This window comes from Myodes glareolus, chromosome 22, assembly GCF_982192425.1.
Source record: "Myodes glareolus chromosome 22, mMyoGla1.1, whole genome shotgun sequence".
In the NCBI taxonomy this organism is placed as follows: Eukaryota; Metazoa; Chordata; class Mammalia; order Rodentia; family Cricetidae; genus Myodes; species Myodes glareolus.
The window spans coordinates 24,291,245-24,359,906 of record NC_142047.1 but is presented as its reverse complement, the minus strand read 5'-3'; the positions used below and the strand labels follow the sequence as shown (position 1 = coordinate 24,359,906).

The 68,662-nt window shown below is 48.2% G+C and overlaps 4 protein-coding genes across 4 annotated transcripts; 2 read left to right on the top strand and 2 right to left on the bottom strand.

Annotated features, from left to right (window-relative positions):
- Nucleotides 1–12,376: 12,376 nt before the first annotated feature.
- On the top strand, nucleotides 12,377–24,314 carry Dok4 (docking protein 4). The gene is made up of 9 exons (XM_048432185.3): nucleotides 12,377–12,560; nucleotides 17,389–17,613; nucleotides 20,845–20,952; nucleotides 21,103–21,217; nucleotides 21,481–21,600; nucleotides 21,687–21,876; nucleotides 22,459–22,597; nucleotides 22,752–22,872; nucleotides 22,961–24,314. Exons 2-9 carry the CDS (start codon nucleotides 17,548–17,550, stop codon nucleotides 23,077–23,079), a joined length of 978 nt encoding a protein of 325 aa, XP_048288142.3. The 5' UTR covers nucleotides 12,377–12,560; nucleotides 17,389–17,547; the 3' UTR covers nucleotides 23,080–24,314.
- Nucleotides 24,262–31,814, bottom strand: Polr2c (RNA polymerase II subunit C). Its single transcript, XM_087900521.1, has 9 exons — nucleotides 31,659–31,814; nucleotides 31,511–31,560; nucleotides 28,838–28,906; nucleotides 28,657–28,709; nucleotides 26,887–27,015; nucleotides 26,501–26,552; nucleotides 26,129–26,297; nucleotides 25,931–26,005; nucleotides 24,262–25,211 (listed from the first exon to the last, which is right to left on the bottom strand). The coding sequence occupies exons 1-9, from the start codon at nucleotides 31,742–31,744 to the stop codon at nucleotides 25,067–25,069; spliced, it is 828 nt and encodes a 275-aa protein (XP_087756647.1). The 5' UTR covers nucleotides 31,745–31,814; the 3' UTR covers nucleotides 24,262–25,066.
- Nucleotides 31,815–34,538: 2,724 nt separating this feature from the next.
- On the bottom strand, nucleotides 34,539–52,064 carry Coq9 (coenzyme Q9). The gene is made up of 9 exons (XM_048432222.1): nucleotides 51,936–52,064; nucleotides 47,708–47,873; nucleotides 44,579–44,714; nucleotides 39,159–39,301; nucleotides 38,858–38,942; nucleotides 37,395–37,499; nucleotides 36,118–36,273; nucleotides 35,658–35,711; nucleotides 34,539–35,297 (listed from the first exon to the last, which is right to left on the bottom strand). Exons 1-9 carry the CDS (start codon nucleotides 52,009–52,011, stop codon nucleotides 35,262–35,264), a joined length of 957 nt encoding a protein of 318 aa, XP_048288179.1. The 5' UTR covers nucleotides 52,012–52,064; the 3' UTR covers nucleotides 34,539–35,261.
- Nucleotides 52,052–65,728, top strand: Ciapin1 (cytokine induced apoptosis inhibitor 1). The gene is made up of 9 exons (XM_048432252.3): nucleotides 52,052–52,181; nucleotides 56,153–56,335; nucleotides 56,669–56,821; nucleotides 56,982–57,058; nucleotides 57,717–57,882; nucleotides 60,088–60,158; nucleotides 61,834–61,949; nucleotides 64,527–64,605; nucleotides 65,094–65,728. Exons 2-9 carry the CDS (start codon nucleotides 56,179–56,181, stop codon nucleotides 65,202–65,204), a joined length of 930 nt encoding a protein of 309 aa, XP_048288209.3. The 5' UTR covers nucleotides 52,052–52,181; nucleotides 56,153–56,178; the 3' UTR covers nucleotides 65,205–65,728.
- Nucleotides 65,729–68,662: the final 2,934 nt, after the last annotated feature.

Below are 68,662 nucleotides of genomic sequence, written 5' to 3'. Positions count from 1 at the left end.
GCCAAACTCCATGCTTCCCTCTGGCTTCCTCCAATGTTATGAGGCAGGCAGTGCTTGCGTGTGACCCAGGGCCTTGCATGTGCTGCTTCTTCATGCCAGAGCCATCTCCCTTTTCACCTGGCTCACTGGCCGCAAGTCTGGCCTCCCTCGATCTCGGTCAGCACTGCAGCTCACTGTTATTGTCCTTAGAGCCCTACCTGCAAGTAGTGGGTGCTTGGATCAATGCTTGTCTCTTGCCCTGGACGGTGAAAGAACATGCGTTGTGCTGGTGGACCGTTAGTGCCCAGCACAACGCCTGCCCTACAACAGGTGCACGGGTGTTCATTGAATCGGTGAGTCCAGGAGGACAAGACGTCTCTCTTCACTGCTGATGGGCATGCTCACCCCGAAACAGCTTGTTTTACCTGACATTCTGCTCACACGCATGCTCAAGACAGTGACCTTGGATACTAGCTGTGAGGGATGTGGGCTAGAGGAGGGCTGGGCTGTTGTCTTGAGCCTCCTTCCTGAGGACTGCTCTCCTGGCTCATCAGAAATAGGAAGTGGCCCCTTGCCGGCATCCCTAGAGGAAGGAAACAGAAGCAGCTAGGGGCCCACCTCTTTCCTCTCCACCCCTCCTGGTCCGTCTCCTTTGATGTAAAGTTTCCTGGGGAGGCTGGCTTTTATCACTGTCAGATGGGGTTGGGAAACACAAGGGGCTTCATCTTAACTGACCAAGGGACAGGAATGTCAGTGTGCCTGTGCAGAGGAACCTGGGATCTCAAAGACACTGGCCATTCACCACACTCACCAGCTTTGCTTAAAAGAATTCAGCAGGCCAGTAGCTGTGCTGGGCGGCTGGGAGTTGGAGATTCCCAAGGCGCCCACCCGGTTTCATCTCTTGGGTGCGGCCAAGCCTGCTCTTTGCCTGAGAGTGGAGCTGGGCTGTTGGGAGGGCATAAAAACCTTGTAGGCATAACCCCATGTGTGGGAGTGACATGGGCAAGGACCCCGATAGGTTACGTTAAAACCCCAAGAAACAATCTCCTTGGTCATCAGTTCACGTTGTGAGCAACTATATTGTCTTAGATATATTTGTATGTGAGTGTGTGGTGTGTGTGGTATGTGTGTATAATGTGTGATGTGATGTGTGGAGGTGTGGTGTGAGTGTGTGTGTGTTTTTCATGTGTGGAGGTGTAAATGTGCCTGAGCACATGTGTAGGCCTGAGGTCAAACTCAGGTACCTTTCCACGAGAACACTATCCATCTTGTTTGTTGAGACAGGGGGCTTCATTTGCCTGGAGCTGGGTAAGCCGTCTAGGCTGGCCAGCAAGCCCCAGGGAGCTGCGTGTCTTTGCCTCCCAAGCACCAGGATTACAAGCGTGTGACAGCACACAGCTTGGCCTTTTTTACATGGGTCCCAGGGATACCATGCAGGTCCTCGTACTTTACTGACTGAGCCGTCTCCCTTTGGGCAGATTACTCAACTCTTGGGCCTCAGTTTCTCTGTGTGAAATGGGACTGGTGCTGCCTATTCTGGTTAGAGCTGGAGTTCCAGGAAGCCAGGTCCATGTTTCTGTGGAGCGCCAGGTCGGAGCCCAGGGAAGATATTTACTGATCTCTTGCTTTGTCCTTTGCAGTACTGGGGTTTGAATCCAGGACCTTGTGTTTGGCAAGTCTTTACTGTGCTATAGCCCCAGTTCTTAAAAATAAGAGGGGGAGGGTTGGGGGTAAGATATGGTCTGGCCAGGCGTAGTGGTACACACCTTGAATCCCAGCCTTCAGGAGACAGAGGCAGCAGATCTCTGTGATTTGGAAGCCAGTCTGGTCTATATAGTGAGTTTTTTAAAAAGGCATACTCTGGGCTAAGTTCTACAAGCTCATCCTTAGTTCTTTATGTAGCTTAGACTAGCCTCAAATTCATAATTCTCCTCCTCAGCCTTCCTGTTAACAGAGATTACAGGCTGTCACCACCACACCTGGTTTTCTCTCTTCCTTTTCTCCCCATCTCCTGACTGTATTCAGGGAGAAAGTCTTGGGCTGGTGGGGCCTAAAGTTCACCCTCCTCTAGCTCTTGCTGCGGGCTTTTTAGTTTTAGTTTATGTATACGAGTGTTTTGCCTGTAGGTACGTATGTATATGCATCACAGGCATGCCTGGGGCTGACGGAGGTAGATGAGGGATCAAATCCTCTGAATTCGGGGTTGCATCTGATTGTGAGTGCCATTTGGAGACTCTGGAACTCCAGTTCCCATGAGTTCAGTGCTTTCTTCCCGCCTTCTCAGGCATGGCACACACATGATGCACTTACACACATGCAGGCAAAACACCCAGCCACATAAAATTAAAATATACAAAATCCTTTAACAAAAAAAAAAAAAGAAAAAAAGAAAGAAAGAAACAAGTAGAATGAACTGGATGTGGGGCTGGCTCAGTGGGTAAAGGGGCTTGTCACCAAGCCTGAAGATCCTGGAACCCACAAGGACGAAAAAGAGAACTGAATTCTACAGGTTGTCTTCTTACTTCTACATATATGCTGTGATGCATTGGTACACACACACCAAAACAAAATAAGAAACGAAGAAATAATAATAGCCCGGTGTGGTGGCTCATGTCTATCATCCCAGTAGTGGGAGGATTATTGTGAGTTTAAGAACTGCTTGGGCTACATAGTGAGTTCCAGACCAGCCAGGACTGCACAGAGAGACCCTGTCTCAAAAACAAACAACAAAGACAAATATTTTTGAAGTGGAAGAGGAGGAAGAGAGAGGAGAGGAGGGGGAAAGAACAGGGAGAAACACATTGGTCTTAGGTAGCAGAAGAGGCTGAGGACATGGCTTATGGTAGAAGCTTGCCTAAGCACTCAAAGAGGAGCAGAGGGAGGAGGGAGGAGGAAGCAGCAGATGTAAGGAAGACCCTGAGTAAATAACGGGAACTGCTTGAATCTGGCAAAACTCTACATGGCCCGAGTGTCCGGAACTTGGGGGTATTTACTGCTGTGAGGTGGGCAAAGATTCTCTGGTAGCTACTAAGAGGGTACAAATGTGGAGTGGAGTGAAGTCAGGGACCTGAAGGGTCAGCTTCGGAGAAAGGCTACGTCTTCCCGAGGGGGAAAAAATCTCAGAAAAACCCAGAGAGAATTGAAATGATAAAAATGAAGCTGCCCTCCGCACACCCGGGCACCGCACGCTCCTGTACCAGCTGCCCTCCGCACACCCAGACACCGCTCGCTCCTGTAATTGCTGTTTGTTGACATTAGTGCTACCACAGCAGGGCAAGAACCCCCTCTGAGCTCAGATGGGGTTCATTATAAGACATAGCTGGGTTGGGTCTGAACATCTCCTTCTCAGAGACACTTGCAAGAGCCCAGGGCTGATGTCCCCACCACCACACACACACCCTCCCCACACCCTCTCTGCACAATGCTGTGGCTGAGGCCCTGTGTGGCCTGCCTACTGCACACAAGGCTGATCAGAATCTGGTATGGAATCCCCACCCTACCCCCAAATAACCCATGACAGGAAGCAGGAGGAATAATTGCATTTGTTCAGCGAAAATAATCCGTTTCAGTTGTAATCCCAGCACTCAGCAAAGGCAAGTAACTGATCCAAGTTCAAAGTCACCCTGGTCTAAATAGCAAGTTCCCGACCTACTCTAGCTACATAATGAGCCTCTGTTTCAAACAAAACAAAGCTAAAAACACTGAGGGATGGGGCGATGGGTCAAAGGTTAAGTGCTCTTCCTTCCCCTCCAGAAGACCAGAGTTCAGTCCCGTTACTCCAGCTCCAGGGGACCCATCACCTATGCTGACATAGACAGACACATACAGGTACATGATGAAAAAGTAAAATAAATCGGGGCTGGTGAGGCGGCCCAGTAGTTAAGAGCACTGGCTACTCTTCCAGAGGCCCCAGGTTTAGTTCCCAGCACCCACACGGCAGCTCGCAACTGTCTGTAACTCTAGATCCAGGGGTTCTGACACCCTCACACAGACATGCATGCAGGCAAAATGTCAGTACACACGCGATACAATTTTTTTTAAAAAAAAGTAGTAATAAATTCTTTTTTAAAAAAGAGTAAAATAATTCTTAAAAAAGAAAAAAAAGTAACAGAGGCTGGAGGGATGGCTCAGGTTAAGAGCCTTGCTGCCCCTGCAGTGGACACAGGTCGGTTCTCGGCACCCATGCCAGAGAGTACCCAGCACCTGTGGGCCCCTGTGCACACACGGCATATTCACTCACACATAAATAAAATGAGTATTTTGTGCGGAGCCCCTCACAGGTCCCAGGTCTCATCCCTTTGTATATATTTTCTCTGCATTCCAAGGGGGAATACTCTGCCCCATCATATCGTCATTGTTGTCATCCCTCTGCCTCACAGACGACAAACAGAGGTGCGGAGGGGAAAGAGAAGTCTCCCAACGGTGGAACCACAGCCTGCCTTCCCGGCCTCATGTGCTTGAGCCCAACTCTTGCCTTCTGGGTTCTTCTGGATTCCCAAGCACAGTTTCTCATCCGACCGTAAGAGCTCTTTCCCCATGAACTCAGAGGGGAATACAGGCCCGAAGTTGAGTGCATCGTTTCCACTCTCTCGGTCCCCCAGGTACTGTTTTTTAACCGCAGGCTCTAGGGTCTCTTTGAGCTGAAGGGGAGCTGGAGAGGAGAGCTGTCCTACAGGCCCTGAAGGGAAACGAGGTGGGAGTGAAAGTATTATACAATAAAGTTGGTCAATCTGGTAGGGCAGGTAGACCTCCATAAGGGGCATTTGGGGCTGAGTGGCTCCAGGGAGCTTCAGGCCCGGGTCCGTTAGCTCAGCACACTGCTAGCTGCCCCAACCCCCAGCCCAGCAGACACTGGACTGAAACTAGCATTGCCCATCCTCCTATGAGCAGACACCAGCCTCCCCTACTCAGCACTGGGGCTGTTAGCAATCTCATCCCTGGATTCAGAGCCAGTCCTGATCTCATCTGTGATTGTAAACCAGAGGACCTGGGGTTCTGAGACAGGAAAAGACTTGCTTTGAAGGCAGAGGACGATCAGGCTGAGGCTGGGACACACCCTCCTTTGAAGTCTTTCCTTAGTCATCCTCACCACCCTCCATCATCAAACCCCCTCTCCCCCCCCCCCCCCCCATTTAGCGTGCGCAACTTCAGAGTTCAGATTCTGAAAGTGGACCTTGCGGGAGATGATTTTCTTTCCTTCTTTTTTTTTTTTTTTTTTTTTTTTTTTGAGCCAGAGTCTCACTATGTGGCCCTGGCTGTCCTGGAACTCACAGAGATAAACCTGCCTCTGCCTCCCTAGTGCTAAGATTAAAGGTGTGCGCTATCATGTCTGGATAAGGTTTAAACGTTTTAACATTTACTCATTCATTGGGGGAGGGGAGATATGTCACAGCACATATGTAGAGGTTGGAGAATAATTTACAGGGTCGTTTCCTCCTTCTACTGTGTGGGTCCTGGGGAGAAAACTCAGGCTGTCAATCTTGACATATGCCTTTATTTAGGAAGCCATCTCACTTCCCTCTGGGAAGATTTCTCAGAATAGCTGTTTGTGAATGCTGAATTTTAGATAGGATAGGAACAAAACAGTTCCATATGGAGATATGCTCTGTCCATGTATATACCATATAGGTCATACTGTGACACCTATGTTTGTGTATATGTATGCCTTGTGTGGGCATGTATATGAAGCTATTCTGTTGATCTTTCTTTTTTTTGAATGGCTTTCTTCATGTTCACCCTGCATAATTATTTAGAAATAGTTACCTATGCTGTTGAATTCCCGGGGAGCCCAGATCGACCTTGCCCTTGCTACACAGCTGGGGCTGGCCTTTAACTCCTGACTAAAGCCAGGCACCACCCCTCCAGCTCAGCAGTATTACAAACTCACATATGGATGCTTGGGGCTTGGCAAGGCAAGGGGAGTGCTGGAGGAGGGCTCCGAGGGAGGGAGATGTTCACTGTGTTGTTGAATGGTGATTCAATGGTGATAGGTTCATGAGTGTGTCCCTATCAGAATTCAACACGGTTGAAATATGTGAAGTTTTTTACCTGTCAGATATACATCAATGACTACTACTGCCGCACATATGTGTGAGTGTATGTGCACGCACCCACATACACACACACACACTCAATCTAGCACCATCAGACCTATGATTTAATAGACACCAATTGCCTGGTTTAAGGGAAGACCAGGAGTTCACTTAGATTTGTGTGTGTGTGTGTGTGTGTGTGTGTGTGTGTGTGTGTGAGAGAGAGAGAGAGAGAGAGAGAGAGAGAGAGAGAGAGAGAGAGAGAGAGAGAGAGCTATTTCTGGGAAGGTGGAACAACCCGGTGTTTCCATTACACCTTCCTCTAAGTGCAACTAACAACCCCAGAAGTGACCTGTGAACACACCCGGGAAGATGCTGAAAGGCCGAGAGAAGGCTCACAGCCTAGGAAACAGCTCATCCGGGAATCCTGGGTTTTTCATTCTGTCCTCTGTACGTCACATGAAGATAGCAATGGCCCAGCAGTGCTGGAAGCCCAGATAAGGGCAGTAACCGACAGACAGCAGACACAGAAAGCCTTTGTCTCTAATCTAAGAACCAGGAAAGAGGCATCCTCACTAGACAAAGAGTTTCAGTTAATATCACCTCGCTCTGGTTAAAAAGCACAGGAAAACATCTGTAGCTGAATCTCCACTCTTATTAGGGTGGGGACCCTATAGTTTTTCATACTTGCTAGGCTATCATAAAGCACCCAAAATTTTTACCAGCTAATAATGATGTCTTCCTACTGTAGAAACAGGCATCAATGAGGAGCTGTCTGGCCTGGAAGTGCAGTTATGAGCTCTCCTAATTCCTCCCTTTTGGAGTGGTTATCTGAGGAAGTATAGTAATAGTGGAGACTTTCATGTGACCCATGGATAAGAAGTCATCCCCCACAGTTCTGTCAGTGAAACTATGCCACCCCTGCCCTACAGTGATGAGCGACAAGAATCTGCAGTTTCCACATAGCTGAGTGAAGAAGCTGTGGTCCTGTTCCCACCTATTGCTCTACCCGGTACACGGTCGCCCTGCTGGAGCCCAGCAGGGAAGGCCAGCTCACACAGAAGGCTTAAATGAGACCTGGAATCTCATAGAATGAAACATTCACACTCCCTGAAAGAACCTAGGTAGAGAATCAAAGACCCCAAACTGCAATCAATAGCGCAACCAATAAATTCCAATACCGAGATGACAGAATTGTCAGCATTCTCTAGTAAGGAAGGAAACCGAAGTGGTCGTCAGAAAATGCTCCAGGGAGCAACTGGCAACTGCAAAAGTAGAGAGTCTCAATCAAGAACAGGAGGTCTGGAGACATGGCTCGGTGGTTAAGAGCACTGTCTGCTGTTTCAGAGGACCTGGGTTCAATTCCCAGCACCCACACCATGGCTCACAACTAAGGCTCTATCTACTTCTAGGGGATCTGATGCTCACTCTGGCCTCTGCAGGCACCAGGCACGCATGTGGTACACAGACATACATGCAGGCAAAACACCCACACACATTTAAAAAAAACTTTTTAAAGAAACAGAAGAAGTAAAGAGATCCAACATTGAAATTGTAGAACTGGAAAGACAAGATATCAGCAGTTGATAACTCAGTGACTGGCTCAACAGCAGAGACAAGGAAATGAAGAGAAGGATTTGACTGGGAGAGAGAACAGTAGAACTTGCCATAAAATAATAAAAATAATAAAGAGAAAAAATAAAGTAACTGTGAACACAGCTTCAGAGATCTAGGGTGCAAAGGTCTGATGTTTGTGTCAGCAGAGTCCACTGGAAAAGGAAAGGAATAAGAACTGGGAAAATGCAAAAAGGACAATTGCTGGTAAACCTTGGAATTTGCTAAAGAACACAAACATCCACACTTAGGAGGGCTAGTGAGCCTCAGATGGGACAGCACAAAACCTGGCACTTGACAGGCAGTGATGTCGCACACCTTTAATCCCAGCACTTGGGAGGCAGAGGCAGGCAGATCTTTGTGAACTAGAGGCCAGCCTGGTCTACAGAGCAAACTCCAGGACAAACTCCAAAGCTACAGAGTAAACCCTGTCTCAAAAAGACCAAACAAACAAACAAAAAATGAAACCATATGCTATCTCCAAGAGACTCATTTCCAATATAATTATTTGAAAATACTTATTTCTTTTTATTTTATGTGTATAGGTGTTTAACCTATATGTGTGTATGTGCACTGTCTTACTTAGGTTTTCTATTGCTGTGAAAACACAACATGACCACAGCAACTATTTTGTTTTTGGGGGTGGGGTTTGAGACAGAGTTTCTGTCTCTATGTAGCTTGGAGATCGTCCTGAAACTCGCTCTGTAGACCAGGCTTCCCTTGAGCTCACAGAGATCCACCTGTCTCTGCCTCCCAAGTGCTGGGATTAAAGGTGTACGCCTCCACTGCCTTGCCACAGCAACTCTTATAAAGGAAGACATTTCCTTGGGACGGCTTACAGTTTCTGAGGTTTAGTCCATATCACATGGCGGCATGTAGGTAGACATGGTGCTGGAGAAGGAGCTGAGAGCGGAGAAAGAGCTGCATCTTCATCCGGGCATAGCTTGAGCATAAATGAGCCCTCAAAGCCCACCTCCCACAGTTACACACTTCCTCCAACAAGGCAGCATCTACTCCAATAAGGCTAGACCTCCTAAGAGTGCCACTTCAAACCACCAGATGCACCATGTGCATAAAGTGTCCTTCAGAGGCCAGAAGAGAGTGCTGGATCCCCTGGAACTGGAGTCATAGCTGTGAGACTCCGTGTAGATGGTAGGAATCCCTGGGTTTGTTCCCTAGCACAGAAATGAATGAATGGAGAGAGGAAAGAAGGAATGGAGGGAGGGAGGAAGGAGGAACTGAGAGATAGCTCAGTGGTTCAGAGAAGCTCTTGTTGCTTCTCCAGGGGACCTAAATTTGGCTCCCAGTACCCACAACCCCCTGGAACTCCAACTCTAAGGGATCCAATGCCCTCTTTTGGTCTTCGTAGGCACCTGAACTTGTGCCATTCACTCACACAGACATACGAACACATGAAAAAAATAACAAATCCTTTGTTTTAAGACTAAAAAGGTAAGGAAGAAAGAGAATACATTGAGTAGAGAAAAAGAGAAACTACAGATACAGAGAAAATATTTGCAGATCACACATTCAAAAGAGGCCTAGTCCTTACAATATGTAAAAAAAAACCTTCCAAATCAACAATAAATAAATAATAAATAAACAGTAAATAAACTAGGACTTGGAAAAGATAGCAAGAAAGTAGACAAATAGCAAGTTATCACCTGAAAATGTATTCGGTGCCACAGGCCTGGGGGACATCACTTCACATTTATCAGAAAGCCCCCAAACTGAAAAGCAGCGATGGCATCAAATGTTCGAGAACATGGGGAAACCATTCCTTCGTTGCTGTTGGGAGAGTTAAAGAACGTACCCATTCTAGAGAAAAGTCTGACACTTAGAAAGTAGTGGTAAGGTGCAGGAAATACACAGTTTGGCAATTATGACTATAGCATTTGCCCCAGAGGGATAACATGGGTTTGCACAGAAACCAATACACAACGTGCGAAGCAGAAAACCTGGACGACCACTCAGATGTCCTTGAAGGGGTGCATGAATGAACAGATGGGGGTATGCCCATACAGCAAAATGTAGGAATCCTATACAACCAGCATAAAACCAAACTACTGATTCCTGCTAGGACCTGTATAAACTGCCAAACATTACTAAGAAGGATGGGCATTTTGGACATGTAGCTGATAAGTCCAGTTGTTCCAGAGGCTGAGGCAGGGTGACAAATTTAAGGCTGGTCTAAACTACATCGTACGTTCCAGGCCTGTCTGGATAACTTTCAAGAGCCTGTCTTGAAATAGAAAGTAAAAATAGGGCCGGGTTGTAGCTCAGTGATAGGGTGCTTGCCTGCCAGAGAGAGGTCCTAGTTCCGTCTCTAGTGCCATCTTTAAAAAAAGTCACTGTGTGTACAATTGACGTCGAGAAGCCCTCTAACAAGTGTAGAGACGGGGAACTTGGAGGTGTCTGCCAGGGCTTACAGAGGAGAGACAGGAATTGGGTAGGGCTAGCTAAAGAAGGGATGGGGGCAGGGGACGCCTTTGCAGGGTTAGAAACATTCCCTATGGTGATTTCGAGGGGCCAATATCCTGTACTGTGGCCTTGAAGGGACTCAGATTGCCTCTGTATCTACCTGAGTGTGGATTTACAAACAGTCAAATAAGAAGTGTAAATGCAAAAGTTTGATTAAAAAAAAAAATCTGGGTATGATGGCACTTGAGTTAAAAAGCAGATCTCTGTGAGGTCAAGGCCAGCCTGGTCTACACAGCCAGCGCCAGGATAGCTGGGCTACACAGAGAAACCCTGTCTCAAAAGAGGGAGAAAACTCTGCAGTGGTTGCCTTTAATCCAGGAGGCAGAGGCAGGCAGATCACTTAGCTTGAGGCCAGCCTGCTCTGCAGAATGAGTACCAGGATGACTAGGAACCCTTTCTCAAAACAAAAAGCAAAAAAACAAAAAACCCCAAACAATTAGATTAGGTAGCACAGTAGGTGGAGAGGGTAGATTGGGCAAAAGTTTTGAGAGTGAGAGAATAGAATAAAGTTCAGGAATCCCTGAAGAAGATTTAAGAAGAGAAGATGCTTCTTAAATTTCATTATATTGTGATGATGATTACTTTTGAAATTCAAGGCATTAAACCTAGGGCAAGTCCTCCACCACTGAGCTATATTATACCCTCACCCCCAACTCTCTTTGCTTTTTTTCTGTTGAGGCAGAGTCTCACTAAGTCATTCAGACTTCCAGACCATCCTGGAACTCATCAGCCTCCTGCCTCAGCCTGCGATTATAGGCATGTGCCACCAGCCCAGGCTGAAAGGGCTCTTTATTGATGAAACTCATGTTTTCTTTGTGGCCGGGCAACTCCTCCAAGTGTCTGGGGATGAAAGCAGTTCACTGTGTGACTCGAGGCCTGAGGACTTTATGAGCTGCTGTTTGCAGTAAAGCAGGTGGGGTCAAGTTTGGAAGATGCATGGGAAGTCATGAGGTCATGGGAAGGTTAGGAGTTCAGCTTAGTGGTGAGGAAAGAGAAAGCCACCTCCTTGTCCTGTAGCCCCATGGCCTCCCTTGCACGCAATGTGCAACCCTGGGAGGTTTTCAGGGGGCAGAAAATGATCCTAGAAGTTCACTGTACATCTCTGGTGTCCTGGAGGCCGGCACATGGACTCCATGCATGGTGCTGGGTTCCTGGTTTCTTCATGCACTAGGCTAATCCCTCAGAGACAAGCGTCAAACTTGGGCATTTTCATTTCTCAGGGTTTCAATCAATTAGGTGTAGCCTTTTGTTTGGCCTTGTACTTATGGCCTAAAGTAGGGGTCCTCGGGTGTCAACATTTGTCAGAAGCACCTGGAGAGATGTTGAACAGATTTCTGCCTGCAACTCTCACAAATTCTGATTTCACATGTCTGGGATGGAACTTGTTTCATGAGAACACCCACACTTCTGGTTGAGAGACCATGCTTTCAAAATCCGCAGATCCCAAAGTGTGTAGATGTAGCCTGGCATGGTGGCAGAGGTGAGCCCGGTATCCAGAAATGAAGGCGGAAAGGCTGTAATAAGTTCAAAAACAGCCTAGACTACATAGCCAGAGCCTGGACTGGAGAGATGGCTCAGTGTGAGTCTCCACTACCCACATCAAAGCAAGTTTGAAACCCAGCACTATGGGGCTGAGATAGATCCCAAGGCCTCACCGGCAACCAATGTGCCTAAATTGCAGGGCTCTCACGAGCTATCTGGAAGACACCCAATATCAGACTCTGGCCTCGACTCTTGAATACACACACACACACACACACACACACACACACGACCTTGTTTCAAAAAATCTAATAAGTAAAACATTAAGTATGATAATGTAGTCTGCCCAGGCTTGAGGAGGGAGCAGGTGAGTGCAGCTGAGTGTGCGGTTTGTGAAGTGGAGCGAGTCCTGAACAGGCCTGGGCAGGGTAGTGGGGTAACAGGGTATTGACTCTTCAAGTTGGTGAGGTTCAAAAACTGGGAGTTGATGTGGGGTTCACCTCCAGAAGATGCGAGACAACGTGAGTTTGGGCTTTGAAACACAGGGAAGAGTTGGTATAACTGAGTTGGTACTAGCAGTGAGTTGAGGGTTGGAAACTTATGTCCCATAGTTCGGAGGAATACAGCGCCGGCGGAGCTCCCGGACTGGGCGGATCTCTCGGGTGGGCGCGGCTTCGGGAAGGGGCGTGACACAACGCCAGTGATGGGCGGGGGTGTGGCGGTGGGGCGTGGTGTGGCGCCAGGGCGTCTCGGGGCGTGGCGTCAAGGGGCGTGGCGTCGCGGGATCAGCAGAACCGGCTACCTCCCGAGTCTCCGCTGGATCCGGGTCTGACCGCTGCTCCTCACTCTAGTCTCCAGCCCGAGTCGTGCGCCACCATCCCGCCACCACCGTCGGGCTGCGCCTAAACGCGGGCATGAGCCCGCCCTGCGACCCGCGGAGCCAGAGTCCCCAGCCCGGTCCTCGGCGCCCAGGTAAATGGGGGAATGTGAGGCGGGGAGGGGGTTCCTAGGCCGCACCAAGCTGTGAGATCCCGGCGATTCTAACCCTGGGACGCCCTCGGTCACCTCAGGAACCTGCGGACTCTCCCAGCCACGGGAGTGTCTTGATTTAAGGGAGGAGGGCTCAGATGCGCCCTTCGAATCCAGTGGGACCCTGAAACTCCCTGAGCCGTCCTCCACCCAGCTCCCATCTCTGGGAAGGCCAGGTCTGGACCTTACCTCACCTGCCCTACCACGTATTCTATCAGAGAAACCCTGATAGATCCCTGATCCCTGATCCCTGATCAGGGATCCCTGATCCCTGGCTTCCTTAGCTTCTTTCCGGAAGCAGCCTTCCTCGCCTTCCTGCTCCCCAAATTCCAAGAGTCTTCTCCCTACTGCCTACCGGACTTGCAGTGGCTTTCCTATTCATTGCAGCCCTCTGGACCAGCAGTCTCTTACCCTAAAATCTTCCTCCTCTGTCTCTGGGATTCTGCCCACCTTGGATCCAGCTAACTGATTTCTGTCACTGCAAAGGGACAGGAGCAGAGCCTTGGACAGACAGGAGCTCCGTACAACCTGCCTGTATGGAGCTATGGGAGCAAAACAGTTACTAAGCACTTGGGTGGAGGGCTGGGATGGAGGGCTTTGATAAGCCTGGGCAGCTTGGGGCCGGTGTCAGCTCCAGCACATTCCAGCAGCTGCCAGGGCTGTGCTTTCTGCTCATTCTTTGCTGGCCTTTTCCAGGGAAATGTGGCTGCCGTGTAGGCATCCCAGATGGATCCTGGAAGCTTTGTCTTTCTCACAGTTGCTTTTTCTGTGTGCCTGGATGCTAGGTATTCCTGGGCAGGGCAACAGGCTGGATGTGACCTCATCCAACAACCCCAGCTAAGGTGGGGCCCCTAACCAAGCTCAGAGAGGGTGTCAGCAGCAGCACACGTCCCCTGGGGCAGCTTTGAACCAAACTGTGGGGCATAGAACCCACTGGTTCTCCTGGTCTCTTGGGCTTTGCTGATCCTGCCGGTTGGCACAGAGATGCAGAGACGTGAGAGCCTGCTGCCGCTCGCACACTCTCGAAGCAGAGCTAGATAGTGGTGGTGAGGGGGGAAAAGATGGGGGACAATCATAGATTTAAAGTAGTGTCCCTCCCTAGATTGGGCACCTACTCTGTCCTCTACCAGTGTCCTGGTCACTGGGATGGAGCTATAGCTAGACTGAAAAGGCTTGGACATCGGGGAGCTGTCATTGTAGGTGTCTCTACATGACCAAGTGACAGATGAAGGAACAGGAAAGCCTCATAGGGATGCGTGATAGACCGTAACACTGGGTGCTGTGAGACAGCTCATTAGCAAGACCAGAGTGTCAGGAAAGCCTTTAGGAGGAGGCAGACTTTCAGCCAAGATCTGAATGAGGCAGTGAAGTAGACTTGAGACCATGGGAGGGAAGTGTGTGAGAGGTAGGGAATGGCAAATACAGTGAGCTGCCCCAGGAGGCATTTACATATTGAGAAGTGGCAGGGCACCAGGGGAAACAGATAGCAGTGGTGTGGGGCACTGGACCACGTTCCTGGGGGCCATGCATGTTCAGATGTCCTGTCTCCCTTATGTTCCTCTGCCCAGTTTAGTGTTTGTTCTGTCTTTGTGGTTCTCCTTGGACAGGACCTTCTGGGACTTGGGAATCTGCAGGAGTGCACCCTGCTGGCCCCAGCTAGCAACCACAGATGGATGGGGCAGCGGGGTAAGTAGTAGGGAGAGTTCTCCCTGCAGGAGACACCTGCAATCAGGTGTCTCTGCTGCGAGGTGGAAACGGACTGGTGACAGTGAGATTGTGTCCAGATAGGGCGATCCGCAGCCCCGATAAGATCTGATCTGTCTGTCAGAGGCGGGGCAGCCTGGCCAGGCAGGCAGCACTCAGGCTCGCCACTGGTGGAGCCTCCCTGTTTGTTCTAGAGCCAAAACCTCCAGGCGGGATTCTGGGAGGGAGCGCTCAGTGTTGCCCATGAGGCAGGTGGGTAGGAAGGGCCCCCGGGAGATGCTGCCCTTCCTGGGGAGGGCAGCACTGTGCTGTCCAGCCTGGCTCTTTGTGGTGGCCTGGCCCAGGGCAGCTACTGTCTCTCCAAGAATAGCCAGCCACATTGATTCCAGGATAGAGGAGGGGTGTGTGTGTGTGGTGTGTGTGTCGGGGTTGCCCCTAGAATCATGTAGTAGAATGGCTACTGGAAACTCAGCTTAGCCATCTAGGTATGTGTACAGTCTCAAGGGCTTCATCACAAAGCTGAGGGTGGTATAGCTCAAGTCCTCTCACAGTTGGAAGTATCTGTCTCTGCAAGCCTGTGAGAGGCTGGTGGTAGCCATGGTGGGGCAGGGGCTTTCTCACTGTCCCTAGTTCCTGTCTATTGAGCCTTTGAGGGACGTTCTGGGGGCAGGTTGGTAATGACTTTCTGTTTAGGACCGTATACTCCCTCTTGGCAGGGGGAGGGGTGGGCATGGATCCCTCTCTTGGTGTTCCCTTCTCCGTCCTCACCTTCCCAATCCTCTTTGCACTCCATTTTGGGCCCTGGGTCAGTATTTGCTCCTATAACCTCACTGGGGACTGAATGAGACCAGAGGCCAGAGCAGACTGGCTGGTTTTAGGCTCCCCCATAATGTTGCTTTTTAGTAGTTCTGGGGCTGGATGTTCTGTGGACAGACTCAGCAGGAAGCTCTGGGACCTTGGTGGCCATGGGTTGTATAGGGGAGATGGCTGATGGAGCCAACAAGAAGTGGCCTGCACTGGGCATATGGAGGCTGGTTTGTAGTGGGTTTATGGCTTGGACTGGGCAGGAGGGTCTGGAGCATGTAGGTACCTTCTGGGTTCAATTCCTTAGTTAAAGGAGAAAGATTGGCTTTGGACCTTTGGCAGTCCTCCTGCTTCTGCCTCCCTAGCATTGGGATTACAGGCATACATCACCACATCCTGCCCAGGTCCTTTAAAAACAAAAAACAAAACAACAACAACAACAACAACAACAAAACAACCAATGTGAAACTGAGGAATTACAGTTATATTCCTGGTTGTCTGGGCCGCCTGAGCCTGTGGCTTCTTGTAGGCTGCTTGGGAAACTGGCCTTGAGTGCTGTGGACTGACTGCCAGGGGTCAGCTTAGCTTGATAGTCATCTTAGAGGAAGCTCCATAGAGCCAGTACTTGTTCTTGGGACAAGACAACCCCAGAGGCAGGCGGTGGAGACAGAACTGGGAAAATGACCCCTCTGCCAGAGCCCAGGTGTGACAGGGCTGGCGAGGACGAGACCCAGGAGAGGCAGAGCACTTGCCGTGGGAGCATCCTGGACATGGGATCTGGAAGAGGGATGTAAAGGGCCAAGGGAGCTATCCCTGTGCATAGGAGAGAGGTAATCGTTCTGCCCCACCTCTTGTGTGCATGTGCCCACTGGGGTGTCCCATCTGTTCCTCGTTAGGGACGCAATAGACACGCCTCCAAGAGATTAATTAATGCCAAGATGCTGGCGGACTGAGATTCGTGCTTGCCCTAGGGCTCCATCCTGGAGACACAGATGTCCAGCTAACTCCAGAAATGCTACTGCATTGCCACCCAGTATTCCTGGAGATGCGGGGAGCCATGTTGCTAGCATAGCCCGGACTCCTGAGGCTTCATGACATAGAAAGCTTATGTGGTGGCAGGCAGCCAGCCAAAGGGGGCTACAGGACAACGTTCACGCAGGAGCATCCTCGTTCCTCTTTGGCTGTGTCCTGGGCTTGCTGTGTGAACTTAGGCTGGTGGCTTATTCTCTCTGGGCAACTTTCTTTTCCAGTGTATAATACAAAGGTGTTAGATTGGGTCACTGCTGAGATTGCCTGAGTCTGTGTTAACTGATCCCAAATCTCCCCCTGCTATTCCCATTTTTCCTGCATTGCCTAGGCTCCAGCCCATGCCCTGGGTCATCCTTCCTATAATTAATGCCTGACCATGCTCAGGACATAACACTGCTTGGCTTGGCTAGACCAAATAGCCTGGTGGGGCCATGTCCCCACCCTCAGGCAAGCCTACTCCTCCTAGCTCAGGGCCAGGGTAAGTGGCTACTTCCTCAGAGGCCACAGCCTACAGTCCCACACATTCCTCAGACTTATCGGGGGCCCCACCCCCTGGACTCTGCCCTCCTACCCAGGGAACGCCAGCACCCAGCAGAGCTGCCCGAGAGTCCAGGGACCAGGAGCAGGATCTGAATGGCTTGAGCTGGTGACTCCCAGCCTCTCGCCAGGGCTGGGGAGAACCAGGTATAGTGTGGCGGGCAGAGGGCTTGGGGTCTGTGAAACCAAAAGAGTACTGTCTTTAACCTGGAAGTGCAGGCTTTTGTAGATAAAGGACCCTGGGCCGTTTTCTGGAAGTTCTCCGCTGGGATTCCAGCACCCAGGAGACGGGTGCTGGCAAGTTCCTTTAAGTCTGCCCCAAAGTTTTATCAGGATGGCCAGATGCTGCCAAGCTGAGGGGCCAGGCTCCTCCAGAGTCAGCTACCTCCCCTCTTTTTTTGCCATCGCCTCCACAGCAAGCAGAACGGGAGCCAGCCAGCCCAGGAAGGGGTTAACTGCCAGCCCCAGCCTTGAGGGAGGGGACTGGGCTGGACCATTTTCCTGCTCTGCCTCCACCTCGCTTTTCCTGAATGGTTCTGCCGTCCTGGGGTGGGGAGGAAGGGAAGGAGGAAGGGCTGGCGGGCAGGCGGGCAGAGGGAGGGAGGAGTGTGGGAAGAGGAAGGAAAAAAAGAACGAGACAGCCAGGGGAAGAGAAAGATGTCACTGGCTCTAATCTCCCTGTCATTTGGGTTTCCAGCAGGAGCTGGGCGAAGCAGCTGCTAGAACAATGCTGAGGCGGGGGAGGTGAGGAGTGTCTTGAACAGGTGATCAGGGAAGACCAAGACACCTGGGCTTATCACCTGGGCACCCCTCCCGGCCTCAGCCCAGCCGGCACCCCAAAGGCGGAGGGGCAACCATGGCGACCAATTTCAACGACATCGTCAAGCAAGGCTATGTGAAGATGAAGAGCAGGAAGCTCGGGGTGAGCCACCCTGGCGGGGGCCCTTGTCAATAAACAGTACTGAGGACGGGTCTGGAGGCATGGTGTGTGGGGGCCCCGCCAGCACTGGGTACTGTGTGATTGTGGTTCGAGGCTTCTCAACACTGGCTGGCTGGCTGGCATGTACCCGGCCAGCCTCTGCCTACTGCATCTCTTGCCCCAGCTGGGCTGGCTGGCATCCCAGCCACTGGACCAGTAGTGGTAGCTGACAGTCTGGCAGAGGCATCCCTGCTATTGTTGAAGTTGTGGCCACAGCAGTGGCGGTGGCAGCAGCGGAGGTTGGCAGCCACCATCGGGTAGCAGGAGTGACTGGAAAGCGAGGCTGTCAGAGCTTTGGCTCCTGGGCCTCCTCCCCTTGCTCCCCACCCCCTTTCCTCCCTTCCTCCCCACCTCTTCTATCCTCTTTTCTTTAAAGTGACCTCTCTACCTTCCACCCGCTGCCACCATGCACCCGCTTCTCAACTTGTTCTGAGCCTGGACTCATCATATTTTAGGTGGTTGTTTTGGGTGCTAAAGAAGTGTTAGGGAAGGGGAGTGGCTTGTTAGGAGGTAGGGGTAGCGGCATGGGGGCGGGGCAGAGGCTGACACTTCCCGATCTGTGGGTGAAATGGCCCTTGCTCTGGGATAGGCTGCTTTCTTTGGAGTTGTTGGCATTGTTGGTGGTGGCCCTGAGGTGAGGCTTGGAGGGGCACATACCCCTACTCAGCCCATACAGGTTTCTAGCTGAGTGGGGAAAATGCCCCAGAGGCATGAGTAGGGCCCCAGGGTCCCTTTGAAACCTCTGCTCCCCTGCCCACCCCCTACTTCCAATGAGAGTCTCTTCCCAGCAGGAAAGCAAGCCCTGGTGACAGGTGACTCAAGTCTGTTTTTCCCAAGACTCCTGTCCCTCCCTGCTACCTTGACGGGTTAGGCTCAAGGCTTCCTGGGCTAACCCGAGGGTGAGACGTCCAGGGATCACCTGGCTTCCCCAGGGCCACCTTTGAGGGGGGTGATTCTTGTTCCTCCTGCCCTTCTTGGGTGTCTCATGTTCAGAAAATGCCCAGTAGCCCACTGCCATCGACTGGGCCATCAGGGCTTTGAGGCAGGGTGGCTGGGCCTATTTGAAGTCTCACTGGCCCAAGCCTGGTAGAGACCCTGCTCCTTTCCTCTGAGACAAAGAGCAAGGCTGAGGCCAGGCCCAGAGAACGAGGACTTCACTCCTGCCACCATTCCTTATTCCCACGCTTAGATGCAGCAAGTCCCCAGGGGCCAACAGAGCTGAGGCTCTGTCCTGTCTGTCCTGAGCGGGGCTTGCCAGGAAAGCACTGGTTACAGGGCAGGCAGGTAGGGTCAGCGCCGCCAGCCCTGTTCATGGGGGATTCCCAGGCTGCAAGCAGAGAGTGGATAGACCAGGGGAAAGAACTGGCAGGCGGGGTGTGGCCTGGCCCAGACTGGTGTCTACTCTACCCAAGGGCTTCTGCTCTCCACACACCTGAGCTTACCCTGCTACTGCAGGAGGGGCAGCACCTTGCAGTTGCCCCAGGCAGTGTTCCTGTCTGTCTCCTAAGAGCAGGGGTGGGCTGGGGGTCCTGAAAGGAATGGGAAAGGGATAAAACCCACCCTCCCCACCTACCTGCCAGGGCCTCCCTCCTTCTCTCCCGCCCTCAGCAGAGTAGAGCCTGGCAAAGCGCTTAGGAAAAGCTGATCAAAGCCCTGGGAGAAGTGAGGAGAGCTCTTGAGTGCATGGCTCCCTGGGGTTGTGTGAGTGTGTATCCTGTAACCAGGCAACCAGGGTGCTGGGGGTGGGGGGAGCAGGCCTCTACTCTCATGTTGCTGCCTGCTGGGGGCGGGGGTGCTTGGGCAGCTCACACCCATTCATTTATCTGTCCATTCATCCTGCTGCCCATCTTCCTGTCCACTCTGTCCCTCACATGGCCACTCACCTGCTCAGCATAGCTGTCAGTAATTGCTAGCAGGTCTAAGCAAGGAGTTTGAGAATATGGTATACATGGTTTCTGCTTAAAAAGGCTCAAGTGGACAGAGCAGGGCTGAGCTAGGGACAGGGGTGCAGTGGTAGACACACTTCCAGCGTTCCAGACAGGAATTTGAAGTGGTCCAACTCTAGGGAGTTCCAGCAAGAGGGACTGTCTAGATCCATTTTGTTCTGTGACCTGCCTGTCAAAGGCCTGGTGTACCTCTGGCATAGACAGAGGAGGTAGCTGGCCCAGTGGCCTTCTCCCCTCCTCTGCTCAGCCCAGGTCCCCTTTAAGACTGTCTTGTTTGCATTGACAGTAGTATAGGGATGCCTGGGGATTAAGTCTGCCAGGCTTGAAGCCTGCTGGCAGGAGCTGGTAAATCTATCACAGACTGGCTAAAGAGAGCCTGTGATAGGAGGGAGGGGCCCTGCAAGGAGGTCAGATGAGCAATTTATGGAGGTGCTGGGGCAGCCTTTCATGGTGTCTGACAGGCCAGCTTGTCTCTGGAGAAGGCACCTCCTTCGGAGTTTATGAAGTGCTAGAGAATTTCAGAGGCCAAGAGCATAGAGTGGTTGGGACAGGCAAGATCCTGTCAAGGAAAGCTCCAGTGTTGTGTGTGCATAGCTAGTTTTAAGCTCTGCCCCTTACTCTCTATAGGACTCTGGTCCCCATGGGAGCTCCCTGGGGCAGGCTGGTGGTGAGGGAAAGTCCTGGAGGCAAGAGTGATGCCCCTCACACCAGAGAGAGCCCAAGAACAGGGCCATGGTGATGCAGAGCTGGCTGTAAGGGCCACTTCCTGTCCCTGGGAGACCCTGTGTGGTGGCCAGAGCCATCTGTCCTGTGGTGATGGGTGTGTCTCTGGCAATGCCATCTTAATAGGAGCTCCGCCACTTGTTAGGCCCTTCCTTCTTGCCTTCCTCATGATCCACCTGTCTGTCTCTGAAATGGAGGCGACAACAGAACTGGCCTCAGGAGTAACCTCGACACTGACTGGCCAGGAAGCACCCCACAAATGCTCCTCCATTACGTCAGTTATGTTCAGCACACAGAGCTGATCATGAACACCCGCCTTGGTCATTTGGGAAGGACTGCCCCTCTGAGCTACTATCGGGCAGTTACGGTCTCCAGGTTTTCTCTCAGCTAGGTAGGATCCAGGGAGGGATGTGGTACTGCTCCCTCCGGAGGCTGGGAAGCTCCAGGGCAGCGTTGTTGTGGAATATGGTCCAGCAGCAACCTGACCTTTGTTCTTTCCCTACAGATCTACCGGAGGTGCTGGCTGGTATTCCGGAAATCTTCTAGCAAGGGGCCCCAGCGGCTGGAGAAGTACCCTGATGAGAAGTCAGTGTGCCTCCGAGGCTGCCCCAAGGTTAGGGGCCTGGGCCCTAGCTTCCCCTACCTGTGAGCAAAGATGACTTGCTGAGTCTTGAGGTCCGGGCGTACCTTCCTGGGGGGCACAGCTACGGGAGGCAGGGTGAAGTACCCCAGCTGGGCTAAGCCTCTTGGGATGTCCTCTCAGGTGACTGAGATCAGCAACGTCAAGTGTGTCACACGGCTCCCCAAGGAGACCAAGAGGCAGGCGGTGGCTATCATATTCACCGATGACTCGGCTCGTACTTTCACCTGTGACTCAGGTGAGGCCTCAGGGCTCCGACTGGTCTCCTGGGGCTGGTAACAGTTAGTGGTTCAGGCAGTGGGGTAACAGAGCAGGGCCAACCCTAGCAGGAAGGGTGGGAGGGGTGTGTCCCTGGTGGAGTCTGTCCCCAGACTAAGGCGGGCGGGCAGGCAGGCAAGGCCCTGCCCTCCCTGCAAAGTGCAATAGTTTAAACCAAGGCAGACTGGGTGGGCTGCTGGGGGCTCTGGGCTGGCAGAACTGTGAAGTGCGATTTCTCTCTAGAGCTGGAGGCAGAGGAATGGTACAAGACGCTGTCAGTGGAATGTCTGGGGTCACGGCTCAATGACATCAGCCTGGGAGAGCCAGACCTCCTGGCCCCAGGAGTACAGTGCGAGCAGACAGGTGAGGCTAGCGCTGGGTCTCCAGGAGGGGTGGGAGGTGGGGCCCTCAGTTAGTCCTGCTGTCATCATCACCCTCTGCTGCCGCAGATCGCTTCAATGTCTTCCTGCTGCCCTGCCCCAACCTGGACGTGTACGGCGAGTGCAAGCTGCAGATCACCCACGAGAACATCTACCTCTGGGACATACACAACCCCCGTGTGAAGCTCGTCTCGTGGCCCCTCTGCTCCTTGCGCCGTTATGGCCGAGATGCCACACGTTTTACCTTTGAGGCGGGCAGGTAGTACCCTCTTTCCTCCCACCTTATACCACACGGTCACTATGGAGACTGTTTTCTGCATGGCGTCAGCATTGCAACCCAGAGGGGATAGAATGCTTCAGTTTTACAGACGAGGAACTCAAGGCCTAAAGAAGTCATTAGCTACAACAGGCAGGTTGAATGAAGCTGTATACCAAACACATCTCCCTGGCTCAGTCACTGCTGCTAAGGCACACTCTAGCTTTGTGATGTGGCCTCGGTACCAGCTTCCTCCCATAGGGGATTAAAAAAGCACCTAGCCTGCTGGGACTTCACCACCCTGTGTAACCTTGGCCGAGCTACTCTTCCGCTGGATGCTTTGATTTCCCCTTCTGTAAAACTGGAGGAAGCTGTTCACTAACAGAAAAGCTGCACTGGCTAATTAGTCAAACCTCCACTGTGTATGTGGTAACTGCTCAGGTCATGTATACTGTGGCCCAGCTCCCAGACCATGGCCACCCTGTCCCTGGAGGTCTTGGTATAACCAGTGCTGGCATACAGAACTTGCACACCCACACAGTACAGTTCCTGACACCCTGCCCACCTTGCTTTCTGTGTCCTTAGGATGTGTGATGCTGGGGAAGGACTCTACACCTTTCAGACACAGGAAGGGGAGCAGATTTACCAGCGGGTTCACAGTGCCACCCTGGCAATCGCTGAGCAGCACAAGCGTGTCCTGCTGGAAATGGAGAAGAATGTGAGGGTGAGGCAGTGGCTGTTGTTCCAGGGCACTGGGAGGTGGGACAGACATGCCAGCTAAATCTCCACCAGTCTGTGCACAGGTGAGTCGGGCAGGGCCTTGGGCTGGCAGCCGTGTCCCTGGAACTAACACAGGGGACCCCTTCTCTGTGCCACAGCTGCTGAACAAGGGCACCGAACACTACTCATACCCCTGCACACCCACCACGATGCTGCCCCGCAGTGCATACTGGCACCATATCACAGGCTCTCAGAGCATTGCTGAAGCCTCCAGCTATGGTGAGTCGTGTCTCGTTCCTGTGGAGGCCTCCCGGGCAAGGGTCTTTGGTCCTGGATTCAAATTCTGAGCCTGGATTTCTGACCACAGGTGAAGGGTATGGGGCAGCCCAGGCCAGCTCAGAAACAGACCTCCTGAACAGATTCATCCTGCTTAAGCCACAGCCCAGCCAGGAGGACAGCAATGAGACCAAGACTCCTTCCCAGTGACAGCTGGACTGGTGGGCGCACTGACTGCTGGGCCACCTGTTGGAAGGCTAACTGCAGCAGCCCATGGACAGCCTTAAGGAGCTGTTGGCCAAGAGCCTGAAGAGAGCAAGCTGTCCCTCCTTGCCCTCAAGGGTGAGGCTGGACCTCAGCACATGGCTGGCCACACCACCTGAGCATGAGGGGCTGGAGCCACCGTGGGACTATATACTGTTAATGGTTTTAATATATATGGCTTATGACATATTCTGTATTAATGAGGCGTCCCTTTATCCCTCCCCAACACATACCCATTTTTAATTCCATGACCAGGTGTGGTCAAAGCTGTTTTTGAGTATGAGGGCAGCTGTTCCTGTCCTCATTGAAAAAAACTCTCCTGCTGCCGAGACCGTTTGAGCTGCCAGGGTCAGAGGAGGGGAGCGATCAGACTGGTGCTGTCTGTGGGCTCTTCCTCAGAGCCCAAGGGCCAAGACAGCAGGTAGCGTCTGTCCTCTGGGCCAACAGTGACACAGGAAGGACCCAAACTTCACTGTACCACGTGGTAGCCTTGTACTTAGGAGTTTGAAGCAGAGGTGGCATCTGGTTTTAAAATGCACTTTCTGCACTGGCTCCTTCCTGCTCAGTAGGCTGAAGATGTCTTTGGGCAAGGCGCCCATTACCTCAGCAGTAGAGAATGGCTGGGGCCAGCCTGGAAGGCTGCAGAACTGCTGTGGGGAGCACCCTGCTGCCCCCACTTTACTGAGTGGGGGTATAATGCTGCAGCAAGGGGAGTCCCTTGCCCTAGGCCAGCCACCCCAGGCCAGATTCCAAAACAAAGACCTTCCCATCTCCCAACAAGGTGCTGAGGCTCCCTGCTGAAATGCAATTAAAGCAATTGATTTTCTAGTGCTGGTATTTATTGACTACCGTGCAGAAGGGCTATCTTTCTATTCATATCAAACCTTTTGTTGCGTGTTTGTTTTTTAATATTTTAGGGTTCTGATTTGTGGGAACAAACCTTGTAAATAACTACTGTTCACATTTGTGGCAGGATGATAAGGAGGCCCCCTCCCAGAGGGGCCCTAGAACCAGGCAGGTGACCCAGGTAATGACCACCCAGAGGTCAGCCTCTCTGTAGAAGAAATGGGCTCAAATCCTCGGGAGGGAGGCAGAGCTGGCTCAGTTAGTGGCACGATGACGCATGAAGGAGATTATGTTGTGCTCTTTATTGCCAAAAATAAAAACTTGTAAAAAGACAACTACTGTTGATCAATAAATATCCTTTCCTTTCTGTACTGGTGTGGGCTTTTCCCCAGGCTGCCCAAAAACTATGATGGGCAGGTTTGTTCCTATCTGGAGACATGCTAAGGGCAGGGCCTGAACTTCACTGAAGGGACAGGAAATGTGGGAAGGGTCTGTGTCCCCCCACCCCAAAGTCAGGTCAGAGTATAAAACAGCAAGTTCACCTGTGGACAGAGAGGATGGCCAGGGTCTAATACTAGTCCCAAAGGGTGACATCTCAGCTTAGGAACACCAGTAAGCTGGCCCTGACCCTGGGAAGACTTGAAAGGTCACAAGCTGCTTCAATGAAGGTCCTAATACTCAATCCCAACACCAGAAGCCAGGTAGGCTGTGAAAGCTCCGTTCCCTGGACAGAGATTTAAAAAGCTGGACTGACCAGATGTCTAAATCAGTGGCTCTTTTTTTTTTTTTTTTTTTTAGTCAGTGGCTCTTAACTAGGAAGCAATAGGGCCCCCTATTGTTAGTGAGCTAGGAAACAGGATGGAAGGGGTGTCTGGGCTTCTGAGGAATACCACAGTGACGAACAAGATAGGCCAGGGATGCTAAATGCCTAGTGAAAAACTGTCTTGCCTAATACCAGCGGAACCCTGGCAATCTCTCCGGGAAGCTTGAGCAACTGCAATCCAGAGCCTTGAAACCAGAAAGCTTCTCAAGACCTGAAGTTCAGTGGTCACCTTGAACCTAGTCTTCTACAGCGTGCGAGCTGCGGCTAGTTTATGGTGAGCACATCACTCTGGATCTCATGGCTTAGCTGAGTCTGTAAGTCACTCAGCTTCTTCTTTAACCCAGAGAGGGCTGAGAGGACAATGGTTTCAGGGCGCAGTGAGCCGCAGGACTCCACATTGTAGTAAAACCTGAGGGACAAGAGGAGGGTGAGCGCCCTCGTGAGGCAGGCTTCCCTTCTATCCTGTGAGACTTGATTTCATTCCTATGAGGCACTTGATCTTGGGACAGGGCTGATTTCCCTTTACTTAAAACCTCTTCTGCAGAGAGGACCAGATCCACTTTGTAGTTCCTCAGGGAAGCTACAACTGCTTCAAAAGGGCATTGTTGAGCTGGGCAGTGGTGGCAAACACAAGCCTTTAATCCCAGCACTTGGGAGGCAGAGGCAGGTGGATCTCTGTGAGTTCAAGGTCAGCCTGGTTTAAAGAGCGAGTTCAAGGACAGCAAGGGCTACACAGAGAAAGCTTGTCTTGAGGGGGAAAAAAAGACATTGCTGAAAAACTCTAAAATGACTGTGCACGCGCATTTCTACATTGGAGACAGCAGGAAAGGGAAAAAAAAAATCATACATGACACTGGCCACAGCTCTCCAGTTGCTTCAGGGTAGGGCTATGGTCGGTTCTGCTCTGGCTTGAGCCTGGACAGGCCAGAAATAGATAGCATGGGGCAATAATAAGGCCCCCTTTCTTCATGGTAGCTAGAGAGGGATGAGGGCCAACTCAGAATGTGTACGTGAGTTTGACAGTTAATTCTCCTGTTACATGGGGGGCAGGGCTTGAATATGTGACTGCCTAACAGCTTCTCCCATCTATATTCTTACAATTACAGTTCCAAGCATGACGGGCCTTACCTCTCTGGCTTGCCGTTGGGGTCATAGGGAGCCTGAGACTCATCCTCATCCAGCTCGGAGTACTCACTCTTTGGCCTGAGGACAAGCATGGGCAAAGCACAAGTGGTTATCTCTGCGTTCAGCAGGGCTCTCAGAGCACCCACCTACGGGATCTCTCATTACAGCCATCGCTGGTACCCCCTCCCCAACAGGACATACCATTCCTCGGGCTTGGGATATACTGTATGCCTAAGTGCATTGTCTGGGTCATATTCAAAAGCCACCCCTGCAGTAGGGTTCCACTTGGCATGTTCCTTGCCAAAGCCCTTCTTGGCATAGGCTCGAAGTCTCAGCTCCTGGCCCTTCCTCAGCTTGACAATAAGGATGTCTGCAGGGAGAGGGGAGAGTGAGTCAGGAACCAAAAGAGGCCAACGCTCCAACTTCTGACTGCAGTACTGCATGAAGAAACCCGTATCTGGGTAAAGGGGTCTAAAGAGACCAGGCAGCCTATCAAGATAGATCTGGTCTCTGCTTCCTCTGGCCACCAGCATGCATGCTCCACCCCCTTACCATCCTGCTCCACCCCCTTACCATCCTGCTCCACATAGTCATTGGGGTCGTTATCCCGGTTCCGGGATGTCACCTGCAGGAACCCAAAAAGTAAACATTAGCCTCTCACCTCTCAGTCCCCTGGCAACTGTCTCCCAGTAAATCCAAGCTGTAATCTGTCAAGTCAGGGAAAGGAGGCCTGAGGAGATGGCAGAGTGTTCAAACAGTCTGATGGCCTTTAAGAGGGTCTTTGAACAACATAGGGAACATGGAACCAATACTGCTCTGTTCAAAACCCGGGACCAGCACTTGTAGGTGGCAGTTAAAGTAGATGGTCATAGGGCAGGTGACTTTATGACCACATCTCATAAAGATCCACTCCAATCCATTCGACTCAGAGCCAGAGAGAGAAGAGCAAAGGCACTGACCGGAATGACTCGGGGGCTGTTGGAGATGAGATCCCGAGAGGTAACGTGGCGCGTCTGGTCTTCATTGCACCTCACATCAAGAGTGAATTCCACGGAGCACTCAGGGCAGAACTCTTCGCATGTGCAGTCCTGAGGCAGGAAGGGCAGCAGGAACAAGGAGACTGGACTCCCTGCTTCTAACCAGCTCCTATCAGTTTCTTCTTGGTGAAAGGGGCTGACCACAGTCCCAGGCCTCTTCTGAGCTGTGACATCTGGGACACCATCCTCCCGGTTGCTCAGGTTATAGATAACTTGTCTACCAGCTAGCAACCACACTTCCTTTCCATGGCCATTGCTGCAGGCTACCACTAGGGGGCACATTGCTAACACAGGAGTGTCCAAGCAGGACTGCTTCAAAGGACTAGGGTTGTCTTGGGACTATCTACCTGTAGTGCACTATGCAGACCAGCCGGGAAATTACTGAAAATACAGTAAGTAAGGGAAGAACAGAAAAAATAAAATAAAATAAAAAAAACATCTCTCAAGGTCCAGACTACTTGGAATGGAAAGTCCTCCTGTGGCCCCGGCTAGCCTGGAATTCACTATGTAGCTGAAGATGAACCTTAAACTACTGATCCCCGTTATCACTTCTCAAGTGCTAGGATTACAGGCATGGGCCACAGCATCCAGCTAATCTTTATTTCAAAATCTCGTAAGGAAAATTTCACCCATAAGAAAACAGAGAGGACTCACTGCCACCTCTCATATACCCACCTTCCAGCTTCCTTAATCATCAACACTTGCCATTCTTTTGGGTGTTTTGTATGTTTTGTATGTATGTTTGTCTCTCTGTAGTTTTGGATCCTGTCCTGGAACTAGCTCTTGTAGACCAGGCTGACCTCGAACTCACAGAGATCTGCCTGCCTCTGCCTCCCGAATGCTGGGATTAAAAGCGTGTGCCACCACTGCCTGGCCCGTGTGTTCAAGTATTAAGAGAAGGGTCAGGATGCTTTTAATTTATTTTCTAAAAGGTTAGGTTAAAAATAGGGAAAATGTAGCAAAACATTAGCATTTGGTAACTACAGAGAAAAAAATTAAATTAATTTTAAAAATATTAAATTAATATTTCTCAGACAGGCAGGGTGGCACACGCCTTTAATCCCAGCACTCAGGAGGCAAAGCAAGTGGATCTCTGGAAGTTCAAGGCCAGCCAGGGCTACACAGTGAGACCCTGTCTTAAAAAATAAACAAAAAAAAAGACAAATAAATGGGAAGGGATTGGCGGTGCTGGAGAGATGGCCCAGCTGTTAAGAGCACTTGCTGCTCTTGCAGAGGACGTCAGCTCAGGTCCCAAATCTTTATCCAGTGGCTCAAAACTGCCTGCGACTCTAGTTCTGAGGGCTCTGGGGGCCTCTTCTAACTTTTTCCAGCACCCTAACCACCTTGTACATACATACATAGAAGCAGAAAAAATACACATAAAAGTGAAAAAACTATCTTTAAAAAAAAAAAAGAATTATGGGCATTGCAGGGTATGTGTGTTCCCTTTCGTGATGCGCACTGAGGGGGGCCTGGAGGTGCGAAGAACATAATCATTCTGAAGCCCCACCAGAACCAAGGGCCACAGAATTAAAACATCATTTCCACAGTGGTGTTCTAAGCTATTCTACAGTCAGCAGCACAGCTGGAATGCTACCGGAAGGAGGATGTCTGCAAAGATTCCCGGGAGAACTAGCCAGCAGCACCCCCCCCCCCCATGCCTCCAGCCTTCCCACCAACCAACACACATACCCGGGAGTACTGCAGTTTGTCCACAATGTCGTCACTAGTGAGGGGGATCAACCCTGCAAGACACAGAAACGTGTTTCGCAGAACAGCCAAGTCATCACAGGAGCCTACAAATAAGTCCCTCGGGCTGGGGACAGGAAGCACCCCACTTTAATCCCTTCCACTTCTCAATGCCCAGACTCACCAAGCCTGTGAGCAATGAATTCATCATGAAGAACTGAGGAATTGGCATCAATCTGAACCCAATCGATGGCTGAGAAAGGAACAAAACAGCGCGAGTGAGATTAATCAGCATCTGAGCCCTCTGGCATCCTCCAGCATCTCCAGCCCGACAGCACTGTTTCCAAGACTCAAGTATTACTCAGTGCTCAGCACTCAGAAGGCAGAGGCAGGTGGATCTTTGCGAGTTTGAGGCCAGTCTGGTCTATAGAGCGAGTTCCTGGGCTACACAGAGAAACCCTGTGTCAAAAAATCAAAACAACAACAACAACAAAACAAAAACAAAACCAAAAAAAAACAACGCTGTGTGACTCCAAAGTGATAGCCTGGTTGCAGGTATCTGATTTAAACAACCCCCCCCCCACACACACCCCATACCTAACTGCTTCCAGTGAATTGGATATAGGGCTTGCTGGTACCGGACAAAGAAATGCTCACTTAGAAAATACTGTGGGAGCCGGGCGGTGGTGGTGCACACCTTTAATCCCAGCAATCGGGAGGCAGAGGCAGGTGGTGGATCTCTGAGAGTTCAAGGCCAGCCTGGTCTACAAGAGCTAGCTCCAGGACAAGCTCCAAAGCTACAGAGAAACCCTGTCTCGAAAAACCAAAAAAAAAAAAAAAAAAAAAAAAAAGGGAGTTGAATATTTCCCTAAAAAGCACTTTAAATCTGCTATCAGTGTTAATGTCAAATCCAAGAACAAAAGCTATTTGGGCATTTAAAAGTTGGGGGAAACCAGGGTTGAAGGAATGGCTCAGTGTTAAGAGGATCCCAGCACCCATGTCAGATGGCTCGCAACTGTCTGGAACCCCAGCTCCAGGAGGATCTGAGACCCCTGGCCTCCTTTGGCACCTGCCTTCACCTGCAAATACCTACAGAGACATAACTTAAAATAATTTAAAAATTTAAAAGTTAGGAAAAACATCCTAGAACTAACACTGCTCATGGTCCACACTCATTTTATGATATAAACAGATCGATCACCCATTTAGGATTTCAGTATTACTTCCATTAGAGGATGGTCACTGAATGTCTTCAATAGGGAAAGAATACTAAAATAAAACCCAATTCCTTCCAGTTCATTGCTGAGAGTATAGGACTGTGTGCTTAGAGGCTTCACTTAAACATGTACCTAGTCATTCCTAAGCAAACACCTGCATGTAAACAATGAAATTCAGAAATCAAATGGTGCTGGATCCAATTCTCAAATAACTGGTAGGGACTTAAGGAAAAGAGGTCAATGATGGGTCCAACCTGCTCTGCCCTGCAGTACTTCCTCAACCCAAGCAAGGACCACATCCAGGTTTTCCCATGCCCTTGCTCTACCTCCCATCATACCCATTCTCCCATACTGAAAACTGAAAACTGCCGGCCTCTAAAAACCTGTGTGTCTACATATACTGCTACTCTCTTACAAACTCCTTCCACTCAAAACAAAAAAACAAAAAACAAAGAAACCCCCAAAAAACCGAAAAACAAAACAAAGAACAAAAAACCAAAAAACAAACCGTTCAGATCCCCCTGAAGACACATGTCATATTTTGCCTTGTGTTTGCCCATGTCTTGTCTCTACATCTAACTTGGAACTTGGATGATCTACACATACAGTATCCATTTAAAAAGACACCTACCAGAACAGATGAAGAAAATGTACACATGCACATTGGGTATTATTCAACCATAAAGAACAAAACTATGTCATTTGCAGGAGGAAGTCATAACTCTCATGTGGAATCTCAACTTTTAAGAAGGGAGAATTTGGGGCAGGAGAAATGGTTCAGAGGTTAAGAGCATTGGCTGTTCTTCCAGAGGTCCTGAGTTCAATTCCCGGCAACCACATGGTGGTTCACAACTATCTATAATGAGGTCTGGTGCCCACTTATGGTATGCAGGCAGACAGAACACTGTATACACAATAAATAAATACGTCCTTTAAAAAGGGGGGGGGAGAAGTGGTTCAGGGCCTGCGAGATGGATCAGCCGAGTAAAGGCACATACTTGTCAAGATCCCTAGGACCCATATGGTAGAAGAAAAGAATCCCACCCACAAACTATACTGTGACCTCCACACATGCACTGTGGCACTCTTGTGCCCAGGGACATATAAATATACATAAATAAATACAACGTTTTAAAGAAGAGAGAGGGAGAGACAAGAAAGGTACTATCAGGAAAGACGGGGGAGACCAGTGGGAGGGGAATAAAAGGAAGGCATTGGGGAATGACAACAATCTAAATACTCAATGTGTGCGCGCGCGAAAAATGTCAGGACGAAACCCATTATTTTGTACAATTAACATACATTTTCAAAAGACACCCACTAGCACCCCAACACTGACTTAAAAGTCAGGGCGCGGTATCTATACGACTTCGGTAATCCCGGGTATCACCTGCTAACGACTTCCTATCGTCTACTCCCTACGAATGAGGAGGACGCAGCTCTCAGCTGTTTAACAGTGTTCAGTTCTAATTTCTGTTGCTTTTGGGTAGAAGCAACAGTGCTGGAAGCCAGGCTGCTGAGCACGGTACGCACCGAGGCTGGCTTAGGCGGCCCCAGGCCACCAGGCAGCACAGCGGTGTTCTCAGCCCCCCACCTGGAGCGGAGGGTCGGTGGTAGGGCCCCGAGGGCGGGTCGCATACCTATTATGGGCACCTCGGCGATGAAGACCCTCCGAATGGAATTGGCCACCCTGCAGGAGGAAAGTCAGGCAATGTGAGCGGCCCTGAAGCCACAGCCCCGCAGGAGGCCCGAGCACCCGGCCGCCCGCTTCTCCCCTCGCCGCCTTACGCCAGATCCGTGTTCTCGATAATAAACTTGACGTTCTCTTCGGTGAGTTCCGTGATCCGCACCGTGGGCTGGTTGGCGTACGGCATCTCGACCTGCAGCCAGCCTCCCGCGCCGGTCCCGCGGCGCGCCTGCGCGGCCACCAGCAATTTGTCGGCGGGGTCCCCGGCGCTTCCGGCTAGACGTGCGCGCAGCGCCACCTGCTGACTGGAGGCCGGAACTCTCCTGACCTGCGTTTTCTAACTACTCTCTCCAAAATGCACCAGGCCCTAAACTCTTGAAATCCCCAAGATATATAGCACAAAACTACATGTACGAGGTTATTTATGCCAGTATTATTTGTAATTGCTAAAAATAACTGACTTGGATTGGATTCCCAGCACCCACATGGCGGCTAACGTCTTAACTCGACCCAACGGGGCCTCTTCGGGCATCTGAGGGCACCAAGTATACACATGGTGCACAGACATGCATGTAAGCAAAACACCCATATACATGAATAATTAAAAAAAATACTCTGCCTGCTGTCCTTGGATCTGTTTGTAAAGCTTTCAGCTACTTCTCCAGCACCGTGCATGCCGCCATGCTCGACGCCATGATGATAAGGAACTAAGTCTCTGAAACTATATGAAGCAAGGAGACATTTGACTATTGTGTGAGGGCTTCACTTACTAACGTGAAAATTTGGCACATTTGTTTGAGGGAACATCTGCTGGTTTCCGAAAGAAGGATCAAGGCTCAGAAGGTTCTCAGAAGGGCCATGTAAAGATCGGTGTAGGTCTCACCTCATTAAATAAACTTCTCTTTGCAAAAGATGGAGACCATTACAAACAAACAAACAAACAAAAACCTTCCACAACCAATTAAAACGCAGAGAACAAGAGATTGTTGGGTGCCCAGTCTCAACTGCTATATCTACAACTAATTCAACACCTGAGGCCCAGGGATCATTGTGGAAGAGGGAGCGGAAAGCTTGCAAGAGACAGAACATTTTTTGCCATGACAAAAGGTCTCCTAGAAAAGTTACAAACGCCACACATGATGAAGTCTCACCAACACGACTGCCTGAAGGAGACATGAACAAGGACACCAATGGGCATTCTAACATCGAAGAGGGAGGGAGCTCAACTCTACATAGACCCGGGGGTGCTGCAAGTGGGAGAAATAACCTTCCTCAGAGACAGGCCCTGCAGTGGGTTATCCAATACAGTATCAGACACCCTGAGATCATATAAATAACGTTATATGGCCTGGGCAGGTTGTATTTGTGTATTAGGAATGTGTATGTGTGTGACAATAACTAACAAAACAGGACATGAGTTTGAGAGGTGTATGGAAGGAGCGGGAGGGAAGAAAGGGAAAGGGGAAATGATGTGACTATATCATAATTATTAAAAATAAAAATTATAAAAATAATTAAAAATGGAACGAATAGGAATACAACAAAACCTTTTTTAAAAATGAAGTTGTACACAGATAAACAAGAGGACTGACCCAAGTGTGTAAGACGATTTATGTGCGAGAATGTGGACCCAAGTTCCAATCCTCAGAGCTCATGGGAAGCAGGGCATGGCAATGCAGAGCTGCAGTCTTAGTGCTTTCAGCTGGAAAGTGGAGAGAGAGGAACCCCTAGAAGTGTTCAACCAGTTAGAGCACATACAAAGGAAGTTCTCAGGCCAGTTGAAGTACTATTGTGCACACACACACTTCAGCTAGAGTGCTGTATCTTATTATGTATGTGTATGTACATGATGGTGCCAGCACATGATGTATGTGGAATCAAAGGCCAACGTGGGAATCAATCCTCTCCTTCCACCAGGTGGGTCCCTGGGACTGAACTCAGGATGTCAGGCCTGATTGCAAGTGCCCTTACCCACTGAGATGCCTCAAAGGTCCCCAAAGTATGCCTCAGCAATGATACACACACTTCCTTTCTACTCTTGCTCGTCTGATGCTCTTCTGAGGCAAAGGTACAATGCTCTCCACGTCAACAGATCTGTGTAGTAGCACCTGAGGAGTTTAAACGGGCCTCACAAAAGTGGCAGCTGCTCACACAGAGAAAAGAGGTCCTTAAACAGAACCCTTAGGGAACTACATTCAGAGGGCAGAAGTTACCAGAGAAAGAGTTGGCTAAAATGTGGAGTGACATTTCTTCCTGCGGTAGAGGAAGGCCTGCTCCATAGCACACACCATCCCAGTGAACTATGAATCACATTCTGCTGAGAGAGAGGGATAAAGGATAAAGTCTAATGGCTACGGCAGTAATTTTATGGGATGGCAAGAGGCAAAAAAAAAATAAAATAAAATAAAATAAAATCAGAGGCACAGAAAGACTGACAGAAAGCCCACGAGACAAAATCTGAAACTTGACTTTCCCCATCAGTTGACTTAAACAGGAAAGCACAGCAGAAGACGGTGCTAACCATGGGGCAAAGGAAGCCCAGCCAGCATAGGGGACTATGAAAGCAAAGGACTGCCCTTAGAGACCAAGTGTACACAAGGGAGCTCATGGCCTGGGGAGAGTTTTTTTTAATATTTTTTTTTATTTATTTAGCTTTATTTTATGTGCATTGGTGTGAAGGTGTCAGATACCCTGCAACTGGATCTTCAGACAGTTGTGAGCTACCATGTAGGTGCTGGGAATTGAACCTGGGTCCTCTGGAAGAGCAGTCAGCGCTCTTAACCACTGAGCCATCTCTCCAGCCCCCTGGGGAGCATTTTTATCCTTGTTTGATTTAGAAAATACCTAGGTCCAGAGCTATCACAGTGACCCTGAAGGTATAAGGCAGTGCCGAGGCCAGAATTCAGGCCTCTTCCACACACTACTTACTGCCAGAGTCTAGGATATTTAACATTGTCTAGATGGAAACTGTACACAGGAAATTGTTTCAAACACATTTATTATTTTTACAGATTCTAAATACACTAGTGACCTTGTGATGCATGCTGGTGTCTGTGATGCCAGGCCTGGATCACATTTCTGGCCAGGCTCAGCACGACTGTCCAGAAGGCACCTGTCTCAGGGGAGGCAGCTTTCTGAGGGGACCCAGAGGAGCAATGGTCAGTAGCAAATACCTCTGTGAGCACACTGTCTGTCCTGCACTGGGGAGGAGCTGCCGCTATGTGGTGGTTTCTGACCCTGGCTGTGAGCTCTAAGAACTTTTCTCGGGAGATTTTGTTAAGACAAGCCTGGTTTTGAACTCTCAGTCCTGCTGTGGCAGTCTCGAGTGTTAAGAATATAGGTTACCATGCCCGGCTCCCAGAGAGCAGTTCTAAGGTCAAGGTATGATCAAGATGCCTGAGACCATGGCAGAGTCATGCCAAGTTTCTGTGGCTTGAAAGCTTGGATTTAAGTCTCATTTTTCTGTCACACAGCTGCAGTGCAGAAAGGCATCGGGGCCAGGCCTGGTATTAGGAACTGAAGAAGTGGCCCAATTCCAGATTAGAACAGAAGCAAGTGCACTGTGATTTCCGGCCTCGTGGCTGCCATAGTAACTCCAAGTTCTTCCCTGTGTTCTCGTTAACATCTTGATTGATGGATGGTGCATCTTGTCAAGTCCTTCACATGCATTGCTGCTCCTTCCAGGTACGTGGGTTCCCCTTCTCTCACCGGCGCTGGTTTAGACCTGTCAGGTTCTTGAGCTAACACAGGGACAGAAGCAGAGAGTGGTGAGGCTTACCTTACCTCTAAGACTACAATGGGAAGCCCTGGGTTATTCAAGTTAGCAGGTACAATTATGACACTTTTTATCCTCCTGCCTCAGCATAATGAGTGATGGAATACAGGTTTGTACTGCCCCTCCAAATAAGCTCTAGCAATTGTTTCTTGATGCCAGCAAAGAAGGGGTGGGGTATACATTTGAGAATAAGATACTGAGGCTAAACCAAAATCAGCTTTATTCACCTGGCAAGCCAAAGCTATTTGGGTTGATGACATGTTACAAACAGCCCAGGACCAGAGTGGAGTAGGAAGCAGGCAGTGGTGAACTGGGCAGGACTTACCGTGACCGCTGCACCCATCAGACCTTGCACTAGTGCTTCTCCAGTGGACTTCACCTAAGAGAGGTCTGGGTCAGATTCTGTTAAGCCCGAGTGAGCTCAAAGCGGAAACAGAAAGGACAACTGAGGAGGCCTATGAGCCAGACAGTGGAGTCAAGATGGTTTAATGTACTGGAAAAGAGCATACAGACAACTCGGGCACAGACAGACAGAGCAGACAGCCTCGAACTCACAGAGATACACCTGCCTCTGCCTCTGAGTGCTGGAATTAAAGGCGTGCTCCACCACCACCCGGCAGACAGTAGACGTTTAAGGGCTAGCATGAGGAACAAACAGCCAGCCTCCTTGGGAAGGCCTTTGGGACTGTCAGTTAAGGACAACAGGAAGCAAGAGAACAGCCAGATGATCACGTGTGATTTGAGGCAGACTGGAAAGGGTTTCCAAATGTCCATTCCCCAACTACCTGCTTAGCTGTGTGGCCCATGTTCATTGCATCATTAATCCGGTTTTCCAGAAAACGCCAAGTATCTTCAAAGTCCGGGGAGGAGTCCTGCATCATCACCAGCTCTGTTGTGTTATAGATGCCAGCCAGCACTGCACGGCGGGTGTACCAGTTAAACTGCAGAGACCCACCCAGCAGGAAATCACTGCTCTGTGGGCTAAGTGAGTCCTGGGTTTTTCTCACTCAAGACCTCAGGGACTCCCAAGCTCCCTCCTCATTTCCTCTCTCTCTCACTGACACACATGGCCCTCTGGACACCACTACTGCTCTGAACTTGGCCAGGCATCAAAGCTGCCTGTGAGATTAAAACCGTAAGCTCCTGGTGCCAACCTCCTAGGTTAAACACTAGGAACCAGGAGGTTCCAGCAGCCAAGGTGATTTGACTGGTGAAGTGCCCTGAGTCCTGGGGAGGTTCTACAATCCAACAGTCATGACTAAACCACACGGGGAGGGCTGATGCAGGATCAGAGACAGGTTATAACATCTGGATGAAGCTGAGAGTTCGAGTCCCTGGTGACTTCTGCCAGCTCTGGTAATTGCTCTTCAGAGGACCAGCTCAGCTACTCAGTGTTTTATTCCTTTAATTTCTTTGCTCTCTAATTTTGTTTTCCACCATCTCTGTTGGTGGTATATTCCCACACAGAGAAAGTTTATTAAAGCACTTCGTTACAAGTATGGAGGGAGGATGTATCTGTGTATCTTGCCATCCCCGAGACCTCAAAGTACTATCACATTTTAATTTCCTTTATGAAGGTGTATATATATTTTAATATCCCACCAGAAATATGGAAACATTTTACAAGTCATATTCTTCCTGGTGCCTCCTTATAGGGGCTTATTGATCTCCCAGCAAAACGGGTCAAGATGGAGGAGGAGTTTCTTTGTAAAGCAATGTCTCAAAGTCAGTCTCAGCAAGGGCAGACATGGGGGAATCTGCTGCAGAATCTATGTCTCAGGAGACTGAGGGGAAATGGTTATGATAGAGCAGCCCTGTCATAAGCCCCAAGGTCTGTGCCACCTCCACAAGCGGGAGGGAGAGTCAATGGCTCAAGCTCAAATGCTGGTCACCGGATGACAATGATCCACATGCCACTCTGGCTCATCAAAGACCTTTCCTCCTGAGATGGGAATGACACTGCTGCCCTTCCAGGCTTTTCATCAAAGAAATTTCACAAACTTCAAGAAATTCCTGGCCCAAGGCTTTACTAGCAAGCTATGGGCCTACAGCAAATACTCACATCAGTGGACTGGTCCCCAGCATAGTGCCACATGTCATCCACCATGGTGGTGAGCAAGTTCAGGCTGGGCGGGATGTTGTGAGGAAGCAGGAGGATGCTGAGGGCCTGAAGAACAAATGACAGAGGAGGTACTGCATGCAGGGAACGGCAGCACCACAGGGCTCACATGGGGGTGGGGGGAGTTGTCACAGGGGACAGTCTAGTTCTTGCTCTTTGAAACCCATCATGAGTGGAGGTAGCAGCAAGAAACCCTGACTAGAGGTGATGGGGCTAGGGGCATGACTTTGTCCTGAGATGACCAAATCAGAGCCTCTGGGCCAACATTTGAAACTGGGAATACTGACAGCTGAAGGGGTCACTCCTGTACAAGAGTCCTGGAAGCAAGGATGGAAAGGGCACCCATTCAGTCATAGTAGATTCCTGTTCCCAAAAAAACCAAATCCTCCCAGTTGACACTAGTGCCAGAACCAATCTGAGTGTCTCCCTTAGCAAATGCCAGCTTCTCCAGGCCCGACAGAACAAAGCTCTCGACACTTTACCAACTCTATAATCCTCTTGGTGGCAGAGAGGTCCTTCACTAGCTGGAAAGTGTTCCCTTGCAAAGGGCCCAGAAGGCAGCAGTGTACTGACTCAGGTGGGCAGCTGACACCAAGTACTGCACTGCCCGGGCTTTATGAGCTCTAGGTGGTCAAAGTCCGTCAGCTGGCTGACCTAGGTCACACACTCAAGTCTTCCAGCTGGACAGAGGCTACTGGGTGATTGAGTCATCCTCGTTGCTCATGTAATTTTTAACTCAGAAAAAGGCCACACTGTGACATGCATCAGGAAGGAGAAAAAGAAGCTTTAGAAAATGGAGGCAGTCCTTGGAATGAATACTCTTTGGCACGCATTACCCTAGCAATACACCAAGAAGCCTAGTACTCAGCCAGGTGGTGGTGGTGCACACCTTTAATCCCAGCACTTGGGAGGCAGAGGCAGGCGGATCTCTGTGAGTTGGAGGCCAGCCTGGTCTACAAGAGCTAGTTCCAAGACAGGCTCCAAAGTCACAGAGAAACCCTGTCTTGAAAAAGAAGCCTAGTACTCAATACCTGAAACACAACAGAGCACTCACTGAGTAAAGACGGCTGGTACAAGCTCTTGACTGTTCTGACCTTTCTCGAGGAAGACTGCTCCTCCTTGAAGACCTGGTGGCACACTCAGGCTACTGGGTCCACCTGTGATAGGAACTAGTATGCGGGGCCACTCACAGGTCCAGGAACTTGACTCAGATGGCTTGAAGTTGTTCCCTATGGTGCGCCCTAGCGAGAACCTAGCTCTGTCAAGTGTGCTAAGCTTTCCTGGCCCTACGGTAAAGACTCATGAACTAACTTCTCAACAGTGTGCTAAGTCCTCCAAGTGCACGGTGAGGGGTGGGGGTGGGATATCATTACTGTTGCTCTGGAGCTTTAACATGGACTGTGTACCCGAGGCCAGTGCTCAATGTAGGGGATCAGCATTCTCAGTCTGGTTTCCACTGCATCCCTCAGGAACTGGTCTGTCTTCCTCTTCCTGGAAGAGGGAAAGAAAACAGTGTGTCACTAGCTCAAAAGCAGGGGCAACAGTGCCTACTCAGCCTCCGCAGCACCTGAGAAAACTGTCACTCAGGCTGCTGGTTTCAGACCCAGCTAAGCTGTGGGTATTAGCACTGCTCTCCTGGTGTTTCCTGCATCAGCTTCCTGGGGGTCAGATGCTAGGGCAAGTGGTCCACTCCATGCTGCGACTTACTCTGCCTGGCCCAATTGCACCAGCTTCTGCTCCTCTTCCAGTATGTGGGTAAGGCGAGCATTGCACTGGGTAACAAAGTGCAGAATCAGCTCGCTGCCGTCAGTCCCAAACATGCTGGCTGCTGCGCTGGAGAGACCCAAGGACTACAGGAGAGATAGCAGAAAAAATAAGCATATTGGGGCTGAAAGCACAATTATCACAAATACCTCTTTCCTTAACAGTGGCTGGATTGTTAAGGAGACCCCTGGCTCTCGCTCTGAGCTCATGTGATTTTAGGGACCACCACTGATCCACCAAGCCCTTTAGAGCATGGCTCCAGGCCTGCATGGTGGAGTTCAGTGGCTGGCTCGGGGGGTGGGTGCATGACCAAATACAGAACTCAGGAATCTACTTTAGGAATTTTCCTTAGTATGGAAAGTTTCTAGTTTCATTTTTGTTGCTTTGACAACACCCCAGCACTCTCTAAGGCAAAGACAGGTGGGTCTCTGAGTTTGAGGCCAGCCTGGTCTACTGATCAAGTTCTCGAACAGCCAGGGCTACACAGAGAAACCTTGTCTGTAGAAAACAATCACACAAACAAACTAAACAAACAAACAAACAAAAAACCCCAGGGCAACACGGGAAGAAAGAGTTTATTTGGCTTCCTATTCCAGGTTTTATATGCTATCATTTTGGGGAAGTTAAAGCAAGAACTCAAGTAGCTAGTTGTTTCATATCTACAGTCAAGAGCAGAGAGAGACAAGTCCACCCACCCTAGTTGCTTGATGATGCTTAGTGCTCAGATAGCTTTCTCTGCTCTTACAGTGAAGAGCTCATCTCATGAAATGGCATCCACATTCACCTCAATTAATAATCCAGACAATCCCCAGAGGCATGCCCACAGGCCAACCTGATTAGATCAATTTCTCAGTCAAGGATTCTCAGGTGACTCTAGGTTGTGGAAAGTTGGCAACTAAAAGCTAAGCATCATGGGAGGGACAGTCCTCTTTCTACTGGACTGCCGCTCCACTTCGGCCCCGCATGGGAGTCCGCTGCAAAGGAGCCCAAAAAGAACCATGCGATGGTCCTCCTTGTGAACACATCCTAGCAACACCGACTATGACACTGGACCAGGCTCCTTCTGAACTTTCCTTCATTACAAAGGTCAAAATACCCCTTTCTATCATAGGCCAGTTAGAGCTGAGCTGTAGCACCGAACCTGGGGCTCTAACCAACTCTGCTCAGAGAGAACACTCTTCCTGACATGCTCCCTTCACCCAGAGCTCCAGCACAGTGGGCCTACAGGTTCTGTCTTTCAACCATTCAATTACTTTTGTAGTGTGAGAATCAAACCTAGGGTCTGTGTATAGTAAACATTCTACCACTGAGCTACAGCCCAAGCGTCTGTCAGTTGTTTAAACACACTTTCCATTAGAGCCACTGAGGAGCTAAACAAGCCAGAGACAGCCTTTGTTTTCCTGGTCTATATTGAGTATCTACTGGAGACGGTAACAAGAACAGACAGCAGGAAAGGAACAAAAGTACATTACTATGACTTCCTCCTGCAGGCCTGTAGGCGAGCAGGGCCGTTAAGGAGAGTGCGGCCGCACTGACATGAATGACTGCAGGCCTCTGCACACACTACACACGCCATCCCAACGCCCCGTGTACTAGCTCCACTCGGTGGGCAGGCTGTGGCTATATTTCACAAACCAGGAAACGGAGACTTACAGTTCTCACCCACAAACTGGGTCGGCGGTCTATAGTCATCATGCACCCGGAATGAAAGAAGGTAAGAGGAAAAGCCAATTAACAGAGGAGACCGTTTCGTTCAAATTTTCCAAACAATCCTATTAAATTTTCTCACATTTATGAAATCTCTATCAATTTCTCCCCTCCCACAGAAATTTCTGTTTCCTCCTACTCCTTACTAACCTTAGGTTCCCCAAGTTATCACATGTACTCTGAAAAGAAATCAAAAGCCATCCTGTGGGAATTCCCTTAATGTTGAGAAACTAAACCCAGTGAGTTTGAGACTAGTCTAGTCTACATGATGAATTCCAGGACAGTCAGATTACATGGAGAGACCATATCAGAGAGGGGGGGGAAGAAAGGAGGGAAAATAAAAATTAAAAAAAAAACCCAAAGCTGTCTTCTCCAATGTGTAAGGCCAGTCCTTCCGCCCATTTTCCAGATCTTGCAGCTCTTGCCTTAGGAATCTCATGGTTTTGATTTTGCTGCCTTCTTCTGTTATCTCCACCCTCTTTTGTGCTTCATTTTTCTCCAAGTATTCAACCATGCTCAACTTCCATCCTGCTTCTCTGCTTGACAGTCTTCTCAGCTTCTCTACTTCCTCAATGTCACAGCCCCTTCCCTCTGACTTTTGAAGCAGAATATAGCAATAGCAATAGTCTATAGCTATTACTATAATAGCTATAGCAATCACTGTAATAGCCAATAGCTAGCTGTGGAAGATATCTTTTGTTCTCTCTCCAGTACCGAGATGCTCTAACCCAGAGCTACTCCTATACCATCCTTCCTCCCCAGCCCTTCTCTTGATGGGCTCTCAATACGTAGCCCAGGCAACCCTCCAACTTGCAGCAAATTCCCACGTGCTGGGGTTAGAGGTGTAAGGCACCACATGAAGTGGGATTCTCTCCACTTTATCCTCTTGCATAGCCTCACATCCAGACACACTATAATACTCAAACAGCCGTCTGCAGTCCTCCTAGCTCCTCTGGTGCAGACCCATTATACATGCTCGACACCTCCAGCCTGGAGGAGGGACAGATGGAAACAAATCAAACAGTACAGAAGACAAAATGCTGGGCCCAGATAGAGAAGCACGGGAAGAAGCATATCCCTGCCCAATCAGAACAGCTCTCAAACTTAACATTAAGCCTAAGGCCAGTGGATGGACCACTCTCTGGAGCTATTTATCCACCTTAAAGTTCACTACTATACAGCTTCATCCGTCCAGGACAGTGAATAATGTGTACTGGGTATTGAAGACAGACAAGGCACTTGGAGACACAGGCATAGGCAAGGACTTTCTAAAAAGGACTAACAACACAGGAGACAATCAGAGAATTGACAGACAGGATTACATCAAATTAAAAAGCCTTTGCGTAGCAAAGAAAACAATCATCAGAGTGAAGAGACAGTCTGGAAGGAACTCTTTGCTAAGTACACACAACCGATATTACTTAGCGTCTCTAAAGAACTCCAGCCCTTCCACTCAGAGCGGGCAGTAACGCCACCACCGATTCAGCCGTGGCTATGATGAAGGACTGGTGCCTTCTTGGCAAGGAGGCACTGATGAAATGCTGGGACACTGGATGATAGGGCTGTCACAGCTACATGTCCCTCACTAAATCCTGGGTCATCAGACTCTAAGTTGTCTGCAAGTCTGTCACCCATGTTTCCACAGCCATCAACTACAGTCTGAATGAGCTGGGTGTGGTAGCGCAGACCTGCAATCCCAGCATGCTAGGCAGAGGAGAAAGAAAACCTTAAGAAATTCTTTAAGGACAAGCCTCTGGACCTGGGCTCGAGAAGATATGAGTCGTATTCTGTGCTCTAGACTCTCAAACATGAGAAGCTAAGACAGAAAGACAAGGCACCATGCACCAGGGCTCCCAGGCAAGAAGCTGGAGACAGATAGCAAGTCCACAGAACCCCTCTGCGAGGCCTGGGTGTAGCTGCGGCAATAAACACAAAGCTGGCACAAACAAGATGAAATGAAACAACCCCCCCAAATTAAACAAAAACAAATCGTGCAATTAGCAAATACATTAATGAACTGAACACAAAGTCCTCATGAGAAAAACACAGACAATTAATAAATACTTGAAAAATATTCTTAACCACCGGAGAAGCAAAAACTAGAAGTGTTTTGAGGGCTGGGGAGATGTCTAGTAGTTAAGAGTGTTTGCTCTTTTCTTCAGTTCAGTTTCCAGCACCCACACTGCTTGGCTCCAAGAGATCCAATGCCCTCCAAGTAGCATACATACACACACACACACACACACACACACACACTCATAATAATAATAACTTTTTATTTAAAACAAAACTGCTTTAAGGGTTGGGCATGGCACAAATCTACAATCCAAGTTCTTGGAAGATGAATGTAGGAAGATCAATAGTTTGGAGTTCAAGGCCAACCTCAGAGCTATACAATTCTGAGGTCAGTCTAGCCAACATCAGACTACTTTAAAACAAACAAAAAATTGCTTTGAGAGTCCACCCTACCCTGGTCAAGATGTCTAGCTTCAAGAAAACAAGTGACAAGAAATGATGTCAAGGATATGCAAGAGAAATTTGGGGAGGACTTCACCATGAAACTGCGGCTGGCCTGGAACTGTGTAGTTCATGGCCTCAGCCTTGTGGTGACATCCTCTGCCTCTCAAGACCTGGGATTACAGGCATGAGCCACTGTGCCTGTCGATAAGGAAGGTGGGGACTTTAGACACTGCTGGTGGCAATGTAAACTAGTATAGGCACTGTGGAAATAAGTATGGAAGTTCCCAAAAAACTGAAAAAGAACTACCATGTGATCTAGCTATACTACACATTGTGTATACCTCAAGGAGTCTAAGCTAGTGTTCGCTGAGAAACTTACACATTTATGTTTACTGCTACACTACTCTCAGTAGTCAGGATATGGATTTGGTCCTGATCTGCCCATTAACAGATGGATGGATGAAGAAATTCTGTTAATTATATACAAAAGAATTATATTCAGATGTAAAGAAGGAAATTGTTGTGGAATATTATTTTAACTGTAAAGATGTGTTACATTTGTTTATGCTGCAGAATATTATTTTAACTAGGCAAAGATGTGTTACATTTGTTTATGCTGCAGAATAGTACTTTAACTATGTAAAGGTATGTTACATTTGTTTATGCTGCATTGCTTAATTATGTAATCCTAGTATTTTGGAGGCAGAGTCAACAGCGCCACTGCAAGACTGAGGCTGGCCTCGTCTACTTAGTGAGTTCCAGACCGGCCCGGCCCAGGCTACACAGTAAGACCCTGCCTCTAAATTTAAAAAAAGAGAAAAGAAAAGAAAAGAAAAGAAAAGAAAAGAAAAGAAAAGAAAAGGAAAGGAAAGAAAAAAATAGGAACTATCAAGATGGCTTAGCCGAGAAAGGCCCCAAGGTTGCCAAGGCTGGACCACCTGAATTCAATCACTGAGACCCACATGACAGAAGACAAGACCATCCTCCTCTAACTTCTATATATATTCTGTGAGTTCTGGGCCAGCCTGGTCTACATAGCAAGCCATTTCTATCCTATGGGGAGGAAAGAAAGTAAAAGATAACCCAGACAACCCTGTGCCTGTGAAGCTGTGAGCTAGACTGGAAGAAAGCAGAACATCTGTGGTTCTGACTCTGGGTTCCCCTGGGCCTGCCGCCCCACCCTCACCTCTACCCACCTGGGCTCCTTCCGCAATGGCCTCTGCAGTCCAGCCATGGGCAGGCACAAACTCCAGGGCTGCTGTCAGGATGCGATGCTGCAGCTGCTCCTCGCTCTCGTGGTCTTCTTCCTCCTCTCCACTCTGGTCTGTGTACCTGATACAGAGCCCAGCACACATACCTCACTGTCTACAGCCTGGCATGCAGAACGAGCCCAGCTGGAAACAAAGGATGGATCTCCTATAGGCATGTTAAGAGGGGCTTTACTTCAGCATTAGTATGGGTGTTTTAATACCAACAAGGTTCAAATCCTATCATCCTTGCCCTCCTCCACAGGAAGAAAGTGTCCGGGAATTTGAGTTCTTATGATAAGAAGACAGTGGCCCTGGACCAGCCTGGGTTACTGCTTATCATCCTTAGACAAGTGGGTCCAACCTGGGGCCCCTAGGCTACCTGTGCCCCAGGAGAGCTATGCCTATGCCTAAACGTGTTTATAGATGACATAGTCATGTTGCAGAGTCATAGGTTGGCCACTCCTGCTAGAACATGGTGTTTAAAGGTTTTTATGTCTGTACTGGGCTGTTACTCCAAAAAAAGCAAGAAAAATGGTTATTTTATTCATAGGTATAAATCCTCAAAAATATTTATTGAGTTGCAAGTATTTAGCTAGATATCTGCCAGCAATCCCAACACATGGCAGGTTGAGACAGGAGGAAGTTTTGGAGTTTAAGGTCAGTCTCAGCTACACAAGAACATGTCTCAAATCAATCACTCAATCATCACTCACTCACTCAATCAATCAATCAAATAACAGGGCTGAAAATACCTCAGCAGAAGAGTACTTACTACTGCTTCTGAGCTCAGTTCCCAGAACCCACACCAGGCAGCTCACAACTGTCAGTAACTTAGCTCTAGAGCAGCAGTTCTCAATCTGTGTCTTAACCCCTTGAGGGTTGAGCGACCCTTTCACAGGGGTTGCTTAAGACCATCAGAAAATACAGATATTTACATTACGATTAATAACAACAGCAAAATTACAGTTACTAAGTGGCAATGAAAGTAATTTTATGGTCGGGGGTCACCACAACATGAGGAACTGTATTAAAGGGTCACAGCATTAGGAAGTTTGAGAACCACTGCACTAGGGGGTCTGATGCCCAGTTCTGGCCTTTTTGGCACCAGCACCCATGTGCACATACCACAACAGACAGACAGGCAAACAGACACACACACACACACACACACTTTTTGGCATCAGTACCCACCCATGTGTACATACCACACCAGACACACAACACACACAATTTTTTTAAAAAGTACTTTAAAAGCCAGGCGGAGGTAGTGCCAGCACTTAGGAGGCAAGGGCAGGTGGATCTCTGAGTTCGAGGCCAGCACAGTCTACAAGAGCTAGTTCCAGTACAGTTAGGGTTGTTATACAGAGAAACCTTGTCTCAAGAAACCAAAATAAAATAAAATAAAAAATAAAGTACTTCACAAAACTAGTAAAACTGGGTTAGGCATGGACATATAAACCTTTAATCTAGCACTCCAGAAGGCAGAGGAAGGCAGATCTCTGTGAGTTGTAGGCCAGCATAGTCTACAAGGAGAGATTCAGCTCAGCCATGGTTACATAGTGAGACCTTGTCTCAAAACCAGCAAACAAAACTTGGTAGGGAAATTGTTGAACACTCTAATCTTCTATTGTGGAAATTTCAATTTTCATTGGCAGGATTAACAAGAAAAACAGATCTGCTGTGGATGGTGGCAATCCCAGCACTCGGGAGACAGAGGCAGGAGGATCTCCGTGAGTTCGAGGCCAGCCTGCTCTACATAACTAGTTCCAGGACAGTCATTACTACACAGAGAGACCCTGTCTTAAAGAAACAAAACCAACCAACCAACCAAACAAAAAAAACAGATCTAATGGAAATGTAGTTATTATTACTTTGTGAAAGCCAAGTCTGCCCTACACAGGCAATGAAATTTTAAATGTGTTTATCTTTTGTCTCTATGCTCCCAATAGTTCTGTATCCCAGGCAAGCCTTGAACCTGTGATCCTCCTCCAGACTCCTGTGCTGGCCAGTTTTATGTCAACTTGAAACAAGCTAGAGAAGGGGGAACCTCAACTGAGGAAATGCCTTCATAAGTTCCAGCTGTAGGGAGGCACTTTCTTAACTAGCGATTGATGGGGAAGGGCCTAGCCCACTGTGGGTGGTGCCATCCCTGGGCCGGTGGTCCTAGATTCTGTAATGAACAAGGCTGAGCAAGCCATGAGGAGCAAGCCAGTAAGCAACACTCCTCCAAGGCCTCTGCACCGGCTCCTGCCCTGTTGGAGTAGGACATTCTTCAATGATGGACTACAATGTGGAAGGCTAAGCCAAATAACATCCCCCAACCTGCTTTTGGTCATGGTGTTTTATTATAGCACTAGAAACCCTAACTAAGACACTTTAGTCGTTGGGATTACTTATTCAAAGTTCTTCACTTCAAAGTTCCCATCTCTACAGAGAGGATATACATGTTTTTTCATATTATGTGTCCTATCAAACAATGGCCTCTAAATGGTCATCAGTAAGACAGGCTAAATACATTCTGGTTCATTCATTACCAGAACGTTATACCACTACTAAAATAACACAAACTGTGAAAAGACACTAGGAATCTACTGTTGAACAGGCTATGGCATACATACATCTATAATCCTAGCACTTGGGAGACTCAGTCAGGAAGAACGCTGAACCCAAAATCTGCCTAGGCTACAGAGACCTCAGCTTAAAAAAAATGCTTATAGAAACTTCTAAAAGGCAATTTTATGGCAGATGAATAATCTCTGTGTATGACTTCAAGTATTCTCCACTGTGTTTAGATTTTCTAAAAACAACAGAAAACAGCAAAGCACAGTAGCTGACTCCTGTAATCCCAGCTCTTTGGAGACTGGGGCTGGAGGATTCCCAGAGCTCACGGCTATCAGGGCTATCAGCCTGGGGTGCAGAGTTAAAGACCCGCCAGTTACACAAGACCCTAGCAGAAAGGAAAGAGGGAAGGGGAAAAGAGCGAAGGGAGGGGACTAGAAGGAAGAAGGAGGGGCTGGTGAGGAGGAACCTGCATTCTGAAGCCAGCAATGGGTAGATCTGGACACTAACGCTTACCTGGGGGGCTGACGAGGAAACTCTGAGCCAGGTGTTTCTGGCCCCTGTGGCTCAGAATGTTGCTGAGAAAAAGACTGAAGAGGCTGCTGCTTCTGCTCTTCTGATGACCTCAAGCCCACAGAAGTGTGGAGGGCACGCGGCATCAGAGGTGATCGGCAGTGGGCCACTGAAACAGACACCAGACTGTTGGTCAGGGACATTCGCCGTGGAGCGCCGTGATAAAAATGAGGAGGTACACAGTAGGAATGCTCTGCAGGCACTCATCCCAATGTTGAGTCCCCAATAGATACCTTGAAAACAGAAGCCTTGAGACACATAAATTAGTTAACCGCAGACCTAGCTGTCCATTGGCCTGTCTGTAGCACCGGTCAGCTGTATGGCTGTATAAAACATTCCCCTTAGTATACAGATTAAAATAATTGTCTTAATTATTACTATGTGTGCATGACGTACACGGATAGTCATTCAATGACACACATTTGGAGCTCAGAGGATTCCTTTCTGGAGTTGGTTCTCTTTTTTTTTAAATTTTTTTTATGATTTATTTATCTTTTTATTTTTATGTGCATTGGTGTGAAGGTGTCAGATCCCCTGGAACTGGATTTTCAGACAGTTGTGAGCTGCCATGTGGGTGCTGGGAATTGAACCCGGGTCCTCTGGAAGAGCAGTCAGTGCTCTTAACCTCTGAGCCATTTCTCCAGCCCCTTGGTTCTCTTTTTTTAACCCTTACATCCATTCTGGGAATGGAACTCAGGTTGCCAGGTTTATGTGTCAAGCACCTTTACCCACTGAACCATCTTGCTGGCCCCATAATATTCAGCTTTTAAAACCCCATAGATTAAGAGTGTTAATCTCAACTTGCTCAATGACAATGTTAAGGTACCCTTCAAACGTGAAATGCTATACCTATGTACATAACAAGCCTACGTTCCAAGTGTTTACATGGCATTTCTTTTCCTTCTTTATCATGTTTGTGTGTATTGTGTACATGTTTGTATGTATGTGCGTAGGTGAGCATGCACAAGTATGTGGAGGTTTGAGGTCAGTTTTGGGAATCAGTCTCAATCTGTTCTTCCACATTACTGATTGACAGGGTCTCTCAAGCAGAACCAGAGCTTACTGATGTGGCTAGTCTTGCTGGCCTGCTTGAACTAGAGATCTCCAGTCTCCACCTCGGGGCTTCTTTTCTTTCTTTCAGTTTTTTTTTCTGTTTATTTTGTTTTGTTTCTGAGACAAGATCTCACTATGTAGTCCTGACTGGACTGACACTCACTACGAAGACCAGGCTAGCCTGAACTCACTATGTAGACCAAGCTGGCCTCAAACTCCCAGAAATATGCCTCTCTGACTCCTGAGTGCTGGATTAAAGGCGTGTACCACCACATCCAGCGTTTTTTGTGGGTTCTGAAGACCAGAATTCTAGTCCTCACACTCAAGCACTCTAACCTCCGAGCCAGCCCCCTAGCCCTTGCAGCCCCCTAACTTTAGGAAATATCAGCAGTGTCTCCTGTGTAAAAGTCCTTGCTAATTTTTTCTTCCCCAGCATTTTATCATCAGAATACAAGCTGAAGGAATTGTGAACATCTGTATATCCACTCCAGTTCTACGGATATGCTCTTCACTAGCATATTCCTGATTATTAGTGCAGCTCTCTAGGGTCCTGCATCTCCAACATTTCAGTCCATGTATCACTAGAGTTCACTGATTACTGTTCCTTTATGGATTGTTTATATATGACGAAATATACAAATCTTAATCATACCATTCCATGAGCGATGTAAAAAATACACTTGTATTAACATGAATCCTATGTAGACAGACATTACTATTACCCCAGAAAATTCCCTCCCACCCTTTCAGCTCCCATACCTCTGTTCTGAAATTTGCACCCTAAGTGAGTTTTTGCTTGTCCTGGGATTTTTTTTATCTACATGTTTTAATTTTTTTCTTTGAGGTTTCTTTTGTTTCATATATATTTTAAATTTTTGTTTGTTTGTTTGTCAAAACAGGGTTTCTCTGTGTAGCCCTGAATGTCCTAGAACTCACTCTATAAACCAGGTTGGCTTGGATTAAAGGTGTGCACCACCACCGTTTGGCTAATTTTTAAAGATTTACTTATGTGTATGAATGTTTTGCCTGAATGTATGTATATGTACCCCATGTCTGCCTGATGATCACAAGGAGAGAAGAGGGGTTTGGGAAGTGAACCCTGGACATCTGCAGAAACAGCACATGCTCTTAATTTCTCAAGCCCTGCTTAGTATATTTTTTTTTCAAAGATGCATTACTTTTTTATGAGTCTTTTGCCTGCGTGTAAATATTTGCACCATGTGAATGCCTGTGTCCATGGAGGCCAGAAGAGAATATCGGATCCATGACTGGTAGAAACTGAACTGGTGTCCTCTGGGAGAACTGCCAGTGCTCTTAACCACTGAGCCTTCTCTCCAGGACATTATTTAGTCTTTAATTATGTATATTGATGTCAGTTTGTGTGTGGGGATGAAGAAGGCATGAGATGCCCTGGAGCTGGAGTGAGCAGTGAGCTGGGAATCGAACCTGGGTCCTCTCAAGAACAGTATAAACTCTTAACTGCTGAGCCATCTCTCTAGGTTCCCAGATCAGTATAGTTTTAAAAGATAATCCTATGCAAGTCTTTGAGAAGTCTACAAGAACACTTACAAATGTTTTACTTTTTGTGACTCTCTGAAAACCCAAGTTCCTCGATCTGTCTTACTTTCTTTTGAGTGCATCTTTTCTCTTAACCCTTGTGCTCAAGCCTACATTAAAATAGGCTTAAACTCTGTTTTAAACACGCACACACAAAATATCAAAAGATCAGCTTATATTATGTTGAGACAGTCTTCCAAATAGCTCAGGTTGAGAGAGGACTACACGTTTGAAAAAGAAAAAAGTAATAAAAAGGAAAAGCATGGGGTTGGAGGGATGGCTCAGAGGTTCAGGGCACCACTGGCTGCTCTTCTAGAGTCCTGAGTTCAATTCCCAACAACTACGTAGTGGATCACAACCATCTATAATAGGATCTGATGCCCTTTTTCTGGCCTGCAGGCATACATGCAGGCAGAGCACTTATCAATATATAAATAAATTATGATGGCACACTCTTTTAAGCATTCAGAAAGCCAGGACAGACAGGCCAGTCTCTCTGAATTTAAGGTCAGTCATAGCAAGTTCCAGGTCAGTCAAGGACACTGTGAGACCCTGTCTCAAAAGTTTTAGAAAGGGAGGGGTGCTTTGGAGCCCCTGTTGCAGATTGCTTGCATAGCGCTACAAAAGACGAATGTTTGCCTTTTCAGGGTCCAGCCATTATAAAGTTGCTGCGAATACACTTCAACGTTTTGTGGACACGATTTCTTGATTAAATACCCAAGATTGAGTTTCTTGGACCCTGGTATTATTTAACTAAACATACCTTGTCTGAAACTTAAAATTGACAAAAAGGAAATCATTGAAAACAATAATATGGAAAGAAACACAGAACACCATGCATAAAAATCAGCATTTTGTTATATGCACAGAAAATAGAGCAAATACCCACAAAATTTGAAGTGAGGGGTTTCCCAAAGTATGGCTGTTAAATCTCTGCAGCTCGGAAATTTTAGTTGCATATTTATGTTAATGTGTTAGTATGGAAATATTCTATCTATAGACAGTGATTTTTGCTTTTCTACTTAATGACAATGTACAAAGTTTTTTTTTTAAAATAAAAGTCTAGATTAATGTGGAAGTAAAAATACTGAACATACGACAGCAATGATAGTAAAAGAATGTCACCAACTTAGTGACGTGGTGTGGCAACGACTGACTCTGAAGAAAGACCGGGCTGGACGCTCTCTGGCGGTTCTACTTGTCCCTCCAGCGAGGCTGGCCCAGTGCCCATGGCAACGGAACTAAGAACGCTTCTGCAACGGACGAGCTCGGTGACCTTGGGTACACCGAGCCCTCTCTGAAGCTCCATTACCTCTGGGGAACCGGGGTGACAGGCCTGCTCCGCTGCTTTTGCCCCTCACAGCTCCAGTGTGGAGATCGAAATTCGCTAAGTGATTTGTTTTTTTTCCCCAGCTCGAGACTCCAGGGGTTCCACGCCGATGCCCTTCACATTTACCTTGCTATCCCCCACCATGGCCTTTCTCGCCCTATGCCAAGCCCAGGCCCGCGCCGCTTCTCCTTCCCCCCTGTCCCCCGCGCCCGGTCTCGGTCGTCACCTCACCGGGCAGGCACCGCAGCTGCAGGAGCCTCCAGCCTACCCGGCCGAGGACGCCAGACACTGCTGCCGTCGCCGCCATCTTGGAAGTGGGCACGCACGCCGACGGCGGCGACGTGCCGGGCAGCGTCACGCCGTCAGGGGCGGGGCCGCGTCTACCTTCGAGGACTGGGTGCTGTGCCGCGTCTTCCCGCGAGAGACCGGAGACGAGAAGCCGGCGTCTGCGAAGCGGGTATTCAGGGTAGAAGGAAGGTGAGCTCGTTCTGGGCAGCTCGAGCACCCGATCGGGCCTAACGGGCCTCCTCGGCTCACTCTCATCCTCCGTCCTCTCGTTTCTGCCCCCCGCGCCGTCATTGGCTTGCCTTGGGGAAGCCGGTGTGAGGGATCACGGTGACCAGGGCCCCGCATGCGGCGGCATTTATGTCGCCGGGGCTCGTCTGCCGCCTCTTTTTCTCGTGAAACCCGGAGCTGGCATCGGGATCGCCAGTTTACTCATAGCTATCTGTGGTGACCTTGGGTCTCCTTCAGGACATCTGGCGGAAAGCACGAAAGCAGGGGAGAACCTGGAGTCACAGGTTGTCCCTTTGAGCCTGGCACTTATTTCCGACTTAACTGGGATGCTTGTTTATAAAACGAACCCAGGCTTTTGTCCGGAGAATTGACCCTGTGGTCCAGGGATCTAGCTTTAACAAACCATTTGTAAGTTTGGGAGAGGCTTGCTTCTTAGCGTCTGGCGTACCTCAAGATATAGTCTTCAGAGGGGAGCTGAGCGACTCGCTGCTCCACCAGGGAAGGAGCAAATACTGTGTATTTATTGTCATGATTCTGGAGGGAGCATTTATGTGGAGGACAGAGGACAACTTTGTTTTTCATCAGACTGTGGCCACCTCCTTTGTGACATGGTCTCTGGTGGCCTGAAGCTCACCAGTTAAAGGCTGGATCGGCTGGCCAGACTGCCCTCCTCCAGCTCCCCGGTGTTGGATTACTTACCCGGCCAAATAAGCTTTTTAAAAAATACATATATTCTACTTTGTATTATTTTATGGGGGGTTGACATGTGTAGAATGGAAGTCAAGATAACTTTCAGGAGTTAATTCTCTACTTCCTTGGGTTCTGAGGATTGAATTCAGGTTGTCAGGCTTGTATAGCAAGTGCCCTTACTCATTGAATCATCTCAATGGCCCACACATCCAGCTTTTCTATGGGTTCTGGGACTTGAACTCAAGGCCTTGTGCTTTCAAAGCGTCAGCTTTACCCACCTAGCTGTCCCCAGAGCCCTGATAATGGTTTTGAGACAAGAGTTTCACTGAAGGGTCCATGTTGTCCTCAGAACTCGGGATCCCTCTTCACTATCCTAAGAGGGCTGGGATTGCAGGCAAGTGCCATTCTCGGCTATTAAATTGGTGTTTGTTTGTTTTTGTGGTATTGAAGTCTGAACTCAGGACCATATACATGCTAGCTAAGTACTCACCACTGAACTGTAACCCCCATCCCTAATGAGTGACACCTGCAACAATGCATTGTGTCATATCCAGCCCTCTTAAATGGGCCCACAAGCCTAAGAATCTGCTTGTTGGGTGCCTTAAAGATAAATATGGCCATCTCCAGTCGTCAGACGTTTGCTCTTGTTCTTACTCCCTGCTGGTAACTTTTTTTAAAAACAGGGTCTCACTATGTAGCTGAACTTGATGTGTAGACCAGACTGGCCTTGAACTCCCAGAGATCTGTCTGCCTTTGTCTAGGAAGTTCTGGTACTAAAGGCGAATACCAGCACACACGGCTGCTAGGAACATTTTTGGAAAGTCTTGGGTGGCTGCTGTCAGCTGGAGAAGCATCTAACAAACAAGGTCAATTATGTGACGTTGACGTCCACTTCGCCTCTCTGAAGTTGTGAAACAGCCCTGAGTCACAGCTCCTGAGTATGCTGGCTTAGGTGCTGGATTTTTTTATATATATAGTTCTGGTTTTGTTTTTAAACAGATTTGCCACACTAACAAAAAATCTGATGAAAATTGTCATACTTTGGCCCTACAGCTTAAAAAAATTGTCTATTCAGGAAAGGGTGACTGAAAACTGTAGGTGTGTGTGTTTTGGTGAGGGGAGGTTTAAGGTTTAATTTACTCATGAGGTCCCTCTTCTTCATGGAAAGAATGTTCTGTTTACACTCCGCTAACTTACTGACCCAGTCCCACTGGTACTGGACGTCAAAGGCGAGGCTCTCCGTGGGTTCTAAGGATGGAAAGGAACCTTTACATTCTCCCCTTCCAAGCATCTGTAAGGAGAGAGGTTTTACCAAGACTGTTGGAAACAAAGACAAACTACAGATTATTTCATTGAGCTCTGTGGACCAGCATCTGCCGAGCGCTTTACATAGCTTACTGTTCCAGGGTTTCTTACCAGTCTTAAAAACATGAGGTTGTTTATTGACAAGGAGACTCGGAAAGGCTGACTTGCCATAGTCCTGTCCCTAATGAAACAAGTAGCGGGCAGATGTACAGGCTGCTCATTTTTAATAACTTGCTACCCAGCAGTAAGTACTCTTGTCTTCCCGGCAGGCTCTTGGTTGATCCCATGTTACCCAATTGAAAGATTTGCAGGGTTTCTTTCTCAAAGTCATGTGGCAGTTAGAAGCTGTTCATTCTTGACGGTGTGCTTTTTAGGGATTTAAAATCCCGCACTAAAGAGCCAGACTCCTGCCTGTCTGATAACCACGTGGCGTCCTCTTGGGCTTTGTGCTGAGTCAGGATAGCACAGAGCTGGTGTTCGCAGGAAGAAACTAGCCAAAAAGGTGTGGTGGAGCGAGAATGCAATAGGGAGAGAGTCACTTTGGAGTGGAAGTCAGATTTTGAATCTAGCTAGCAGAGGGTTTCAATTTTGCTGTAGACATTAAAACCATTAGTAGCATTTCTAAAATGACAAAGCACTGTGTAATCAAAGGTGACGCTGGTTAAAGGTCATAGTTTTTAGATACAAAGGTGAACAGTTTTCAAGCCAAGCATGATGTTGCATACCTGTAATCCTAGTACTTGGGAATTAGAGGAGGCAGGATCAGAAGTTCAAGGCCAACTTGGGCTAGATGAGACCCCCCCTCCCCCCAAAAAAAGTAACGGGAAAATGAAATAAGTTATGTTTTATTTTTTTGTGTGTGGCCATTTGTGCCCCACCTGCACATGTGGAGGTCACAGGACAACCTGTAGAAGTCAGTTCTTTCTCTCCGTGTGGTGCATGAAGACTGCGCTCAGATCATCAGGCTTGGCCACAAGTGTTTTTACTTACCAGCTGGTGCATCTGCTGGCCCCTGGATGTTGTTATAGAAGGGGAGTGTAAGGACATGTGACCTAAATGCAGCCTGGGGGTGTGGTGGTGTCACTCTCGCAGAGTCGGCCATCTCTGCAGAAGTCAGAAGTGTTCAGAATGAGCCTGCTACCACTGCTTCTTTGTTTCCCGTATTTGAAGCTAGAAACATGGTGCATTAATGTTTAAGGAAGGATTAGCTGACAGATATCCCTTGGCCTCCTTCACAGTGGGCAGACTTGCGTATCAGGTGGAAGAGAAAACTAACCTGGTTGAGATACTTTCATAGTTACACAGATCTGGATTCGAGTCCCAACTTTTGTTTTACCCACACAATATTGGTTGTGTACAGTGTTGGCTGACCCAGATCTTTAACTGTACATTGGGAGTAACCTAATATCAGCTATTCTGAGGGTCATTTGAGATAATGTGTATATAAGGTGTGTTTCAAAGAGGCTGGAAAGTAGTGTTAGTCACTGTAGATTTGGTGCAATTGAATTTTTATAAGTAATGTCAAGAAATATAAGTATTGAAAAAGTATTTAATTTGCAAATTTTAAATATCTTTTTTTAAAACTTTAACTATGGTTAGGCTAGCTGCCAATGTATTGCCTTCCTCTATGAGTCATCCCTGCCTAATGAATGCCCTGTTTGTTTTATAGTCAGCTCAGACTCTCTAGCCTTTTTACTTGATTCTAATCCCCTTTTCTTGACGTTGCCGTATCCGTTTTGTCTACCTGTCTTGTCAGGGAATGTTGGGATTATGAAACCTTGAGACTGAAGGTTCATTTAGTCAAAATCTTAGGGTTTACACCAAGCTGTAATACATCCTCAGTGGGAAATTGTTAGAAGTAGGTTATGATTCTAATCATACTTGATGATAACTCAGGGATTAAATTCCACTGTTGTCTTGATTTCTCTTGCCAATAGCTTTTAGGTACGGCTGCATTGCAGGAATGGCAGAGTTTGGGATCTCCCCTGGCCAGCTTGTGGTGGTATTCTTTGACAAGTCATCTCCTGAGGAGGCCCTAAAAAAACTGGTAGATAATCTTCAAGGGCTAACTGGCAGTGAGGGCCAAGTGTTCACGGAGAACCTCAGCCAGCTGCTGCAGTGTGAGTACCTCCTGCCTTTTCATCTCTTCCCCATACTTAAGTTTTGTTGGTCACCCCATTTTTTGGGCACACTTGGGCATGTTGTTGGTAATTTCTGTGTGTTCTTTTCTTTGGTGGCTGTTCCTCATTCTAAAAATCTCGTTTTTTACTTCTTACCCTGATCTTATGGAGGCTGAGGAATTAGGGCGATACAGGGCAGAACAGAGTCTTAGCCCCCTTCTGCTGCTATGGGGGCTTCATTCTCCTGGGGTGATACCGTACCCTCTGTGGGAGGTCTGTGGGAGGGTTGGGAGATGGCTCCCCAGGTAGGCAACTGTTCCTTATTCTTTTCAGCTGCCCATAAAGAATCCAGCTTTGACGTTATTCTGTCGGGCGTAGTCCCAGGAAGCACCTCTCTGCACAGTGCTGAGGTTCTGGCTGAGATGGCCCGAATCCTTCGGCCAGGGGGATGCCTTTTTCTGAAAGAGCCAGTGGAGACAACTGTAGGTAAGGATGTCTACTCAGAAGGCGAACGTTTAGCACAGCCGAGTCTTTGCATGCGCACGCTGTCTCCCGAGCCAGAGGGACCACTTGGAGATGAGCATTCTGTAGTAGTTTTCCCCCAGCTTTGACATATGACGCCATTAATGGGGGTTTTCCTTGACAGTTAACAATGACAAAATGAAGACGGCCTCTAAGCTGTGTTCTGCCCTGACTCTCTCTGGCCTCGTGGAAGTAAAAGAGGTAGGTGTGTAGAGATAGCCGTCCTTGTTAGGTGTGTAAACCTTGGGTGACGGAGTTGGTCCGTATAGCTGGGGACAAGTAAGGCTAGAGGTGCTGCACAGAATTAGAAGGTAATTTGAAGCTTGCTACCTGAGAGATAAATACGAGATGCCTTGAAGAAGAAACCCCTGGGAGCAGATCCCTTCTGAAGACTCTGAGTGGCTGGTACTGGTCTTCCTGGAACTGTTGAACAGTGGTGGCTGTGCTCCAGGGAAACAGAAGGTTTGCTGCTTCTCCCCGTTTCAGTGTACACAAGTAGGCCTGGATGGAATACTGTCCCTTAGACCCTGGTGGGCATCTAGACTGCGGATGGGTGCTGTGCGTTTATGACAGTTGAGTAGAGTTCAAGTTAAGCAGAGGCATTTATAATTTATAGTTCCATATTCTTCTCCAGAAACTAAACATGAGAATATTAGCAGTTCCTTGGTTTTGGAGAGGTGTTATTCCATGATAATTGTTATTGTTATATTTCTGATGTTTTAAAATGCGATTCAGGGCCTTAAGTTCTTTTCTGAGACAGACTCACTGTTGAATGTTGTCCAGGCTGGCCACAAGGCCGGCTTGGTGAGACAGTGGCTGGAGAAGCAAGAACTGATGTGATGGATATTTTCAATTGCAGTTGCAACGGGAGTCCTTAAGCTCGGAGGAGGTGCAGTCTGTCCAGGAACACCTAGGCTACCACAGTGACAGCCTGCTCTCAGTTCATATCACTGGCAAGAAGCCAAACTTTGAAGTAGGCTCTTCCAGCCAGCTTAAGCTTTTAACTAACAAGAAGACTTCTTCAGGTAAGGCTAGCCTGGGGCCATCCTATATGGGTAGACCTGAGGAGCATGTTAGAAATTGAACCATGATCTAAATATTCTTAGATTAGTCCTTTTTTTAAATTTTTTTTTATGATTTATTTATCTTTATTTTATGTGCATTGGTGTGGAGGTGTCAGATCCCCTGGAACTGAATTTTCAGACAGTTGTGAGCTGCCATGTGGGTGCTGGGAATTGAACCTGGGTCCTCTGGAACAGCAGTCAGTGCTCTTAACCGCTGAGCCATTTCTCCAGCCCTAGATTAGTCCTTTTATTTCTGTCATTTGCCAGTTGCAGAATGTTCCCTGTGCTTTTATCTTAGACTTATCAGTATTCAAACCTGTAATAATATGTAGCTGTTTCCTAGTGCGCTGAGGCCCCCTCATCTTGGAGGCCTGAGTCTCTTGTTCAGTTGATGCTGTTTCTTCAGGCTCTGGGAGGATGGGTTTATTCTCAGGAGACATCACTATGGTGATAATGGTGCACAAGGTCTCTCGTTCAGTTTCCAGGGCTTTTTTTCTTTTCCTTTCTCTTTTTTGACCGGGAGGGATTGAAATAGACTTTCTCTATGTATCCCTGACTGTCCTGGAACTTGCTCTGTAGACCAAGTTGGCCTGGAACTCATTCAGAGAGATCATCTGCCTCTGCCTCCCAAGCGCTAGGATTGAAAGCGTGCGCCACCACCTCCTGGCTAGGGCTTTTTTTCTATGCCTGTAAAGTCACAAACTTATTTCTAAAGATTGTTTGCTAGTTTGATTAATGCGTGTTTTGTATATTTCAGAATTTTAAAATTGTAAATATTGCTTAATATTTTTATATGTGCAACAGCCATTTTTAACATGCCTTTTTGAGTTAATGTTTTCATACATTCATACAGAAAAATGTTTTTTTGTCTTGACATTTTCATATGCATCATTGTACCTTGCTCCTACCAACCCCTGTAGATACTATTTTAATGTTTTTGTCAGAGCTGTAATCACAGCATTGTTGGTTTGATTTTGATGGAAAAATCCTCCCGGATGCATCCTGTTGAAATGCTAAAAAACAAAACTCATGTTTCTTCTGCTCAAAAGTTACGTCACATTTGTGTGCATGTGTTGCTCGTCTCTCATCCTTGCTGTGACTGCTTTCTCATATCTAAGTTGTTTCTTGGATGTGAGGAATGCAGAGATGTAACAGATGTTTGCGGCATATCCATATCCATACTGCATTCTTCTGCTATCTAGCCTCCAGTCTTTTTTGTTTGTTTGCTTGTTTGTTTTTTCTATTTTTTTGAGACTGGGTTTCTTTGTATAATCTTGACTGTCCTGGAACTAACTCTGTAGACCAGGCTGGCTTCGAACTTACAGAGATCCTCCTGCCTCTGCCTCTCAAGTACTAGAATTAAAGGTGTGCACCACCCCTACCCAGCTAGCCTCAATCTTTATGAAGTACTTTGACCTCAATTTCTGGTCCCCACTTCTTTGTCTTTTGAGTGGCAGGAATTAGAGGCCTATGTTCTCAAACTTGTTCTCAGGAAATATTTGGACCTTTGATTTCATGGTTCCTGGAGGGTTGGGACAGCTTAGGTCCCCAGTTGACCTTGTGGACGTTCTGAGCATCCAGCTGTGGCAGTGATGATCCCTGGTGGTGTGCGGACCCTAAAGGCCTTACTGAGGATTTGCCCCTCTAAATCACCAGCCCTGAGACTCTTAGATTGTTTCTGGTGTCCTGACCCAGATGCAGAATGTTCTGTCATTGGCTTACCTGGCCACCAGCAGCCTAGAGTTTTTTTATGTAACAGGCTCGCACGAGGCTAAATCTTTGCTGTTTTTGAAGTTGCTGATATTTCTCTCATTTGATTCTTAAATTATCTGCAGCGAGTGCCAAAACCTACGTTATAGGGGTGTAAACTGAGGTAACAAGGAAAAGGCAGCATGGAATGGAGGTTGTAGCCTCATCTACCCTCAGCTATAAAACCAGGGTGGCAGGCACCTCACAGAGTTGTTAGTAGGGTTAGGCGAGGTGGTGGAAGTGCTGGTGGACCGCCTAGCTCAAAACAGGCCTGCAGCGAATGCAGACTTGACTATGTGGAGCCGAGTGTGAGCCTCCCCTCTGTCTGCCCGTCTTTCTCTTCTCGTCTCCACGGGTGCTAAGGCTTGTAGTTCGCTTCTCACTGTTTAAAGAGTTCTTTTTCTCTTATGGACTCAGTGAAGCCTGTTGTGGATCCTGCTGCTGCCAAGCTCTGGACTCTCTCAGCCAATGACATGGAGGATGACATGGTGAGTTGGCTCTGAAAGTCACTTGACTGCTCCCTCTCGGGCTTCACATTAAGTGTGAACAGCTGTAGTGAAAAGTGGCCTTAAATTTTTGTTTTAATTTTGTGTGTATGAGTGTCTGTCTGTCTGCTTATCTGTATGTATGTACACTGTATGCGTGCCAGGTACCCTCGAAGCCCAGAAGAGGGTATTAGATCGCCTGGAACTGGAGTCAAGTTACAGGTAGTTATTAGCTGCTGAGTGGTTACTAGAAACCAAACCCACATCCACTGCAAGAGCAGCAAGTACTTTTAACCACTGAGCCATGTCTCCAGCTCTGAGAGTGGCCTTTAGATTTGTAAGTGTGAATGTGCTTAAGACCCAGCATATTGCAGTGCCTGAGTTTGGTGTCTTTTATTAGTAGCATTTTAAATTTATTTTTATAGTATCTTCTTCATGTAGATGGAAGTTTCTGTCCCACCTAGTCCCATAGCCATTCAGTCCCAAAGAAACACACAAAGGCTTATATTAATTATAAACTGTTTGGCCTATTGCTGAGGCTTATTGCTAACTAGCTCTTACAACTTAAATTAACCCATAATTCTTACCTATGTTTAGCCACATGGCTTGGTACCTTTTTTTAGTAAGGTATTTCCATCTTGCTGTCTCTCTTTCTGGATTACGACTGACTCTCACTGCCTTTCCCCATCCCAGAATTCTTAGTTTGGTTGCCCCACTTCCTGCTTGATTATTGGCCAGTCAACATTTTATGAAATCAAATATGAATGACAAATCTTTGCAGTGTTTAAGAGCATTTTCCCCTACATATTTTCTTGTCTTCCCTTTACATGAAATAGCAAAGATTTTTGTAGACTTAAACCAGGAAAGGATTTAGCAGCTGAGGTATTTTATTGACGTCTCTCTAGGCAATTGAATACTGACTAAATAAAATTCAGTGAAAGTCATTGAATGCTCACTGTCTTGAACTTAGTGTTCATACCTTTGATCTGTCATATCTATAAGAAATTTAAGCTGGACCATGGTGGTAAATACCTTTAGTCCCAGAACTTGGGATGCAGAGGCAGATGAATTACTGAGTTTGAGGCCAGCTTGATTCTAGGCCAGTTATGACTACACAGAGAAACCCTGTCTTGAAAAACCAAAAAGAAAGAGAGAGAAAGAAAATTGTTTAAACACCTTTTTTACTATTGAGGCAAGAGTGATGAGCAAAATATGAGCATGGTTGATGCTCTCAGAATTTATAGATACAACTGTTCACATTTACAAAAAAGTACACAAATGTATGTGTAATTTTTTATATGTATAATTATTTGCTTTTACTCGTGAAATTTTATGGAAAATGTTTTGCTTCCATTTGACTTTATTGCCATGATTATCCATATGTTGAAATAAATACAGCATATCTCTTTATTTCACCTGCTCCCACTTTCACTATGCACACGCGTGTGTGTACACATACATGCGCACACGTTCTCTACATAGTATCAGTCAGTTTTGCATCTATTTCTGGCCTCATGCAATTTCCTACGGACCATCGGCCTCTTCAGCACGTGGCATAGTTCACAGTGGGTGTAGCTTTGACTTTGCCTTGTACGTGCATGCTCTCAGCCTGTGATTACCTCAGCGTTTCATCAGAGAGGCCGCGGCTGTGTTCTTAAGTGTTGTGCTCACTCTCCAGGATCTCATTGACTCAGATGAACTGCTAGATCCAGAAGATTTGAAGAAGCCCGACCCAGCCTCCCTGAAGGCCCCTTCATGTGGGGAAGGGAAAAGGAGGAAGGCCTGTAAGAACTGGTGAGTGCTGGGGGCAGGTCTGGGCTGCAGCTCCTTCTCCAGTGGTCATCTATTTCTCTGCCTCTTCTCCTGAGAACGGGCTTTCCTGTGAGATGTGAGGTACATAGAGAACTAGATAGAATAAGAAACAGATGTATCCTGGCTGGGCACCCCAGGACTCGGGAGGCCGAAGCAGGCAGATCTCTCTGAGTTCCAGCTACCCTGATCTACATAGAGAGTTCAGGCCAGCAAGGCTTCCACAGTGAAACCCTGCCTCAAAACAACCAAAGGAGAAAAGAAAAGAAAGTATCATAGTATTCCCAATTCCCAGGTCAGAAGTCATTTTAAGCGCTCAAAGACTATCCTGCTGTTTTCTGTCTCTAGATGACCCTGATAATAAGACAGGCCAGCTGTCTTTGATCCTTCCCTAAATCCAGAATGTCACTTTCTCCATTTTGTAAAGAGATCCTTGGGGCCCTCGTTTCTTGCTATCATTTTGGGTGGTTTGTCGTGTGTCAGGTGTCATCTGTTCTCTTGTGCACTGACCACCCAGTTTTCCTTCCTTCCTTCCTTCCTTCCTTCCTTCCTTCCTTCCTTCCTTCCTTCCTTTCTTTCTTTCTTTCTTTCAGATAGGGTTTCTCTGTAGCTTTGGCGCTTGTCCTGGAACTAGCTCTTGTAGCCCAGGCTGGCCTCAAACTCACAGAGCTCCATCTGCCTCTGCCTCCCAAGTGCTAGGATTAAAGGTGTGCACCACCACTGCCTGGCTCATCCAGTGCATCTTTACAGTCTTAAAAAGCCAAGTCTGTGGTCCTGGGCGAAATGTTTATTTTGTTTGTGAGTTTTTGTCTGAGTAGCATGTGACTTAGGTGTTGAACCTCTTTGGTTCTTTTTGTTTGCTTATTTTTGAGATGGGGGTTTTACTGTGAAGCCCTAGCTGGCCTGGAACTTGCTTTGTAGAGCTGGGTGGACTTGAACTCACAGAGACTGAGTGTTGACTTTAGAGGTGTCTCAACCACATCTTGCTGGTCCTGTCGTTTTTTTTCCCCCTCGTTTAGTTTACATTTTTCAGGTTTTTCCTTTTGTTCCTTTCTGGGAGATTATCAATCTTCTAAACCTTTTGTTATTGTTTTCTTCCTCCTATTATGATTTTAGTTTGTAGTTTTCTCTTTGGTATTGTGCCCTCCCCCCAATATGTTGATCATCGTTTTTCATTTGGATATAAAGAAGCTAGTATCCTCCCCTGACTTTTTGAGACAGAGGCTCTCTATATCCCTGACTGTCCTAGAACTCACTGTGTAGATCAGACTGGCTTCGAACTCACTGGCTTCTTCTGCATTTGCCTCTCAGTGCTGAGATTAAAAGTATGGGCCATCATGCCCTACTCTGCTTTTTATGTTGCTGGGTTTTTTGTTTGTCTATTTATTCATTTTAGTATGTTTTTGACTTTTCAAAGCAGGGTTTCTGTCCTTGGCTCTCCTGGAACTAGCTCTGTACACCAGGCTGGCCTTGAACTCAGAGATTCACCTGCGTCTGTCTCCTGGGCGCCACTACTGCCTAGCTATTTTATTTTATTTTTGCTACTTAATTGTTTTTGTACACTGGTACACATGAAGGGATCCAAACTTGAGTCCTCTGCAAGAGCAGTATGCACTTGTTAACTGCTGGTCCATCTCTTCAGCCCTTTCTCTCCTTCTCTGTTCCTTCCAAGAAGTCTTTTTCTTCTTGTTGGCCTCCTGCTCCCTGGTTAGAGGATTTCCTGGGATGCTTGGTGGTCATAGCCTTCATAATTAAAAAGTGAAGGACAGAGTCAGGTGTGGTGGTGCATAGTTAGAATATCAGCATGCAGGAGGCTGAGGCAGGGTTGCAAGTTCAAAGTTAGCTTGGACTATATAACAAGACTCTCAAAAACTTCTTAACACAAACAAGAACACGCTGATCATGTTAACCGAGCATCGAGGTGTATTGATTGGTTCACTTTTATCAACCTAGGTGGATGTTCTGTAGTTCTGGTAGTTTGAGAGGTGAAGTTGTAGGTATCTGTGTCATTCTGTCCTGACGTGGAAGCTTTGTGTTGGTGTTTGTACTAGTGTGGGGCAGGGCCTGGCTTGTTTATTCGTCCACTGGTTGTTTTTATTATATTTTTCATTTGTTTGTATTTTGAGATAGTCTCTCAATATAGTTCAGGCAGACCTTAAACTTGGAGTTGTTCTCCAGTGCTGGATTCCAGGCCTGACGGCCACGTGCAGCCCTCGTCAGGCTCTAGGTGTTCCGATTTCCCAACGTTTACAAATGAGAGGAATGCAAGTGAAAATTCAGATTTTCTTCTGTTTATTGTTTTTGTATGTTTGTGGTGTTGGGGATTAAGCCCAGGGTCCTATACATGCTAGGCGCGGGCACTGCCGCTGAATTGCATCTCAGTTCCTTCTGCTCTTGAGTTTGGAAACTGGCGACTTTGCTGTCTTCCCCAGCAGCCTCGCCCCAAGCCTGCTGGTTCCGTAGCATTAACTTGAAAAGTCTTGAAATGTATATAGTGCTGTTAGAGACTGGAAGTTTCTGAGCGGTGACAAGTCTATTCATCAGCCGTTGGTTTCCCCCCAGCACCTGTGGCCTTGCAGAAGAACTGGAAAGAGAGAAGTCAAAGGAGCAGGGCACTCAGCCCAAGTCAGCCTGTGGAAATGTACGTACCTGCCCCTTACCATCGTGTGCCCACTCCTGTGACATCAGGACACAGACTAGCTGAACTCAAGGGATTTGTGTCAGGTTTTCTCATAGGCCAGTGTGAAAGGCCATGTATAGCTGTGATGAGAGAGGCTGTCAGCGTTCTCGATCCCGTGTCCGTGTTATTTCTTTATTTTGCAAGCCCAAGTCTCTTCTTTGGTGTGGGATGTAGTTAACTCAGCGACTTGGCTGACGTTGTTGTGATCCTATAGTGATCCTCAGGGCTGCCTGAGATACCAGCTCTTGCCTCCTTCAGATGGGGCTTGCCCGCTAGCTCAGGCAGGCCGTAAACTTGTCTCAGCCTCCCAAGCACAGCAATTACAGGTGTATATCACCTCACCTGACTGGAACCCTTAGTGACTGACTTCATAAAACAAGAGACCTGTAGGCATACTAAGATGTCCTTTGTCCCTTAGCCTCTTTGGGTGACTCTTGCTTTCTCCACAGTGCTACCTGGGGGACGCTTTCCGATGCGCCAACTGTCCCTATCTTGGGATGCCAGCCTTCAAGCCTGGAGAACAGGTGCTCCTGAAAAACAGCAATCTCCAGGATGCCTAGGAGGAACCTCAGGCACACACACCTCCTCCTCCAGCAAACTCCTGACCCTCAGCCCCACCACTGCCTCCTCCCACTCTGAGAACACCCGCAGGGAGAGGCTTGTAGCAGAGTGAAGTCGCGGTGGTGCGGTGCTGTGTGGTGCTGCTATGTCTTGAAAGACCAAGGTATGAGGGACCTGCCTCTTGATAGTGTTAGGAGAAGGTGCACCCTAAGGAACTCCGCTCCTGGTGGGACCGTGCTGACCTCTCCACCCTTGAGGCTAGACCCTTGAGTATTTATGCTGTAGAAGCTCCAGGCTCCTCTCGGTGACGCTGCCACCTACTGATCTTCAGTGTGCAATTCTTGGAGCCGTGGGTCAGCTGTCATAGGACCTTAGGGGCACCAAAGAAGTCACTCCCCAGTTGCTGTGATCCATCTGTGTCCCTCAGCCCTTCCCACCTCACCCCATTTTGCTGTAGTGTTGTATCTATGTCCTGATGTCATCTCTGTTAAGCAATGATAGTAAACTTCTATGTTTCTATGTGTCCCTTGTGATGTGTGGATATGCGTGGGGTCTGCCACAGTCATCCACGTTCAACTTGGACTATGAAACTTGTTTTTGAAGAAGCCGAAGTCACATGGGAGTGGGGCCAGGGCTGCTTTTATAGAGTAGGGCCTGTCTCCATCTCCTGTAGGAGTCCAGGTTGAGAATGGCGGGAGGAGCAGGGCAGGCCAGCAGCAGTAAATGTCAGAACAGGGGCCCCTTTTTTCTCCCTGCTGCCTGTCCACACACCTGCAATCCATCGTGCCTGGTCTTTTCTGTTTTAAATAAAAATACCACTGTTAACCTGTCCTTGAAACTTAATTCTCCTAGCTTGCTTCTGCTGGTCTCTGCTGCTTAAGTTTAGCTATGGATGTAGTAAAATGTCCCTTTGAGAAGCAGAATCTCCATTGACCCGAGCAACCCTTGCCTTGTGTTGCCTCTCCTCCAATTACAGCAAGACCTGGATGATTGGAGTTTCTCTTCTGGGCCTGAGTGGAGAACTCCAATAAAGTAAAGGGCTTTGTAGGTAGACTCACAGTCCCTGCCACTCTTACTGTCAGTTACATGGGAGATTATCCTGAGTGAGCATGGCCCAGGCTATTGATCCTTTAAAAGGTCTAGAAAACAAAGTGTTTGTCTTACTGCCCACGCAGAAGCTAGCTGTGAAGGGGTTTTTGTTGTTTGTTTTTAATTTTATTTTTTTTTATGTACATGAATGTTTCAGATCCCCTGGAACTAGAGTTACAAGACAGTTGTGAGCTGCCATGTGGGTGCTGGGAATTAAACCCAGGTCCTCTGGAAGAGCAGCCAGTGTTCCTAACTGCCAAGCCATCTCTCCAGCTCCTAGTTGTGAGGTTTTGAGAAGTAAACAGCATGTCCCAATGCACAGCCACCAAGAAAATGGGGGCTGCGTCCCCACAACTACAAGGAGCAATGTTCTGCCAGCACTGTGTTATTTTGGATGAGGGCTTAAACGGTTTCTAACAAGAGCACAGCCTGCGCCTGAGGTAATGCCTGGACCCATGGATAGAGTACTTGCCTTGGTTTTGATTCCCAGTACCAAAACCAAAAAGGTCTTTTCTGGACAGAGATAGTAAATGGGTATGTGGCTGACTGGTTTGTCACTCAGCAACGAAAACTGACAGCCACAGACCTGTTGATTGCTTCTGCAGTTGCCAAGGGGAGGGACAAACATTTTGGCCTCTGGGTTGAGGAGGAGCTCCTGGGCCAGAGCTTCCTTGTGAGCTTAGTAAATGCCTTGAGCCCTTGAGACCTGCTTGTTGGTTTCCAGCGATGGCTGACACCGAGGATAGACGTGCGGGTTTTCAGGCCCCGGTGGCAGTGGCTCTTATCGATTCAGGGTCCTGGGATGGCGAAGAGCGCCCCTGCCCAGATCACAGCTGGACACTGAGGGCTGGTGGAGCACAGTTTGTTGCTGAGCAGAGTCTTGATTCTGTGATGCCTGCCTAAGGGGAAATTTAGCCGTTTGTAAGCTTAGGGTAGAGAATCCAGAAACTGTGTCAGCTGTCACTGAATTCAGCCTGAGTTTCGGTGAATACAGGTGTGGACCTGGGAGCCTTTGTCGTGATTTGTTTATGTGTGTGAGGGCGTACAAGCCATGGTGCACACATGGGGGCCGGGGGGGCTGGTTCTTCCATCACGTGGGTCCCAGGGATCAAGTTCAGGTCATCAGGCTTGGCAGCCATTGTCTTTACCCACTGAACTGTTTCACCCTTGTTTTCTTCTGAGACTGGGTTACAGTAGGCCAAGCTGTCCTCCACCTCCCTCCCCTTCCACCTCTCTTCCCCTTGTCTGAAACAAGGTCTGTCTATCCTAGCCTGGAACTCACAGTGATCCTCCTCAGCCTCCCAAATATTGGCATTGCAAGAATGGTGCCATCATGCCAAACCTGGTCTTAAAATTTGTTTTTTTCCATTTTTTGTGTATATAACTGCACCAGGTTTGTTCAGTGCCCATGGAGGCCAGAAGAGGATATCAGATCCCTGGGACTGGATTTAGAGCTGTGAGCCACTGTATGGGTGCTGGGAATCAAACCCAGGTCCTCTGCAAAAGCAGCTAAGTTCTTTTTTGTTTTGTTTTTTTGTTTTTCAAGATAGGGTTTTTCTGTGTTGCTTTAGGGCCAATCCTGGAACTCACTCTGTATTCCAGGCTGGCCTTGAAATAACAGAGATTCGCCTGCTTCTGCCTCCCAAGTGCTGGACTTAAAGGCAAAGGCGTACACACCACTGCCTGGCTTCTTAACTCTCTTAAGGTTTCTGGTTTAGAATCTGGTAGTGTGGCGTCAAGTCACCCCTCGTGCTGAAATCATTCGCTTGGCACTGGCATAGGCAGCAGAGACAAGCCACATCTTCCCTGGACTTTGGTGACAGCTGGGACTTCAGGAGTTAAAAGAGGCTTTGAGCTGAAGTGTGAAGGGGGAATGAGTGAGGCAGGCTGCAGAGGTGAGGGTACTCAAGCATTGCAGGTGCTTCTGGTTGGGAGGGGTTTACAGGGAAGCCGGCCGTGGCTTGAAGATAGTTCTCTGTCAAAGGGAACAGTGTTGCTTCACCCAGTATGTGGGGATGGAGATGGGGAGGCTAAGCAGAAACCCTCCCAGCTAAGGGTGGAGGTGTGGCCAGGTGGGAACACAGCAGGATTAGCTCGAACAGTTCAACACCTGCTCTCCATTAGAATCACTGGGCAGCTTCCAAAAATAAAAGACAACCTCCTATGCCTGAGTTTTATTAACAAAGACCAGTTAAATCAGAATCTTCTGGAGTGGGCCTGGGGCAGCAGTGCTTTGCAAGGCTTTCCCGGATGATTCTAAAGTATTCTGAACTAGAGAAAGATTTTCACACAGCAGAAAACAAGCTAAAAAATGCCCCAACCGGGCATTGCAGTGAACACCTATAATACCAGCACTCGGGAAGTTGAG

What these genes read in the sequence shown, in the direction of transcription:
- Dok4 (XM_048432185.3), top strand. Translation starts at nt 17,548, where the DNA reads ATGGCGACCAATTTCAACGACATCGTCAAGCAAGGCTATGTGAAGATG. An exon ending in TTTACCTTTGAGGCGGGCAG is followed by an intron (nt 21,877 to 22,458) that starts GTAGTACCCTCT and finishes CTGTGTCCTTAG; the next exon opens with GATGTGTGATGCTGGGGAAG. An exon ending in AAATGGAGAAGAATGTGAGG is followed by an intron (nt 22,598 to 22,751) that starts GTGAGGCAGTGG and finishes TCTGTGCCACAG; the next exon opens with CTGCTGAACAAGGGCACCGA.
- Polr2c (XM_087900521.1), bottom strand. Translation starts at nt 31,744, where the DNA reads ATGCCGTACGCCAACCAGCCCACGGTGCGGATCACGGAACTCACCGAA. An exon ending in ATTCATTGCTCACAGGCTTG is followed by an intron (nt 28,710 to 28,837) that starts GTGAGTCTGGGC and finishes TGTGTCTTGCAG; the next exon opens with GGTTGATCCCCCTCACTAGT. An exon ending in ACAGCCCCCGAGTCATTCCG is followed by an intron (nt 26,553 to 26,886) that starts GTCAGTGCCTTT and finishes GGGTTCCTGCAG; the next exon opens with GTGACATCCCGGAACCGGGA.
- Coq9 (XM_048432222.1), bottom strand. Translation starts at nt 52,011, where the DNA reads ATGGCGGCGACGGCAGCAGTGTCTGGCGTCCTCGGCCGGGTAGGCTGG. An exon ending in GCAGCTGCGGTGCCTGCCCG is followed by an intron (nt 47,874 to 51,935) that starts GTGAGGTGACGA and finishes TGTCTGTTTCAG; the next exon opens with TGGCCCACTGCCGATCACCT. An exon ending in ACATTGAGCACTGGCCTCGG is followed by an intron (nt 37,500 to 38,857) that starts GTACACAGTCCA and finishes TTTGTTCTTCAG; the next exon opens with GCCCTCAGCATCCTCCTGCT.
- Ciapin1 (XM_048432252.3), top strand. Translation starts at nt 56,179, where the DNA reads ATGGCAGAGTTTGGGATCTCCCCTGGCCAGCTTGTGGTGGTATTCTTT. An exon ending in ATGACATGGAGGATGACATG is followed by an intron (nt 60,159 to 61,833) that starts GTGAGTTGGCTC and finishes CTCACTCTCCAG; the next exon opens with GATCTCATTGACTCAGATGA. An exon ending in CCAAGTCAGCCTGTGGAAAT is followed by an intron (nt 64,606 to 65,093) that starts GTACGTACCTGC and finishes CTTTCTCCACAG; the next exon opens with TGCTACCTGGGGGACGCTTT.